Source organism: Corvus moneduloides, chromosome 6 (assembly GCF_009650955.1).
Source record: "Corvus moneduloides isolate bCorMon1 chromosome 6, bCorMon1.pri, whole genome shotgun sequence".
In the NCBI taxonomy this organism is placed as follows: Eukaryota; Metazoa; Chordata; class Aves; order Passeriformes; family Corvidae; genus Corvus; species Corvus moneduloides.
The window spans coordinates 56342127-56413172 of record NC_045481.1 but is presented as its reverse complement, the minus strand read 5'-3'; the positions used below and the strand labels follow the sequence as shown (position 1 = coordinate 56413172).

The window sequence follows — 71046 nt, the reverse complement described above, 5'->3', positions numbered from 1 at the left end:
AATAATTCAAAGAACTTCACAACAGCCCTCAAGGCTTGTCTGTATTACACAGCTGGGAACAAACATTTCTTCCTCCTGTGAACTACAACTCACAGCATTATTAGTTAACCAAAGGTTAAATGTAAGTAACAAATGTTTGTTCCTATTACATCCGACAGTTCCTTATACATATACAAACATCTCAGCAGAAACTTTAATGTGTCTTTCTTCTTGGTTCTGGAAGCTGATGCTTCAAATGGCATGGCAACAGAAACTGAATAGAAAAAAATTATTATTAGTCCCTAAAAGCCAATAGCAAATGAGAACTGCTTAAAATTTGATGAGAAAGATCTGTTAACGGTTTTCAAAATTAATTTTGTCAGGTCATATTTAGTCAACCAGCTCTCTGTTTCAGTGGTGAAGATTAATGCTTTTTCCATGAAACTAATGCCAAAACTTTGACTCACTGGAAATAAAACATTAGTTTAAAGAGCTACTCATTATCATTTGTTTTACAGTAAAAAATAAATTTCTTGCATTAAGATATAAACCATTTTGTCACATACAGCATGCTGGAGAAGACATGGAAGGTGACCTGTGTACAAATGGCTCATCCACTGGTGCCAAGTTCCCAACTACTGTAACACTTGCACAGTTCACATGGAAAGAGAAGTTTCATTTGCTCAGACTGTTGACTTCAGTTAACTACCCTGTGTAAAACAGAAATCACAATGCATAGCTTGCAGGAGTGTGGGGATGACTGACTGTCATTTTCCTTATCCACAGGATGCAGGATGCTCCCTTAATATCATCAGAAATAGTCCTGGCATAGGGCGAAGAGTTGGAACAGGTTGTAACTACAAAGTAACAAGCATCTCTTGGAAATAACTCTGCACCTTCAGCATGCATTGCTGCTACATGAAAGACACTAACAGATCCCAAGGTCACCTTCTTGCCTGCAAAGTCTTTATTCCCACAAGAAAGCAGCGAAACTTGGGAAATGATGAATGGAAATGGATGGTGTCCAGCATCTTGCAGGATGAGTCCATGTTTGTTTTAAATCAAAATAAAAAACTTAGTTGGGCATTGAAAATCTATAGCTAATATCTAAATGAGACAAGAAAAAGGCAATATAGCAAGGATTATTTGTTTAATATATAATTATATTAACTGTCAGAGTTGGAATAAAATCATACCAGTAACTCTTGCAAATTTTGCAAATATTTAGCTGCAAATTCTCCTATATTTCCCATAAAGTACAGCAGACAGCAGTTATTATTCTGACATAAATTTAGTTGGATGTATTTCATTTTATACTGTATTCAAAATTTTATTCTGTTTCTTTTTTTTCTTTTTTTATTTTTGTTTGTTTGTTTGTTTGTTTGTTTTTTGGTTGGTTGGGTTTTTTTCTTTGGGACACATGGTTTTTGTTGATTTTTCTCTCAAACCAAATTATTTTTTCAGATGTTTATCCTCTACAAAATATTTAGACTCATTCTTAACCTACTGAGATCTGAAACTAGTATTTTTGGCCTTAGGAATGGTCTAAAATGACAAAGTTGAGAAAGCACTGGAAGATAGTGCCTTTGCATGTGGGGACAGATGTATTGCAAAGGCTGAGAAGCTGAGGTATCTGCAGAACTCCTATTCCTAAATCCAAATGGGTTTAATGCTCCTTGCCTTCTCTAAAATATCAATGCTTTGATGTGTGTCACATTTCCTGGAATCACAATCACTGTGAATTTTGGGATTTTGCAGGCTGTTTCAGTTTTTGCTTCTGAATATGCACACTAAGTATTTGGAAACACTGAATTATCTGAAGTAACTGCTGGTGAAAACATTGTTAAAGGCAGTTCAGAGCACACGTAAACAGTATGAACTCTATTCCCTGATGCTGATGTCACCAAGGTTCCTGATGCTGGTCATGATTCTGGTTCTACAACATGAAATAATGGTTGGGATTTTTGAGGGGACAGATGAGTAGTTTCAGATAACTTTCTTTCAGAAAACAATATATCTTTAGTGTGTCTCTACTTGGCTGCTTAAAAACGGAAGCATTCAAAATTTCTAGCTACCATTAATAAGTTCTGCATGTCCAAAACCACTGTGGATTCTTATGCTAACTGCTTCTCATTCCACTTCCAGAAGTGCTCAGTTTGGAAATAAGAACCTAATCTTTCCCTACTGCGAGCTTTCCAAGTTCATTTGGATCTTCATGTTTGAAGGAGAGAATTTTCAGGCTTTCAGCATTATTGCAGACAGTAATTGTTCAGGTATATTTGTGAGAGCTCACCACCTTCATGTCAGCCTCTCTGGTTCTAATTCAGGAATGCACTTCAGCAAATCCATCATTTCTAAACCGTGTGTAGACTACAGAATTATTCAGCAATTTTGTGAATGGGAATGTTTTCTAATAGACCATACAGCTGGAAGCTACTAAATAGTCACTGCCATGCAGCACAAGAAAGAATTACATCCAGTCTTCCCAGGGTTAGCTGTTCTAGGAAGAGCACGCACACACAAAGCAAACAACCAAAACGCCAAAGGAAATATATTGTTTAGAAATAAAGTTGATAGATACAACTGAAGGAGCAGGTTCCTTGAACAATTACCATTTTGAAAGTCAGACAGGACTTGAACAGTTGAGTAAAAAACAATAGTTACCTGAATGCAGACTTTACAAAACTGGGAGCTAAGAAGGAATTTTAAAGAGACTGCTTCGAGGAGACAGTAAGGTTAAATCACATTTGATGTTCTAATAGCCTGAGTGGCAGTAGCAAGAGACACTGTTGTTAGGCCCTGGACACAGGGCAGAGTTAAATCGCATCTCTGCTGTGTGTGAGGGACAGATTTAGTGTTTGGCTCAGAGAGAGGAGGATATTGTTTACATTTCAGAAGCCTGTATATTTTTACAAAAATAATTATCATCACCATCATCTGATGCCAACGCTGCAGCATATGCAGCGATTCACCTCCTGATTGCAGCAAAGCTTTTGAGGATCCATGCTGCCACCCCTTCAAAGACTGCCAATAGTCAGAGTTCAGGAAATTCTAAGTATTGTGTGTCATGGGGATATTGTACTGAGCACATTGTTCATTTCTTGATTCAGTCAAATCTCTTTGTTGCAGTTACTCAACACTGCCACAGGATTTCCAGTCTGCTAGTAAAGTTCAGTGCTGTTACCCCAGCAGTGTGTTCTGGCCTGCTACATGACATACAAAATATTTCTTGTAACTGATTAGCAATAGATTGTTTTTATAACGGTGTGTTTCTGTACACATACCCTCCTCCAATATCCTTTCCCTATTTCCAGGACAGAGATACCAACTCAGTAGTCACAGACTGCTATACTACATCAGAGAGCCTCATTAAATCACTGCAGACACAATTATCTTTTGTATCCATCAAACCATGAAAGGTTACCTGAGTTGCTAAAAAATTCCAGGCGTGTCTTCGTAATAAACAACAGTATAGTGATTAATTGCTGAAAGAATCTGGTGCTTTAGGAGTAGCTTTTATTTGGAAAGTTTAACATACTCGTTCACCAGACAACTGAACTCTCCACTTCTCACTTTCTCAGGTCACCTGCAAGTACTAAAGATTTATGTGAGCAAGAAATATTGTTACTTTTTAACATGGCGATGTTTTTTTAAGCAACATATTTCAGATAGAGATTTAGCCCCATGATGCTTACAAAGAAAGAGATTTTGCCTTCAGAGGATTTGGTATGAACTGGGTCACAAAGGCAATTAAAAGTCATAAACCAGATGTATTATGTCTGTTCTATCCTTTTCCTTTGTGTCGACGGGTGAAATCGTAGCATGGTACGCCCTGGTTCATTTTGTCATTCTAAAGCTAGAAATGATGTAAATAAAAAAGCAGCTCTCTTTTTTTTTTCTTTAGTATTGTGAAAGACAGTAATTTTTATTCCACTTAATGATAAACTCAAAGCAGAAAATGCATGTGTATTTTTAAGGATTCTGATTTTATAAAGTACATTCCATAGTCTGTATTAACCTTGTGATTGATTTGTTTTCTTCTATATCCCGTAGTATCTACGCATAGGATGAAACATGTGTAAACAAATCATGCCACTAACACTGTGTTTTCATTCACCTGTGGAATCCTTCATAGGAATTACTGCTCATTTAAAGTACACACTTTAACTTTCATGAGACTGAGCTGCGCTTCCAATGTGCTTTCTGCTTCCATGGAGGATCAGTTAAAACACAGGGAAATAAGTAAATGATGTATGTTGTTGCTCAGCACGAAGTTACTCAAGTTAATTACACTTCTGTTGGTTTTGGCTAAAAACTAATGCTACAATGTTTACTTTAATAATTTGAAGTAAGCGCTGAGCCTCTTTAAAATCACACTCTGTAGAGTGCAAAAACTGTAAACACAGCAGAGCGAGGATTCCTCTTGAAAATAGACTCATTACTTATTTGCCAAGCTTCCTGCAGCTGGGGGAGAACTGCTGTTCTCAGTCAGGTATCTTTATACATCACTGCTGGGAAAACTGCTTCAATAACTTGGTGGCACTGTGCAGCTGTGCTGTGGCATCATTCCTAAACAAATGCTACCTTAGACACCCCACTCATGGTGGGGGGAGTAACAGTTTCCTTGGCCCCTTTGTTACCTGACAGAGTGGAGATCAGCACCTAGTAAGGTCATGAACCCACCTTATATGTCCCCTTCTGTGCTCTATTCCCAAAGAGCCACTGTGTCTGGCTGCCCAGGAGGTCTTGAGAAACTTACGATGCTGTGGCATAGAGGTGTTGCCTTCATTCCTTCAGTTTTCCTACATTTTCTGTGACACCAGCCCCTGAGACAGGACTAATCAAAATGGGTAGAGATTTCCATGGCTGCACCCCATGAAGTTCACCTTCACTAACCATCTGGTTCTTTCTTCAACTTGTTTTGCTTGGGTCATATTTTTCCTCTGATCTTCACCTGTGGGACTTTCACATTCGGGCTTGACGCTGTTCTCTGCATTTGGTGGCGGATGGGGAGGAAATGCCATATGTTGTCCCTAAATAGCTGACTTTCCATAGCCAGACAGAAATGTGCCTGTAATTTGCTTTATACTGCCAATACTTTTTGTAAGAGGAAATTGTTGGGGCACTGGAAGTTATTTATTTTCCACTATATTTTATTAGGTTATTTCCTGTTTTTCTTCCTGTTCCTTTGCTCTGTCTAATTTGGCAGATTGATTTTCTTCTTGCACTTTCCTTTCTTTTAGCTTGTTCTCCAAGTCCTACTAACCATCCAAATTTTCTGGTCATCAGCTGAATCTTAGAAAGCAGAGCTGGCCAAGGATTTCAAGACTTGAAATGTGGATAAAGCTTTTCAGTAGTTTAAACCTTCTGGCTTGCCATTAGACTGATGTCCAAATGTACAAAACAGTAATTTCCTGTGTGATTCACTTTTTACATATTAGTTTTTCCTTTTTATTTATTTCCCCCAAACTTATGTTAGCCCCTGTTTTATCTTGTTCCTGTTCCCACTAAAGTTCCTGTTCCCACTAAAGAATTTACTGAATTCTCCTAATTTATATTTAAGGTATTAGCATGTTCCCAAAGACGCAGGCACCTCGATAGTTTTTTGACACTTAAACTGGGGCTGGTAGAGGGCAAAAGAACTGGAAAATAACAAAACATTATCCACCTGATGAATATTTTGGCCAAAAAGGACATTTTTGGGCTCAGGTAAGTAAGCTCACCTGGCCTAAGACTTTTATTGCTGAACACATTCACCTTCCTTCTCTGTTAATATTTAAGTTTGGCCTCCGTCTCCATCTCTGTTCCATACTGCATATTTTATTGTCATGTTAAGAAGTGAAAATTGCTCATTGCATGATAAAAATTAAGCATATTTCTGTGAAGGTGAGTTTTCCCATCTACCAGCTCACAAATTTCTAGTGAAATGCTTCAGGAAACAAGCCCCTCTAAACTTATGTGTCCCTCTAGACTGAGATAAGTTGAACACTAGATGCATCTATACCTTGGGAATAGAGATCACTAAGTTCAACTCACAGAGAAATAGCCCCAAGGGACCTTGGGCTTGTTCAGGCTAGCCAAAGGCCACAGCCAGCACTGCAAAAATTCCAAAATTTGTCATATTTAAGCTATTAATTTGAATTGCCAAATAGTCTTTAGGCATACTGTTACAGAGCCCTGAAGTGGAATTGCTCATTGGTTAATTTTACTCATCAGCTGCATCGACACATGTTCAAGGAAGGCAGCAATGTTGTGCTATTCCTGCAACATTTTATTATTTCTTCCCTCAGAAAAAGCAATTGGATCTGTATTTATTTTTAACAAAAGGATTGCTTTTGTCATAGGCCTTAAAAACAAACAGAGCTATTACAGCGCTCTATTGATTCACGTGTCAATGGCACATAAAACAATTGAAGGGGCTTACCAAAATGTTATCATTACAAAACCCAAATGAGGGAAAGTCATTTATTTTAATTACATATTTAGTAGTAACTGTGCACAAGCCATCGAAACCAGAGAGGGAAACTCCTAACATTGCTTTCCTAATCTGTTTCTGAAATGTTATCTAAGTTTCAGCATTTGTTAACTAAGCACAAATTTGATAGCATTGAGGGGAAGCAATACACTCAAGAGATTACACAGACAAGAATATGCTGATACTAAAGGCAGTGAAAAAATATTTTGTATGCCAAGAAAGAAAAAACTTGGGGTATGACCTGGAAATTTGAACACTTGAAGAACAAGGGTTCAGCGTTTTTTGTTTTTCATTTTTGGCACAATCCATTCACTCCAATTTACTGCTCATGTGTTTGGACACAGATTCAACTGTCTCCTGTATCCAAGGATAATGACCTAGGACTCCAATGATTTAGCAAACCTCAACTCTGTGCAGCCATTCAATCAGTGATGGGCTAATCCCTTAATGGCCATTTGTGTCTTTCCAGTGCATCCTAAGGAGTTCTGCAACACTCTGATTCTGCTGCACAGAATTATGTGCACTTCTTCCACCCTCGTTATCTTATCAGGTAGCTAATTCCCACAAATGATCATGCAGTTTCAAGTTTAAGATGAAATTGCAATTGAATCATAAATTTGTCACTCTCCAGACAGCTGCTAAGTCAGTAAAATCTTGATCAAGTGGGGATTAGTCCCTGGACTGAACAATTAAGACCTGTGAGTGCATCTGGCCCTCTGTCAGAGACATGTTTATTGATAAAAAAAATAGTTTATGTAGAGGTTTAAAATGTTATTAATTCTTAAGTGGGGTATAATCCTTTGTCTACTATATTGTGACACACAGCTAACTATCCCACTAACATCTTCTTCTGCTCAATTGACTATTTAAACAGAATTAATCTTTTGAAATAATGATGACTGTGAGCCTTAAACTACCAGAGAAGAGTGCAATGAGAGATGTCATTTACAAAAATTGTTTTCTTCCATGACTTTTTTTTCAAAAAACTTGTAAAAGGAAGTAGCCTTTCAAATCATTCCCTAGTTTCTATTAAAATGTTGATATACACTAAGCAATATATTTCCTAAATAAGAAAATTCTCCTTGCTGCAGAGAACTGTTGTATATGTACATCTCTGAGCCTTATTTTGGAAAAGAATTGAGGCACAACGGGTTACAGGAGTGCTATTTTGCACTGCTCATTACATAATGGAAGCAAATAAAGGAGATAAGCACTTCCCTCAAGTTAGTGACCCCTATCCAAAGTTTTCTCTAGTAGATACTTCTCCCATTGTATCACGTAGCCATGCTTTACCAGAATCTAATTTTGTTAGTTTATTGTAGGAAATAGTAGGTCTCTGAAACATGAAACGTGACGGTTCCATGGCTGTAGATTTTGCACCTCTCAAATTTTGAACATCAAGGCAGTTTCTTAGCTACAGGTATCTGTAGACTAAGATTCTGGTGACTTCTATAGTTCAGTTATGGAGTTTTCACTGTGTTGTCAATCTGAACTCAATTTGCAGAACCGAGCACAGACTTAAAGTCTCATTTCAGGCATACTACAAAGAGCAGCAGTTTTCGTTCATCTTTGTGCTGACTGAGACCTCAAATAGTAAATCAAAAGTAAATGATTTGAGGTATGATTCACTAATGATACCATGAGTGTCTGCAGTCTTGTTACCTGACAGATTCAGTGCCTGCTAGGTCTGTAGTAGGTGGCCATTGACCAAGCTCTTCCAGCACCAGCAGTATCAGTTTTTCTGATTTATCTGGTGTAATGAAAAAACCCCAGCATTCCTGTATCTGTAGATAAAAATGTGATTTTCTTGCCTGGTGGAAATCTCCATGCTGTACTTGTTTGTTATGAAAATGACTCACTGGAATTGCACCAGAGAAAGGAGAAAATTGAGCTTGCACTTTCTGCAGCCCAAATACTCTCATTCCATATTTCTGAACACAAGACTTCTTTGTTAAGCAGATCTGTACCCTTCAATCCCTTTGCTTTTTTCTCGAGATACTGAAACAAAACATTCAGTTTGGGGTTTGAAAGAAACATTTTGTTCAACTTGACATAATGTTTTTCAGCATTTTATTTCTAAAAAATAAAAAAGCTCCCAAAACATTAAATGTAAATTTGACCCAATTAATTTGAAATTTGGGATGGATACCAAGGATTTGCTTTCCATCTGAAAAATTAATTCATACCCCCAATTAACTTAGCAGTGTGCTTCATACTGCAATGTTTCAGAGTTCATAGCCATACCAATACCACAACAATGCATTTATTCCACACCAGAAGCCGAGAGGAATTAATGTTACAGAGGAAATTAGTATCTCCTTATAGAAACATAGTGATGATATTTTTCCTTGCATTTACACTGAGCAGCACCAAATGAAGTATCACATGCAAAAACCAATCACCATAATGTTTAGCTATGTGAAGCATTCACAGAGCTGGAAATAAAGGTTAAATCATAAACCACATGATTTTGTCAGTGCACAGTTACATTCTGCGTCTTCAAAACACTCTTTAACCACCACTTGTTACTTATGACTGGTGCAGACCCTAAGTAAGGTGTAGAAATGAAACCAAGCATGGTTCAAAAGTTCTCAAGAACAGCTTAGTCAGGCAGCTACTTACACCTGCAGTGTAAATATTAGGTGGATTTAGCAGTGGGATATGGTGGAAAACTTCTTGTCTAAATTAACTCAAGGGTCCCAGCCATCTCACAGACAACATTTCTGCAGCCCATCTCACACAAGGGGGCCTCCAAAAGCCAGAATTACCACTTCAAAACTTGCTTTTGCAGAATCCCTGGAGAGTTTAATTCCCACTCAACTGCAGCACCAGGTGGGGAGTTTTAGTCTCTGTGTGGGCAAAGGTAACAACTACCCTGGGCAGCAGAGGTGGCCATGCCCCTCGGGACTCTCCTCGTAGGGCTTTGCTTGGTGCAGCACCAGCTCTGGTGGCTGCCCAGGGGTCTTTGGGGCTGAGCCACCTACACCTGCTCAGACTGGAATGTTTAAATCTGTATCCACCATGGCAAATGCTCCCCCAGTATCACACCCGATGTTTTTTGTCAAATCACAGCTGAAGGGGCCCTTGCTCAAGGAACGCAGCCCAAGTTCTTCTGACAACCAGGTTAGATTAGGGTGATTCACTTCATGAATCAGGCAGAATATGCCCTATACCAGCCACTGCTTCTCCATGCTGCTCAGGAGGAGAATTTTGTAAATACTCTGAAATCCTACACTCATGGGTCACAGTCATTTTATTTTGCCCTTGCCTGTAGCTAATTAATGCAAATTAAATTTTGTGCCAGTCAGCTCAAGCAATCTGTGCAGTGTACAGAAATTCTGAGTCTCCAATAGCAGGCAAAATTTATTTCACCAGTTATTAACATTTTCAGAAAAGGTCAGAATTCTAAATGCACTGATATAAAAGAGATTAAAAAATTCAATCACAATAATCTTTGATTTAAAAGTACAATTGAAAAATACAGTTGGGTTACTTAAGTTTTTGGGGTTTTTTCAGTTTTGTATATATCTTAATAAAAACATTTAAAATCTAAAACAACAACCCTGCATCTAAAGATGGATCTCCACAAAAAGAGCCAGGAATGCATTAAGCTATTTCCAGCAAATGGCCAAATTAAACAGTACAAATTGACAAAGATTCCTCTGACTAAAAGCAATGGAATATTTCTCATGATTATTCACTACATCGGTTCTAAAGTGACTTCATGGTTTGGGACAGCAGGGGTCTGAAGATTAGCTCACCCCCATCTTCTAAAATTTAATACTCCTTCCAGACAGAGAGGGGAGGTTTAAAAAAAATAACAAAACAACAACAAAAGCAACAACCAACCTGCTGTAGCTTTCTCTGTCACTTGAAATGTTATTCTACTTATATATCATTTACAAATCTTACCATGTGAGAGGCAGAAACACATACCAGAGGTACTGGAATGCAGCTGAACTGTAAAATACACAGAATATAATTCCTGTACATAGACCTTCCTATAGTCTTGCTGCCCATGTGACAGAACATCCACTAACTGTCTACTCATGTGGAGTAACTAGGACACCTAATTTGGAATGACCACTGAGTTTTAAACCTAACCCACCAATTTTTTTCCTTGGGTGAAATAAATTCATGAACATGGAGCATGTCTAAGTAGGAGTCTGAGGTTGCAATTTCAGCAGAGGCTCATACTATTAGAAGTGCATTACATTATATTACATTTATTAACAAGGGAGATTAATGTTTTAACTGGCTGATCTCAAAATTCATGGTTAATTCAGGGTCTTTAGCATGTTTTTGTTCCCTATAGGACCCAGTTTCAATAAGTACTCCAGTGCTATTAGTAATTACATTGTGCAAGTGTCTATTAAGTAAAATGTTTCAAGATGTAAACCCTTAAAAAGAGCAGTATATGTTTACAGAGGCTATACCTCAAAAATTAATTTCAGTCACACAATTTATTTATATGATTTTGGATATCTAGTCCATACAAAACTTTTTGTAATCTCATTAGATAGAACAAAATAGCACACCAAAGGAAGAAAGGTGAAGTCTAGAGGCTCTTCACTAAGAAAAATGCACTTCCTTTATTTCTTTGAGATTATTTCACGAAGAGTTTTAGTTCTTTCTGAAATGTACAAGGAAATATTTGTTCCCTAGGCAAAATTTACCTGTGTATCTGTGAGGTTTTAAATGTTATGGCTCTACAGCAATCATCACTGAATATCTCAATAACATTGTCAAGTATCAGCTGCTTCATGTTTGTCATTGTGGAGCTGGAATCTTCTCCTTTTAGCTGACTGCCTTTAATTTAGACCAAGTTCATGATAAAATATTTGGCTGGAGGACCAGTGGTTGCTGTGAAGGGAGCCTGGGACTATGTTTCAGCTTCTAGTGACTGTATTCTCCATGTGTGCAGCCCTGAAGCACAAAATCCAAAGACTGGGAGGGCAGGAAAGGCAATCTGTTACCTCCCCACAGGGTGCAAGTCTAGGACTCTCCAACGTGGATCTGAAGTATGGTGGTAAATGCCTGAAGAGAAAATTACCTGGCTATTGCCTGTTCTGTGTGTTGTATAGCTAAAAGTAAGGTTCTGTCACTTGGGGCAGGAGTATTTCCCTATCAGTGCACTCACTCATTTTTTGCCCTTAATAGTTAATGATTTGTTAAGGAGACAATGGAAATTTCTTTCAGTGTTTGATTCAGCTTTAGAAAAAAACAGGGAAGTCCTGAAAGTCTTGAGTATTTTACCTGTGTGTGGTAGATGAGAACTAAAGGGTTAAAAGACAGCGATCAAGCAGCAGAGAGTAGCAAACACACTGGACACAAACAGGTGATAAAAGGCGATAAGAGAGATGACAAAATTAAGAAAATAAAGAACACTGTTATAAAGATTTATAGATCAGCTAAAGCAGAGCAAAATAAATGATAACAAACACTGATAAAAAATAAATGGGGCATCAGCCATATAAACACACAGAGAACTTCAATGCTTCTGTATAGTACTATGACACTGCTTTGTTTACACCAGCATTGACCTTTTGCTCCCAAAGAAGTTTATTAACCATCTTGGTCTTTCTTTGTGTTGCTTTACTCATCAAGAGAAAGTTGTACGGGGTTGATTCTGATGAATGGCTTTTTCAGAAAGTCAAGTTATCCCTGACTAGATGCAGATGGCCCAGTAAAAAATGAATGCTGCCAGCAGACATTGTCTTTATCAGTAGTAAAAGTTCAGCAGGGACTAGACTTCCTCATCTCTGGCCAGAGAAACCCAGCCTTCTGTTTCAGCACCATATCACATATTGTCCTAATGAATTCTTGTAACACACTGCAGCCCAGATAAATATGCTTATATTAATGTTTTTTGGCAGTCTGGGGCATGGTACAGAATCGACACAAGTGTTTGGATTCTGCCTGCGGCAGACACTAGGAATTTATACAGCTCAGAAATACTGGACTGTTGTTAGGTTGCTTGTCCCATGCGATGACCTTCAGAGTTGCAAACTGCAGCTCACCCTTCCCAGAGCGGCTACACAGAAGGGGAGCCTGGAGCAAGGCACGCTGAAGTCCTGCAGCTCAGAGTTGGAGAGGGAGCAGCTCACTCAGGGCTTCATCCTCTCCACAACAGTACCAATGCCACCTGACCTTTCTTTGATTCTCGATAATTTTTCCTTCTAATAACAGAAGCACTTATCTCCACCTCTCTGAGGTGACAAGCAGTGTGTGGTTTAGAGCACACCACCCTTCAGAGCATGAAGCGTCACCCTAGGCAGCCTCAAGGACAGCAGAGGCTTTGGCCTTTGAAGAACATCCCAGGCAATCAGATTTTTGAAATTCTCTAATTGTCAACAGCTACCCAGATTCACGGGGATAGAACCTGTGACTGTAACAGCAGCACAATTGCACGTGTGGGCTCTGAACTACATTTGCAGTTGCATCACGTGAGAGTCTCTAGCTCTGACTGCTGCTTAGTGAGGGCTGTAACTTTCTGTTGCAAGTTTGGAAACTCCTCCAGCGGCAGCGGGGGCTTGGCGGCCCTGCTTTCCTGGGAAGGCAGCTGTCCCAAGAGTGAGCAATCCAACTGGGATGGGCCATCTTGTGGCTGGGAGCAAAGCCACCCTCCTGCTCTGAACGGGGCTCTGCTGGGCTGTGGTGATGGCCATATAGCTGATAAAAAACCCTTTACTTGCCTTTACAATGCACCTTTGCAATGCACCTTTGCTGGGCAGCCACACTATAACTTAACCTCAAAACCTCAGTGATGGAGTTAAAAATGTCAGAGACTTTCCTGTGAGGAAACACTAGGGAGATGTGATTATTGAACAAACAGAGCACATGAATGAGGACATGACATTTCCGAAGAAATTCTGGAGCAGGATTTTTTTTTTTGTGGTTACGTTTTACAACATTTCATTCAAATGAATGGGAGTTCTGGGGTGTGACTCAGATGAGAATGAGCCATAAAAAGAAACAGCCTGAGAACAGATATAGTTGTATTTCTCCCCTGCACCTCCATACTAAGGTGTCTCAGTGCCCTGTGTTTTCTTACAACTCCTTTTCATTAAAAGGGCTTTTTTGATGCTGGGGAAGAACAGATGGTTTTATATTAGATTTATCTAGCCGTTCAAGCCAGGATGGTCAGCCAGGTCTTTCTGTTACTGCTCAGCCTATTTTTGCAGATTAGGATCTTGATTCTGCCAGAGTTCATCAGAACATAACAAGCCTATTTATCTTTAAAAAAACAGTGATGCAATTAAATTATATTTATACCTATGGGATAGTTATTTAGTCATCAGGAACAGGAAAGTCCTTCCTGCAACCAGATTTTCTCATTCAAGATTTCCCATGCCTTTAAACATTTGTCTTTTAAAGCCTTATCTGTGGCTTGCAGCCTCTTTAAAACAGTCTTCCTGCTACTCCATTCCTACAGCACCTAGCAAAGCTATGTCCATGTTACTTGTGTCTTCTAGGAGAATACCATCTTTCAGACCATCCTCACTACTCAGAGCCCTTTGGGGGATCAGAGCTAACTTTTTTTAGCAGCAGAAGCTGGCATTTGTGTTTGGATTGCAATCTATACAGAAAACTGCTTTTTGTTTGTTTGATGCTCTGGCTTACTTCCACTGGCTGTGCTGGTCTTGGTTCTCCCTCCACCCTTATTTAACCACCTTGCTGTACTGGTGGAACCACGCATGCTTGTCAGTGCAGAGATGGCCAAGCCAAGCACTTCAAGCCAGGCTTTGTCATGCTGCTATGTGAAGCCACGGAAGTTCTGCCAGCTTTTTTTATGGGAATTGACCCAAGCTGTGCTGACAACATGAAAGTATGCAAAACTTTGTACAAGCAGAGAACATAAGCACTGTATATTTTGTCTCTGCCTCATTTGAATCATATTCTAGTGAACTCTTTTCTTTCCTATGTTATAAGTAGACTTTAATGAAAAACAAAAAGAAAAAAAAAGGGGAGTTTTCTTCCTGGGATTTTTTTTTTTTTTTTTGGCATCTCTTTCTGTGCTTTTCATTGGCAACTTGCAACAAAACAAGCTGCTTGGGTAGGACTTCTTCAAAAATCTGCTTTTCAGCAAATTTTTCAGGGAATCTCACTAGTGAAACCAAGGGCAGCCCTTAGGATCAGTGCATTGAGAGCACACCTATTGAGAGCGCACCCATTGCTGTCTGCCAGGCTCACCTTCCTCTCAAACAGCTCTCACAGGACGCTGCCAGAGCGCTGGTAAGTCTCCCTAGAATGCCAAGAGCTGTTCTACATCTCTGCTGAGCAACTGGGGCTCTGAGCACTCTCTGAGGCTATTGGCCCACCACTGTCCTCTGGGTTTATCTCAACTTTACCCCCAGTTTTGTCACTGTATCCTTCAATCCCCTCTCTCCCCATAAAAGTGTCTAGCTGTCTCTTAAACTCACTTTACCATTTGCTTCTTTGACCTCGCTTGGCAACTTATCCTTGTGTTTATTATTTGAGGTGGAATAGTTCTGGCTACATTCCTGGTTTTACTCTTAATTGTCTAATTTTTAGAATGGTGTCAGTGGGGTTGGGGTTTTTTTAGCTCATCACTCTTGTGACCAGGTCTTCTGTTTCATTAGGCTCCTTTGTGTCATCAGGACTTCCAATAATTCAGAGAATCCTAATGAATCTTTTATTGGATCTTCCCAAATATTGCAGCTGGACTTTCTTGTCCATTAGTGCCATTCTGAACTGCATGCACTGCCTTTAATTACTTTTTTGTTAATTGGAGGGCAGGGAGCAGAATGAGGATCTTCCCCAAGCAAGGAAAAACTCAGTGGTTCTTCCTTTCCCTACTTGTCCCAGGGGGAAGTTACAAACAGGGCTCAAGCAGGGCTGAGCAGTAGAACTCTTTCATGTCCTCTGGCAGCAGGAGCTACCTGTGTCTGCTGGTGGCCTTTGTGTGCCCACCTCATGCTAGGAGGAGGACCTAGGGCCTTCCTGGAGGCCCTCAACCTGCTCCAGAGATTTTTCTTGGGCTTTTAGACAAAGTGCAGGGAGCAGCTTGCTTACCATACTGGATTTGCTGTCAGGTCCCATTGATGACAAAAACAGGCTGCCCGTGACAGGAGTTTTTCAGAGCCTGTCTGGGGAATGGAAAGGAGGAAGAAACACTGGTTTAAGGCACCCACCTGCATCTTCAGGAACTGTTCCCAGCTGCTGTAAGGTTCATTGTTGGAGCAGTGAAATGAATCCTACTGACATCCTGAAACAGATAGGCCTGGTTGGAGTGGCTTCTGAAATGAAAAATTTGCTTGACCCACCATGGAAAGAAAAGGAAAGAGCTACTTCTTACATACCCCCCCACTTCCCTTACAGGAACCATCACCTGTCTGAAGGATGGACTGCCTTCAGGTGGGTTGCCTAGCTGAAGCAACCTCCTGTTTGGTCAGTACAGTCCACAGCCATGAAGACCTGCACCAGAAGCCAATCATGTGGCAACAACCCAGGCATGTTAACTCTCATGCTTTCCTAAAGCAGACAGACATTTTGCTGGATTCACCTACCTTAGAAATATTTGTCCAAGTCAACTCCTGAATTCCAGCTGACATCATTGGAGAGGGAAGAAATCACATTCCCTTTCCTACTCAACATATTGTACCTCGTGAAGGGGCAAGAAAAAAGGGGAGTGTTATCTCTAAAATTAATATTGCCCATTCGGGGGGGCTATGGAAGCCACAGGACAGGAATTGTGTGCCAACCTCACTAAGACATTAACCATCAGCCAAAATCACATCAGTCACCATTTTCAGTTTAAGAATAGAGGGCAGAGGCATATAAGATTTGCTCAATTAATTGTGGGATTGAAAATTTTCCAGAGAGCTGAGGATACTTGTAAGATATAACAGAGTGCAGCCCCCTCATCTTTCATACAGAGGTCAAGCTCACAGAAACTCAGCCTGCTGATCAGTCTCTGCATGTCCCAAAATGAGGAACTGCATGCTGCAAGAGCCAGAGTCTGGGTGCTGCTTCTGAAAAATTCATGCAGTAAAGCACTTCCATAAAGGTGGTTACCTTGCTGATAGAGTCTCAAAAACAGGGAAATGAAAAGCAAAGACATAAAATGCCTTTCATAACAAACACTGTAAAATAATAGGGAATAAAAATTTTTAAAATCTTGTAAACATTTACCATTGTCCTCTCTGTGCTTGGCAGGTTGGGGGATGTAATGATCATCAAACAGCAGAGTAGCAGTAAGTCTTTCACTGAAAAAGTGGTGACAGCAAAAGCAAAAGGACATGCTCTGTCACTCATCAACCCGCGCTTCATTTTTTGTAGCCATCTACCATTATTATTTGGCATGTGATTCCCCAAGCAGCAAACCATGGCTGTAGTTATTTACAGGTCACTGGAAGTCTGGCCTATGCTGCAGTGGAGTTTTGGTTGTATTTCATAAAGATAGTTTTATTTATGTTTGACTGATGCAGACAAAACGGGAGGCTGATTTTTCTTTTTTTGGCTTTCAGTGTAAACACTCGTGGCAGCTCTCTATTTTGGGTGCAGACTGAAAAACATTGTTTTGTAGTTGCAGAAGTCTGCTGTGTAAGTCAGAGGACATTGTTATTGCAGCTGAACTTTTCTTTCAACAAAGCAGGAGGAGTTGCTTTATTTTTTAATTCTGTGCAGTTTTATGTACACCATTCGTTCCAAATATTTGATGTTTGCCACACTTGTTATGAGTTTCTCCAGAGAGATGCTGTCTTTTGGCAGCGAAAGATAAAGTTGACTGATACAAATGAGTCACAGTACCCCAACAGTAATTAACAGTGATGCAATACCCAGGCGAAAAAGAGGACTTGAAGAATTAACTGTTGAGTTTTCTTGACGATGCAGCTGCACTTTAAGAGAGAAAGCTCAACCCATCATAGAACTCCATTGTGTACATTTGAGAAAAAAGCTTGGCAAGATACATTAAAGATTTTTGCTAAAGAGATACAAATATTTTGCAAGGGCAAAGGGCTCTGAGGCAGGCTGTACTTACTTCCAAAGAAAAGCAGGCAGTATGACAAAGAAACAGTAATATTTCTTTATCTTCGTTTTCACACTTCATCATCTACGAAGGACTGTCTTTTTCAACCTGCTGCACTGATTTAAGCCACCCCAACTCTAAATTAACTTTTACTTAAAAGTCAGTCTATGACATCCTAATCTAAGAAGTAATCTGTGCTTATGGTTTCAGCCCAGTTCTACAGAAGGCCAGTTCTGCTATTTATAAACGGGATTTTACTGTTCTATAAAGTTCTTACACAAATCTCACGGGTCGAAAGAGAAGGAATGGTTGGGTAAGAAGACGAACGACTGAAGCAACTGCTTTATAGCCCAATATGAAACTTGACACTGTTTTCTGCTGCCAGTATGATTCCCAAGTGAGATGGATAAATTGTGGTCAAGACCTGGACAGGTTAACTAGTGGTCATCAGTGCTGGTGGTACCTTTATATACAAAAAAAAAGGGATACTATTGGACAGGGCATTTGAAATTTAATACCAGACATGAAACAAGACATCTGTTGGACTCTCATTTGTTTCTCTTTGAATGGGCTTTAATTGAAAGCTCAGTGAAAAATGCAGGTTACATTCTTAGTGTTATCAATAGTTTGTAACAGCAACAACATCAGAACAGTGATGCTTCTAATCTTTATACATTTTCTAATTGGAGATGTCTAAGAGCAATACATTATCAGATATATATATATACACACAATCTCAAGCAATTAAAAGTAAATAATAAACCCCTCCTCCCAAAACCCTGAAATAATATATTTCCTTACACTAATAATGTCTTTTCCACATATACTTGACAAAGAGTCTTTTTTAAGTTACTTATCTTAAGAGTAATCTGTTAATGGAGATCCTGGACCAGCCCCACTAAAAGTTCAGTTTTAAGTTTATACAGCTTGCTAGCCACATAACCAGTGTGGCTTTACATTGTAAACAAATCCCAAATGTCTACAATGATTGGAATTAGTTTTGTGTAAAGGAGATCTATGCATCTCATGATAGAATAAGTTTAAACCAATACATTAAAAAGAGAGAGAGAAAAGGAGATAGCTAATTGACAAACAGAACAGTTTTGAGGGTTCAATTATGCAATTATTTAAAAACCAAGTTAACTTAATGGTAAGATTCTTATTTTCTCCACAGAGAGGCTCTGGTTCATCTGGTTTTAGCTGCTCTAGAAAGACAACCTTTAAAAAAAGGTTTGATTTGTGAAATTCACAAGCAGAGCTTCCAACTCTAAAAGCCTGCCCTCTGGCAGTAGGAGTACAAAGTTTACCAGAAGTACCTCAGGTGACTGTTCCTTCCTTTTGTGAGGAAAGCTGCACTAGCATTCAGGAACCTCAGCATATGCAGGGATGATGTAAGCATAGAGCTAACCTTCAACAGGGAGGAGTCATCCTACCCACTGCAGGAATTAAAAAGGTACAGCAATCTGTACCCAGAAAAGCTCAAGTGAAAATAACACAAAAAAGCCGGAGACAGACATGAAAGCTAAGCACAGTTTATAGTAATCTCGAAACTGTGGCAATCTTGCTTGCTTTTGTACAAAACCACAAGTAAAAATCTCTTGCACTTATTGAATAGGAACTTGTGTAGCTCCAAATGGAAGGCAAGGCTGAACAGAATCCTACGGTTTAGTTAACTTGTGTCAAATAGGATGCGAAGACAGCTGCAGCTCTCTGACAGAGGTGATCGAAGATGGCTGAGAAAGTTTGCAGTAGCTTATAATGTCCCATCTGGTTTTTTCACTTGTTTGAACTGTCTAAAGGGCCAACTGCAGTTTAGTCATGTTCCTCTGGTGCATGTTGTGATGACGAACTAATTCATCAGACCTGGCAAATTTTTTTTGACAGCTGGGCCACCGGCAGCTGAAAGGCTTTTCACCTGTTAACAAAACACCCTGTTATTAGCTGAGCATACAGCTCATCTGAGACACTGCTGTTTGTTTTCTTTCTGCAGGGTTGTGAGGAGCTGGCAGAGCCCTTGTCAGGAGGAAAGGAACCCTGGGCTGTCCTGAGAGGGCGTGGGAGTGCCCCCAACTCCTGCTCACATCAGCGCTCAGTGCTTTCCTACATCTGCCTCAGCTGATGTTTAACAACAGCCTTTTCAGATGGCGTAGAACACTTTGCAGTGGTTCATTCCTGAGGACGGGCCCTTGCTGAACACCGTGTTGCCATGACTATGCTACTCTTGGCTCTCAAATGACCAAGTTTCAAAGTCACTCTGGCATTCACACAAGCTTCAGTCACACCTCGGGCGGTGGTGCAGACATACTGTTAGTCACTGGAAACTGTCAGTGACTATTTAGAGCTTAATCTCCAGTCAAGGGGAGTTTTTTCCAGCTAATTCAACGAGTTTTGGCTGAAGTTCTTTGAAACTGGTGAGTGTAAGTGAATATGGTAGAAGCAACAGAGTTCAGCATGAAGTCTGCTGAGCCAGACTCAAAGTTTTCCACTACCATCTAAATAAAGTGGATTTGCATCTATGGGAGATGTCAAATGCTCAAAATAGCATTTTTCTAATATTTTCATGAGCATAATATTCAAATAACTCCAAGCAACGCACATTCAAATTTAACAAGAAATGCCACCACTTTTTAACTGTTTAATCTGGTCTCTTGATTTCCTACAATGTTTAAGTGGAATTTCAGGCTGTGTTTCTGATTCCGCAGGAATGTGGATGGAATGCTTTCATTAGCTCAGAGCAGTGACTCATGCTTCTTTTTTTTCATTTTCTTTTTTTCCCCCCTCAAAATAAATGCAATATTTTAAAGTAGGTTCAGCTCTGGGGCTGGGCTCTTCAATGCTGTCTACACATCTCATTCTCTCCAACACCCTCCAGACACAGCGGGGTGGTAGAACCTCACCAAGGAATCTTCTCCTCTTATTTACCTCACACTTTGGGCATTTTGCAAACCAAATGCAAATTCAGGCAAAACGGGATTTGCATAAATGTGTATTTCTGTTTGCAAACTGCCGTGTGAGGTATTTTGGGTGGGAGAGGGTTGCCTAAAATCTACTTTATCCATTTAGCATAGATGCTGTCAAAAGCATCAATTATCTCCCAACAGGGCATAAAACACTGTGGGAAAAAATTGATCTGGCCAAAACCCACAGATTGTATAAACTGGTCTTCTTTCATCAGCATCAGCAAAACCATCCTGTGAACTGAAGTGAGGTATCTATGACTGACCAGCTCCTCACAGATCTGCCACAGTAACAGCAGCAGAGTTTCACTGTTTCGCAAGCAGTCCTGGTTGTCCTCTCACAACAAGGGGGAAGCAATCTCTATTGGTTCTGTGCTCAGCATAAATTACTTTGCACATCTTCGTGGTGCAGATACCAGAAATCACATTTCCATTGCTAAACATATCTATGGATGGATAAAACTTCCTTTGGTTAATTTTTTTTTGCTTTCAACAGCAAAGATTGCTGCTACAGTGAAAATTTTTGTGAAGATAAAACCCCTGAATCTTAACAAATAGTTTGGCAGTTGACTTAAAATTAGGATGGAATTGCATGGAAGCCACCTGTGCTTTGCTTCCTCGAGATTTAACATGGAGCAAGTTAACTTGATCTAGGTGTTTTGTCACAAAGTTTAGGGGCTACAAGAAAGAAACAGGAATGAAGCTACAGGGCAAGGTGGAGATGAAAGATCCCCACCCACCAGTTGTGCTTATTCCCCTCAGGAGCTGACACATCCAAAAGTGCTGTCAGGAGCAGCTCTGTAACACCAGCCCAGGTCCTGTGCCAGTGGCAGGCAGCAAACCCACAGGAAGGTCTGTGCTGCCAGGCTGGGCTGCCTGTGCTCAGGGGCTCAGACCACAGGGAGCCATGGGGAACTAGGACAGGGAGAGGAGCTTCACTAGCAAAAAAGAGAGCAAGTTCTTCTCTGTAGCTAATCTGGGCTAAAAACATTACTGAAGTCATGCAAGTTCTGAATTGGCAGATCAGTTAGCAGTGAAATGTAATGGGGAATGCAGTTTATCCCAGCTTGCCAGCGTGTTACAACCACTTGCCATTTTGCCTCTCCCAGAACATTACCTCTTGCTGGTTAAGAAAACATCTTTCTTCATGCAAATGCACAGAGACCCAGGCCCTGCAGCTCAGCAGGACCATGGGGAGAACCCAGGAACACAGCCGTGCCCTTTGCCATTTGCAGATTGCAAGTGTAGATATGGCCCTTGGGTGAAGCATTTATTTGGCCAGTGCCACAGAAAATGCCATTGTTCTCAGGTGAATCATTTCCTTTATTAAAATTTCTCTTTTATTTTTGGAAGTCTGAAATATGTGTTTTTATGGTCCAGAAGAGAAAAAAGAGTTCTTAGCAGGGAGAAAAAGATTTTCAGGCTCCTTGTCCATCTGTACAGAGACTGAATTTAAAAGGTTAACACCAGTATGGAAAACACCGTGACATCCAACAACATGCCAAAGTGCTCGGTAGACAATTACTTGGTAAAAACACTGCATACATAGCAGAAGGAACAGCAAATGTCAGTACACAGGAATAATTCTAAAACTTAAAACTAAAATACAGAGGTTGCTGCAGTTGCTCCTTGATGGTGTTTACATTTATGTGAGGGCAGAGTAGACTAAAATGGCCTCCTTTTTCCCCCGCTGTATTTACATGAAATACTATGGTTTCTACAGAAAAAAAAGGTCCTTGAATATTTGAGTAAGCTTTTACTTTAGTGTCTGTCAGTGTGAGTTTGCAAAAGGCACTGCTTTTATCTTCTGGAGAGATTACAGTACAAGCAGCAACAGCAAGAGCTTTGCCGTGCTATCCTGCATTAGGCTCAGCTGACACTTGGGAGAAGCATGAGTAGGCATGAATACTTTAGATTACAGACCTTTGGCTAAAGCTAGAATTAAATATTCTATCTCGTAGGGTTTTTTCAGTAAAGGCAGTAGATCAGCTTGACATTTGTGGGCTGAGACCATGAGTCTCGTTTCATAATAGCTGACAAAATTTATTTTGCCAAGCTGAAATTTCTTTAAACATTAAAGAAGAAAGCATAGTTTCTAAAATCACCTAAATCCCTTTGTGAAAAGTGACTATCATGCTTTGGGAATACAGCCACACTGAAAAATCAGCACACTCTGAAATTCTTTCTGCTGTTTTGAATATTTAACTCCTGGTTAAGACACTTTCTAATCACGTAATTTACAACAACATTGATTTAAAATTTAAAAATAAAGAAATATAAATGTGAAGAAAAGTTTACGCACTTGTTTTACCTGTATGAGTCCTGGTATGAGTCTTCAGATGATCAGATCTGGAGAACTTTCTCTGACAGGTTTTACACTGAAAGGGCTTCACACCTAAGAGGCAAAGAAAAAAAAAAAAAAAAAAAAAAAAAAAAAAGAAAAAAAAAAAATCTATTCTTATGTCCCAACACTTTTTGGAAGGGTAAATGAAATCAGATATTTCTGAAGTTTCAAAAGTCTGGATTTTTTTTTGTTCTAGTTACTGTAACTGCTCCACCCAGCTCTGTGCCTACACATTACAGAAAGTTAGTCATTAATGAGGCCGGCATCCCCTTGTAACCTCCTCTTCCAGTGTCTGGGTCTGAAGCATCTGAACAGCCCCATCATAAACAAACTCCAACTTAAACCATTGCACCAAGGAGGATCTGCAAACATTGTTAATCCTGATCCTGTGGCTTGGCCCTGTGAGTATCGTGAAGGAGCAAATAGGATAAAAGAAAAATCAAGGTGCAGAAATCTATTTTCATGTGCTCCCAATAGGTTTAACTTACTTCACACTACTACTTTAAACACAGTTCTTGGGAAAATCTTACACATTGGCAAACTTTTCTTGCGGAACTGCTTAGTTTTAAACAGAATATATTCCCAATACTGGGCATACAGTATAGAGGAAACAGTTTCATTAAGAGAGTTGTTTCAAATGGTGGTGTCAGGATGTAAAAGTCACCTAAACAATCACAGTAGGCCAATTAAAAAACCTAGTCACGGCCTTCTCCTAAAATTAACTTCAAGAATTCAGTGTTATGAGCAGACAACATCAGAAAAATGGAAGTTCAGGAGTATACTCCAGGCATCACAACTCATGTATAAAGATGAACTCTAATTAGTAGGCAAGTCTTGTCCACAAACCTGTGTGTCGTCTTTGGTGCCGTTTGAGTTGGTCTGAACGAGAAAATCTTCGTTCACAGTCTTTAAAATCACACTGATAAGGTTTTTCACCTGGAGAGGAAAAACAGTTTATCAGAAGATGTGCCTAAATGAGGGAACACTTCAACTAGAATCAGAAGAGGAAACATGTTGGTCTGAAAGACTCCTCTCAGTCTGAAGCAGTCTAGTGGCACACCAGGACAGATTTGATATAAAGCCATACAACTCTGCTGGAAAGGCTGGCATAATTCTACTGCATTGACACTGATACTGAATCTGCTCATTCTAAGAAAATAGTTTATTAGGTTAAAGCTGCAAAATAATTCAGGTTGAGTGAATTTTTATTTTTTCTGCTGGAAAAAACAGGAATGTCTTGGTTCATATTTTTCTAAAAACCCCATTAAACCCTTTCCACCTGTTTCAGTAACACATGATTCATACAAAGGAACAACTTGCAGTTTGAGCTAAATTGGATTTAAGGCAAAAACTAAATAAGTTCCGTCCACATAGGTGGCAATTTTAACCACATTAAATTAATTAGAAAAAACTGAGCAAAATTCAACCTCAGAAAAAGACATATTCTTCCCCAAAACACAAATTAAGTTTCTTCCACAAAGGGCCATTAAACAGAACTTCTCACATAGCTGCACAGCTCCCACTGGCAAGGCCATGAATTATTGCAAAGCCTCATCTAAATATAAACTCTTCCCCTCCTCCCATGCAGTTCAGCAGAGATCCTCAGGGTGGGATTTCTCTGGGACGAAAAATGAGACTCTGAAGTTTTTAGAAAGAGAAATCCCTACAAGCAAGGTCTCAAAAGAACATAGGTTTCAATGCAAAGGTCTTCACCAGCCACGTAAACATGCAAAAAGAAATGCAGCAGTTGAGGAGTCTGAGGAAAAAGGGGAATACTGCCAGTGGGTAGCAGAGCACAGAAGTGGTGAAATTCGGCCAAGACAATGCTTATGCTGTTACAGGAGGAACTCTATGATCTTCCAGATCTGACTTAATCTAAACTAAGGTCCCTTTGCACAACAGTGGAATCCTGCTGCAGCCTCAGATATAATGACATTTATACCCACATAAAGTCTGATTCCAGTGCCACAGCACAGAGGCTTCAGCACGAGCAGGAATGAAACATTTCTCACTGCAAAGCTGGGAGGATCCTGGGCTTTATCTGGGACGTACACACAGGAGCAGCTGGGACCTGCTCTGTCTGCTGTGGGAAGCTGAGATGTAAACCAAAGGTCCTGTGGGAAGGACCTACGGGAAAACATCAGCTGGAGGGGGCAGTGGGTTTGATTTCTCTCTGTTTAATTTTAAAAACATATCACTTTGATAAACCTTCATTGCAGGTGTCTGCATTTCTGATTCTGCTATGATGAGGAAATGTATTCTGGTTGCACTGGTATTCTGAGACACCAAAGCAAACCAGTTTAGTTTAAAGCAGATGCCTTTTGATCCAGGTGACAGAGAATAAGCAGCACATTAAGGAGAGCATTCCAAATTCATCCTGGTGTAGCTAAAATAAAAATTTTACAGAAGCAACTAAATTGGCAAGAATAAGCTAACTTCCTGTGACAGTCACCCCAAGGAGTTTACTGATTCTCAAACCTAGGTGTGGACAATTTCTATGTCTGCTGTGCTTAATTTATTAGCATAAGAGATTAAAGTTGCCACAGGTGTTTGAAATAGTTCCATACACTTTGACCGCAAGGACTCCCTGGGGGGTGCCTGCTTTTCAGAAACCACTTACTTCCAAGGAATTCAACCCTTTGGCAGATTTAAGAGGGGGAATGTCAGCAGAGCAGAATGCAGTGACAGGATGATTGTCTGCTAATTGCAATATAAACTTAGAAGATGGTTAAGGAGGCATTGGAATAAAACAGCATAGAGGGTCTGATGGCATGCACATGAAAGTATTTTTTTAAATACTTTGGAAAATAATGTTGATTAAATTAAAGACACATTTAACTCGTGCATATACTAACGGAGTCAATCTAAAATGTTTACATAGGGATATGGTGACACTGGGAAGAAAACAAAAAGCAAATAAACAAAAAGAGGCACAACATTTGGACAGAAATCCTAACTTCACTTTCCTTCTACATCTTCCATGTCAGCTGCCAAAGCTGACTGTCACATGCCTGTGAGCTCCCATAAATTTCATCAGAACAGGACAACAGAAACATCCCAGATTAGAAAAAGTCTGTTAGTACCCCATTAAATTCCCACAGTGAGAGTGTCTCATTTCCCCAGGCCTATCAAAGCCTCTCCAGTAAAAGGCTAAAATCTCTATGTATGAAAATATCCAGCAATGCCATCACCTCCTTATGTGAACACGTACAGTCTCAAAACAAAACAGGAGATGCAGATGGAGCTTCACCAGCCCTTCTACCTGAGACATGATTACCTACACTACTGAAAGAGGGCACACAAAAAAAAGGCTGAACTTAGTGCATTATGAAATAGTGAAGATGAGAGAGGGTAGAGGGAATGGCATATCTTTAATATTTAGGAAAATAATTTTTAAGAAAAAGCTCAACAGTTGTAAGACAAGCGTGAATCTGCCTTTGCACATATTGCAATAAATGCTTCTAATAAAATAAACTTATTTTGTAAAAAATAGCTAACTTAAACTAAGGGAAGTGGGCACATTTTCTCAGGAGCAAATTCATTTGCTCAGATGCATGGGAAAATAGAATATTCTACTGCTGTAGCAGTTGCACAAAATATTCACAGTCACTGCTTTTAATTAAGGAGTTCTGCAAGAGTAAAAGCCTGTCACTAACTAGAACAGATGAGAAAAGGAGGCTCATCTTGAAACCAGAGACTGCAAGTGTGAATGGGAATCTGAAGGCTGATCTGTATTCCCTTCACCAATTTAAACCCCTTTTCTTAAATAAGTACCCACTTAATCAAACGAGTCCCATGGGCACAACTTTGCCTTGCTAATATTGCATTTTTTATTCAATATAATTTGCTTTAGCAAACTCACACAAAAAACATGTTTATTTATTTAGTAGGGAGCCTTTATAGTTAACATCTTCTGTCATCTTCACACCATGACAGCTGTGACATGTCATTACTATTCTGAAACTAATCTTGTATTTTAGATTCATAAGTATTTTTATTTTATGCTGTAGAAATATCAGCCTGAACAGATACAGCTACCCTACCATAAAGGACAACCCTCCTGATCTACACATTCTCATCCTCCATTGCAGATCATACCTGCAGCTGAGCCTATTTAGACTAAAGACTCTCCCTAGCAGACAGGCAGAGGATATTCTCTCTGCAAACCTGTTCAGCTTCGTGTTAGGATAAATCCAGTTTTCCCAATGAGTGGCACTGAACCCAAAGGTTCTCTGGCAAGAATGCTGGTGCTTCCACCAGAAGTTAAATTTATGGAGGTCTAGACATCAATTTGTTTCTGCAAGGAAGTGCCTGAAATCTGCCACAGAATGACAACTCACATTATTTGCTTTGAACAAACTGTTGAACAGTTAGACATATTTCTGCATTTCCTTCCAGAGGCCTATCTGCTGCAGCAAAATACACCAAGATAAGAAAAAAGCTTTTTTGGCTGTACATGTTTCAATAAAGGCATTGTTAAGAACAGATAAGCAGCCTCGGAGGGTACAAAGTGTTAACATATTTTCAGCTAAGGCTATTTGAAACATTGGTAAAAACTGACTACAGAATCCAACTTTGTGTTTCAGGGCCTTGCTTGGTTTTGCAGTACTGCAGCTGGTGAAGAATAATGGAAGATCTGATGAGCCAGTCCTTTGTATGTATCTATTATAGAAAGAAAATACATAATCTAGAGGCAACAATATTCTGCAAAGACACAATCTTGTGGTTTAATATCAGATATATGTAACAGCCTGTTTTCAAATCATGTGTTCATCATTTAAAACGTTGACCTACCACTACACTAAGATAGTGTAAGGTGGAAGAGCTCCAAGCCATGAGTGAGTCCAGAACTAATAAAGACTAATAAAAGTTTTGTTTGATGAGAAGAGGTGTACCAAACACAACCGCACTATTTTTGGAGAAAACTGGTTTCCAAATTTTGCTTTTGACATGCAGGAGAAACAAATCAGGGTTAGACAAAGACATGAAGTTGCAAAGGAGACTGGAAATGGATCTGCATCACAACAGTGGGTTTGACTGCCCCGGGCTCCTGAAGAACATGGTAGTGGAAGACCTTTATGGCCACTAAGTCCAGACTGTCCACACATCCAGCAGCCAAGAAAATATGATAACTGGGAAGTTATCCCCTCCAGATGCTCCTACAGGTCACCAAGCAATCCCAAAAACTAGGGCTGATAGACCACAGGAGGAGAGGAAACGAAGATCATCATATTCTAAGCCTCCACAGCAGCTGGGAATTTGGTAAGTAGAATTCCCAGATGATAATAATAGGAAATGTCTAGTACCCATTCAAGAGGCTGAGGACAAAAGCCTGTCAGCTGATAAAGGGGAAAGCTCCCTTCTGATCCTAAAGCTGAATGCATCAGCCAGGCAGGCTACCCAAGCAATTTTCATTCCAACAGTGAATCATCCCTTGCTTTCTGCCTTCGGCTGCAAGAATCCTTGAAAGCTTACATGGCAATGTTGGTATCAGCAAACACAAGCTGGCTTGGGAAACAAGCTGGCCTCTTATGGAAAGAAACTTGGAAAGATTTGAGAGATAAATAATTTTTGCTGTCAACATATCAAAATGTATGGGCAGAAAAATCTGCACCCACTTGTACAGAAAAGATGTTTAAGGGGAAAAAAAAGGTTTTTCCTCTACCCAGTTCCACTACAGCATGAACCAGAGAAGGGGCATGTATGACCTCAAAGACAATGGGAGAAGCCTCTCTGGGGGTGTTAGACAGACACAGGTCTGTCCCCTACTTCTTTTGGAAGTTTTCTGACTCTAAAAACCTACATTATATATTATATTAAAAATCTTCTACAGCTAAGGAAAAAAAATTAAATATGTAAGTTGAAGTCCTTGTGATTCATTCAGAAATAACACTGGGAAAGCCAAGCAACGAAATGGAATAAAATACAGGACCAGAACAAGCAAATAATGACTGCTAAAACACAGAGTAAATCAGTTTAGGAATGAAGGAAATAGTGATTATGAGAAAAAAATCTAATCTGTTTAGGCATCATGGAGAAAAATAATGAATTTAATGGCCTTCAAAAGATTTCCAAGTTTTCTTGTTTCCAATTTATTTACAGAAAATAGAAGAGCATTCCTGTAGACCTTCCTTTCTAAAGATGAACTTGAACTTACAGTCTAAAGTATCTTAACTTTTTAATTTCAGCAGCTCTGAAGATAGCTGGCTGAATATTTTCTGACTTGCCCATTCATTAAATAAAAGTGCTTTGTGTGCATTTCTCACAATTTCACACAATTAACTAACTGAATGGTCTCCAAAAGGAGAAGATTGCACCTATCTGTTATGGAATGTTAGACAATCTGCTAGGTTACCCAGCCTGGGCTGCCTTCCTGTTCTCTTCCATCCCTTTGATGTTCTGTCTTATCAGTGGTCAACTGAATATCTGTATCTACAGATTTCATCCACAGACTTCTAGGTAAGCACAGAAAGAACTGCCTAAATAAAAATATGACTGGCAATCAAAAAAACTCCCAAAAAACCCTAAAAACCCATAAGAAACATATCTGAATATATATCATAATTTTACACATCCAACACCATAAATCTCCCAATACAGGAAGTAACTCTGTTTACTCTTTGACAAGGTGCAGCAGAGCATTTGATTTCCACATTTTGAGATTTTATTTCCTGAACTCAGGCAGAATCCAGACATTAGCCTCCAAATGACTGGCTTCAGGCTCAATCCTTCATGGAAAGATCCCACAGCAGGGAACATATTTACCAACCCCTGCCTCCACCCCCAACCAGAAAAGGCTTACACAGGAGAACCAGAGGATGCTAAATGTCTAGGTTCCTCTTGCAGAGGAAACTTCTTAATAATTAACATTAGATGAGATTTGGAGTGAGATTCAGTGGTCCCAAATGAGGGGGGAAAGCAGAAAAAAAATTAAAAGAGAGAACAACTCACAGCCCTGCAATAGTAAGAGAGAGAAGGAGGTGATCTACTTGCTGTCAATGCTGCTGTTTGTTTTTCTTCACTATATCTAGAGAGCCTTCTGCTCCAAAAGAGGGGTTGGCCAGCTGACAGAGCACACACTCGCTCATCTGATGGATTCTCCCGCTCCCTGACCTGGCAGAGCGCTTCGTGCCCCTTGTGCTATCCTAAACCCCCCCTGCCCACTGTGCTGTGCCATGATTTATACCCACCAGTGTGCTTTCTGCTGTGCATCTGCAAGTGGGACAGCTTGAAGTATCTCTTGTTGCAGCCAGGGTAGGCACACATGAAGGGACGCTTCTCGTTCGTCTCACTCGCCGACCGCACAATGGTCGGAGCCACTCCGGGCACACGCCGGACGTCCTGCAACGACAGACACCTGCTAATGCCACATGTGTGCTCTCAGCTTTGACTTCACACATTCAGCCACTCAACACTTCCCCAGGACAAAGAGGTACTTAAGCAGCTCGCACTGGAAACAGGCAATTTTATGTCATTCTACATCAACAACCTTAGTATGTCTTAATCTGCTCTCCGCAGAGTGTTAAAATTATTCGAAGGTGAAGCGCAGTGAACTCTGCTCAGTGAATTCTCTCACTGATGTTTGTATATGAGATTAAATGGCCCACACTCTGACCTCATGTATAACCACACAATCCTGGCAGAACTCTCATTGCCACATAAAATAGTTCTAAGTTTATACCAGTGTAAGAGGTAAGAGCATGAGCCAGAGGAGTATTGTCCTTTTTATTTCAAGTACTCATATGAAGTTAAAGGACAAGGAAATGGATGTCTTGGATTAACACACACTGATTAACAACAAAAACAAAAACAACTGTCTAGGTGGAGCTGGTGAATAGTTCAGCCTTAATGCATTTTGGCCACTGTCACAATGTTCCACCAAAGATGATCTCCTACTTCTGGAATAATTAACTTCCTTGAACAATGTCAACCACTTACTTTTATTCACTCAACAAAAGCTGGCTCAGGAGCCTGTTTCTGAGAGCTTGCCACTGAAAAATGACCTGCTAAACTACACACAAAAGGAAAAGGAGAAAAGATGCTATCTAAAAACACTGATGTATGTTGACAACACAGAGAAACACAGAAAAGACAGATAGTCTGTAATGACTTTGCCATCAGTTTTAACATGGTATATCTTTTACAGGGGTATTTAATAATGATATGACTGTCCCAGAAAGGGAGGAAATTAACTCCCATGGATGGTAAGCTCCTCCCAAATATTCACTAATTACTTAGTTATGAGGAAACGATCCCATATTTTGTTTGAAGGAAATACATTTGAATTAGTAAAGTTTCAGAAACACATAAAAACAAAATGTCATCTAAAACTTTCATATATGTAGTTATTAGATATAGTCCATCATAACCACAGAAGCTTCACACGGCCGGAGTGATTGGAGCTAGAATTTGGAAACTGGATCACGTCTTTTAGATGATCCTGAGAAGCTGGTAAGGAATATTGCCTTGCAGACACATTTCAGAAGAAGAAATAAGCCATTTCAAGTGACTGTGTCAGAAAGCAATGTTATGTTAGAGTTCAATGGCTGCAGTGAAGCCAGGACACTTACGTAAAGCATTTCTTGACAACGCAGGGAAGCCGCAAATCAAGGATGGGTTTACAAACACCAGTGAAGTAGTGAATGAACACTGTAAGCAGGCAGCAGTTTTACTTCCCCAAGAGGAATGCCCCACAACACTTACCTGTATGCCTCTAAAGACTCCATGGGTGTGTATTCTGTACTGGGCCCCACAGCTGTATAACATGGGAGCGCTGTGGTTCTCATTTTCATATCCCGCTGTATGTCTGTAAGTAAACATGGGAATCATGAAAAAATTAAATCTTTTTCAGTATTCAGCTCCATGTGAGAGGTTTCTTTTCTTAAGTCAGTGATAACATATGCAGAGTTTGCTTTTACAGCCATGATATCCAAGTTCAAGCAAAATTCACCAATGGAAACCTGCTCTGCCTTCACATGGATCTGCTCCTGCTGGCACAATGCACTGACTCCATACAAACATCTATTAGTATCCATTAAGGCATCCAGGGGAAAAGAAAAAAGAAAAGAAATTGTCATGATTTGAACTCTGATGTATTTCCACAAAGATTTTAGGTAAGAGGAAGAAATTCACATAGCACAACGGTGTCATGTGCACATGTTCACGTTATTTATCAGTCAAACGTGGGGCTGGCTATTGCTAATATCTTCTGGAATGAGCAAAATGCCTCAAGTTTCACATTAAGTGCAGTGGATTTTTGTCAACACCTCATGACTCAGATATTACCCGATACTACCAAGCAAGTGATGACATTTATAAGAATAGCAGTCATGTACTCATAAACAGAGATTACAAATCAGTGTCTAAACTATTTATCCCACATATCAGCTTGCAGGATGTGCTACAAATTTATCCTTTATAAAAATAAAATTTTAAAAAAAAAACAGCCCATCCCTACTAGGTATAAATTTCCAAGATTTCTCATGCAGCACATTAATTTTAAGAATATTTAACTTTTGGTGTGTTTTGGGGTTGCCACAGCCATATGTTTTGTCTAATTATGTTCTTCAAAATCCTGTGTTCTCATGTCCTGAATGTTGGAACATTGCTGTGTCTCCTGTTTGCAGCCTTTTTAATGTCAAAATCACGTAGATACATCTTAGGTTTAATTTTTGAATGAGCATGTTACATTATCACTTGTAGAAGTATACATTGGCAATGGCAAGTGTGCATGTTTTACACAACACCAGAAATTAGAAAGACCAGAACAAAACCCCAGGGCACACAGCTAGGGACAAAGATGGATATGTAGGATGTTATCCCAGTCTTTGCCAAATGCTTGCAATAGCAATTTGAAGGGGTCCCTGAGGTCCAGACTCTCATTTCACTGGTCCTTTCTCTTCACTCAAAGTTCATGTGCAGAGTAGAATTACAAGGAAGTTTTAAAGCTCTTAAGTGATTTGCAGAACAGGCAGTGGAACTGGAATGCGGGACATGTCTAAAGGGTTTGTGAACCTGGCTGTAGAGGAGGGGAGCAGTGTCTGGGAGCAGCTCTCCCTGCAGAGGGTGGGCTGCATTCCTCACCATTCGCCCCCGTAGCGGCTGGCAGGCTGCTACCTGGCAGATGTGCTCTCTGAGGTCAGTTCTTTCACTGCTCTACAGTGCTAATTTCAAATCCTGGCTCCACCTGACTATTCAAATCAAAGGCTACATCTTTTGAGAAGGTATGCTCTGCTTATTTCAATTTCAATTCAATTTTAAGGTGATAGTAATGAAATAAGTTATGGAGGGGTGGAAAATAAGTATCTCTGTTCTGTAGTAATATCTGTAATAATAGATAAAGAAAATACCATCAGCTGATTTAAATAGATTAAACTATTCTGTAGATATGTACCATGTCCAAATAAATAGGGTCTCCTCTCTGCCCAGGGCCCAGAAGTGGCCTTTTTCAGCCTAATCCAAGTAACAAATTACCATTTGCTATCACCATTTGATCAGCACAGGTTCCCCACCAGCATCAAATTTTCCTCTCTGTTTAAAGGCAGCAAGTCTGTACATGCCAAAATAAAAAACAAAAGAAAAAGCTGGGGAGAGCTGAAATCTCCCAACCCATGGTGATACCCATGTTGGTCACAAATTACACAGTGCATTTTAAAACAGAAATGGAACAAGAACGACCACTGATAAGGAGGAAGCTCTGCAGTGGAAGCTGTTGCTGACCTGTAGCACAGCAGTAAATCAAGGGTAAATGTGAACTTCAGCACTGGTCACCCTGAGTGTAACCTCCCCTTCACGCCTGTCCTAACAACCTTAAACACTACAATAAACAACAGACACAAAGGCAGATAAAAATTCCCAGGACAGAAACTTTAGAAGGAGAAGCTGGAATATGTAGTAAAACCTTATACTACAAAACACAGCCACGCTTTCCCTCCAAATTCTCTTGGTTTTCATCTTTCCATGATAATCTTTTTTGTCAAGACCAGTCAGTTCTGAAATAATTCCTCCCAGGAATAAGAAGCAGAGCAAAGACCCTGACTGTGCCCTAAGGAATGGCTCTATGAATGAGAGGTATCCTCCAGATGATCTCCATCTCAATTTTCATTGCACTGTTGGGAAGCCTTCCTCAACATCCAGCCTTTTCATATTTCTTCCCCTTATTTCTAGTTATACTTTGCTAAAACTGTACACACAACTGCAAAGCCATGAAGATTAAAACCTGTTTTCTGAGCCCCTTGACCCATGATATACTAAGTCCTTAACCAGCTCCCTAGGAGAGATGCTTTAATAATCAGGAGCCCTATTTCCCATTTTACACTGGGCACATTTCCATCAGCGTTGGCTGGTACTCAGCATGGCCATATGGTGATGACAGCAAAATGGATCATGAGAGATTTCTTGGTTAAAACACTATTTACTCATTATGGAGCACTGTGGAATAATCTGACCTTTGGGGAGATAGAAATTAACAGGTGGATATTCCTTCCAGATCTTTTTCTTCCAGTCTCTTTGCTCCATGCACCCATGATTTATGCCACAAAGTGTACATCACAGTTGGCACAGTTGGCTTGTTTCATATGGCTACAGTTTATATACTATAATAAAAGCAGGGGTAGAAGAACAGATACAAATCTAAATCCATTATTAAACTCAAACACCTGCTTTATTGCTTGCAAGAGATAATGAGCAGATGCAAGGCCACATACACAAGGAATGCAAGTAACTGATGAATTTATACCTGCAGTACATTAACTAAATGGAAATCTCCAGAGGGTAGGACAGTCCTTAACTTTCATCTTTTCTAGTCAGGCACTTTGTGTTTAACTAGGCAAAGAGACAACGCTTTATAAGCTCAGGGCACCAAATCTATACATATAATAATGAAAAATTATCCCGATGGACTCTCAGGACTAGATGACAGCCTAGGCCTCCACCAAAGCACATGTTCTCTCTCAGCAGGATGGGCTGCTCAGACAACACCACAGCAGCCTGGAGGAGTGCCAAGGGAGCCACTCACTGCCCTGTTGCAAGTGCACTCTGAGTGGGCTGCAAGCCCATCCACAGCTCCTACGCTGGGCTCCGGGGGCTCAGCAGTCCCAGCAGAAATCCAGCTAAAACCAGTGGAATAATCAGGGAGCAAACAGCTGAATTAACCAAAGAAGAAGAAAAATCCAGAAAAATCCCCAGTGAGGCCCAGAGTCACACTTAGGAGAGACACTAGACTGATCCCTCCATAGCTCCTAAAAGAACTCAAAACTAAGTGAGACCAGATGCAGACAAACTGGCCTGCCAGGATCCGACACAAATTTTTGTTTCAGCAAGGACTGAAGGATTTGGCCTCACAGTCCAGCTCTGCTTTTATTTGTAAATATACAACTCCCTTTAGCTTCAATCGGAACTGCTCAAAGGCAGAAATGGACTACAAATACTTAGAGTTTGGGTTAGCTGGTGAAAAAAGGACTCAGTGTATTTCGTTCTCTGGATCTAGACAGCCAGACCTGGAAACACAGCCATAAAGTGTAATTCTAGATAACTGGGAAACAAAGGCTGATACTTACAAAGGAAGAGCTCTGTGCTGTAGAGTATTTAGGAGCACTTGCGTTTACCATTAGCCCAGCAAATCCTTAACACTCGCAGAGTAGCTCTTTTAAAATGATTAATCTCAGAGTTGTACAGATTGTACAGAGATTAATAAAAATGAAGGGTTTACAGATGAGAATGTGTGATGAAAAACAGAGCAGCTTTAGAGAGTTGTATCAATCTAAGTGGTTATAAAGAAAAAACCCATAAAAGATGACATTCTAATCTGAATATTTTTTAAAAATAATCAAGCTGCAATTTCTCTCTCACACCATTTTTACTTTGTAAAACTGAAATCGCCTGTCTAATGTATAAAGCAGTTACAACTTAATCTGAAGAGTTAAGCTTTTTATTATTATTTCATAAACCAAAAAAGGGAAGCTTTAGGGCACACTGAGGAGAGCTAGAAAATTTCAGATGAAACGTGAATACACATTGATTCATGAGATTCAGACTTGGAAGAATAAAAAAAGCCAGAAAGCAAGATTACATAAAACAGGCACCACATTAAGCTTCAATTTAATTGTGTTTCAACGCAGGAACAGGAATTTTAGGGTTTAGAAACAGAGCCAAAAATGAGGCAAAGTGAGGGTGTGGGCTAGTCCTGTTGATAACAGAACATAAAGGAAGAGAAGTAGAGTTAATTCCCTCTGCTAAAATATTTACCATCCTAGCACCCTGGGAAAAATATGTATGGAGACAGCAAAAAGATCCTGATTAGTTATATAGAAGATCCTGTTTCTGCCTGGTTTTTGTCTAATACTATTATGGAGGGTGGAGTATGAAGCTGCATTTTTATCTGTCCTTTCCAAGGCAAAGGAATACTTAAAAGTATGATTTCACAGATTTGAGTCCTTCTGCCATCCTCAGTGAGAGAATCAGCTGGTTGATGAGAGGAAGGCTCTAGATCTTCAGGGGACCTCTGTGTTTCTGACTTCAATAGTCCATCTTTGGTTTGGGGTTTTTTACCATTGACCTGAGTGGAATCAGGATTTCCCCAAACCCTTCCCTTCAAAACGAGACCATCAGTTATCGGTGGGAAAGGATAAATTCCGTATCAGAGACAGTAGCTTATTGCTAATTTCCACCTCATCTTGATTGCAGAACTGAACCCAAGTAGGAATTTTTGCACCCCCAAATTTTACTAAAAAACCACAAAAGCTAAACAGAAAAACCTTTACAAACCACTCCTAAACAAGAAAGGTTTTCACTGCCTTGTTTTAGATGTTTTAATAGTGTTCTACAGAGATCATACCTAATATTCCTTACAGTGAGCCTGAGAAAACAGCAATAAATACCAATTTCCATGGAACATGCTGAGTGTTTAACATCCAAGCAAAACCAAAAGAGGAAAACCAAAATACTGTCTGGTTCTATGCCAGATTTCAGAAGACTGCCAGAAATATGGATCATTGAGTCTTGCTGTGGGCAATGTAGCCACACTTCTTGTCTACCATGCTGTATAGTTTCCTGTTTGGTATCAGTTATTTCTGTGCCACTTTTACACTTAACTCATCAAAATATAAAGGAGGGTTTTATCGTCCTGAGGGCTACCTCTAGAACTGCTGTGGAAGGAGGCAGTGTTTTTCATACTGGACAAATGAAAAAGCAACACAAAAATATGAAGGACAGAAACCAATGGCAAAAGTGTCCACTAATGTGGAACGTGCATTTTGAGATGCCTGGGACCCACTGAGTTTCCTGCAACAGAATAAATCTGATCCCAGCAGCTCCAAACAAAATACCACAAAATGAAGAACAAATCATCAGCAAACAGCCTGAGGAGATAAAATCCAGTCCCATAGTGAGGTTCACTGCCTTAACAGTGAAGCTTTCCTTTCAGATTCTAGAAGCTGCCAGTTTGTGTGACAGCTCGTAGACAAGCCAGCCCTCCCTCTGGTCCACCCAAAGTTCAGAAGGTGACAGAGAGGGGGCCCTGGACAAACAAGCAACACAATTAACACACATGAGCTCACAAGGCACTGCTCTTCCCTCACATGTGTTGCAAGAGCAACTTGAGCTCAATCAGAGCTGCATCAATTTGGAATTGAACCCAAGTGAAAATCTAAAACGCAAATTCAGGCACTTGGACTGTATGGCAGCAGTAATGGGCTGTCTTCTTCTCCAGGGACAACTCTTGGCAGAGGGAAGCTCATCTTGGGCCATCAGACACCTTTTGGTTTGCCAGCAAGTAGAAACACCTAGAACTCGTGGCTGCAGCTTTTTCTCTCTGCTTCCCTGTTAACACCTCTCTCCCCTTCCCCTACCAGTCCATCACAGTGCTGTACTCTGGCAGAAGACAACATTTCAGTTCACTTCAGATGTCTCTCTTCACCATTTAGCAATGGCTGGCCAAGATCTCTGTTCCATACCTTTTACAGCCTGCCCACCTCTGCCTGTGTCTCAGGCCATGCCTTCCACAGATTCCTAAGGCTTACGCCCACTGACAGCACTCAGAGACCAAACTCCACTGATACGTAGAAACTTCTTGCCCCCAGTTCCAATATCCAATATTAAAATATCCGTGAAGGAAAAAGCATTCAGGAAAAACAGTCTTCCATGGCCTTAAAGCCATGGGCTGAAGAAGGCTCTGAGCAGATAAAATCATTGAAGAGTTTAGATGCCACGTTCTTGCTGCTGATGACACACAAAGAGGGCTGTTCATAAGCTTGCAACTCAATGGGAATGATTTTCACAACGACTGAAAAGGACACAGCTTTGGCTACCTGACAGTATCCCTTGCCCAATTTCAAACTTTTAATCTGGTTTGAGGAGATTCTGGGGCTGATCACTCAAATATTGGCAAGACTGTAAAGAGCTAGAACCAGAATGCTCTCAGATAAACTGCCAGACAACTTCAGCATAGAAACTGCCAACTAACTCTACCTAAATTGCACTGCAAAAGCTTCATTTCATCATGAACCCAGAAAAGCAAGCTACTGACCTGGTCTGCTGTCAAGTATAAAGTGTATGACCTGTAAGTTTTATGTAACTGTAGAGTTCTCTAACTATTTGCAGAACTTACTGGCAACGTTTTCTTCCTTCTTATAATGTGCAAAAGTCTCACTGAAGCCAAGAAGAAGTGCTGGGAAGAACTGAAGGCAAGGAGCTAAACAGGGACAGTCATCATTGGATAGAATCTAGAAGCTCCATATTTCAACAGGGAGATGGACTCCAAAATTCTTAAATTACAGCTACAAGATTGAGAAAAGCATCTGAAACACTAAATGCCTGGGAATCACTTATGAACAGTTCATATATTTTAAAGATGTAAATCTTGGGAAGAATACCTTATGTTCATGGCAACTGAGATTGGAGGTACTGTGTATTGTAACTCTCAGCCAGAAAAGACAGATAACTATTTTGGCTCATATTACTAGTGATGAGGCTATGTCTAGCACTGATTTTCCACAGATTCTACAATCTTGGCCTATACCAAAACTTTGAGCTTTGTTTTACCATAGATCATTCATCTTGATTTTTCCTCTTTTCATGCATCCTAGGTCACATACTTTACACTGCTAACAGTGTGACTCCTGGACAAGTAAGAAACCATTTATTTTGTTCAGTGCTCCTTTAATATTTCTATTGTGACTTTTTTTTTCACTGAGTTCCCCAAAGAATAACCTCTTCCTTGCTTTAATAACTTGGACCTCGGTCAAGGTTGATGTGTTTCTCCATTTTGCAGGATATTTTCTTCAGAAGAGACAAAACAGTGTCTAATATTGCAATGACTGATCTTTAAAGGGTACAGTTTAAAGAGGAAATCAAAAAGACTTATGAAAGAAAAGTAGGAAACAGCCTTTAAAAAGAGGGGATTGGGAGCAAAGACAGTGAACTATACACAACTGTAGGATTTTGGGATCTTCTCTACCCAGAAGAAAGCTCCTTGACGGATTTCTTCAGGTTCAATTCCCTCATTCACTTCACTACAAATAGTTTACTATGCTACTATCTTCTCCCTCTAACCTTCAAACACCATTTGTGAATGAGCTACAAAGAGACCCCATAATATTTTTTTCCTTTATCGCAGTACAGCCCTGTACAAAAAGTCCACCTTCAACAAGATTTTCGCATCTGTGGACAACTACATGAAAGCACAGATCTGTGCAGGCTTTTATCAGCCCCTCCTGCTGTTCCCTTGAGACTGCACACGCTTAGACACTGAGAACATCTCAAAGTTGGCAATACCTGCCTTCGGTGGGGGAGTTTTCAGAGCCAATTATCTCCTCAGAGCAGTGAATCATCTGCTCTGAGCAGAGCGGGCAATCTGTGGCTTTCCCTTGGCTGAGATCAAAAGTAGCTCTGTCGCTCATGGCAGCGGCCGTGGATGAACCGAGGCGAGGATGCGGTAGCGCTGCATCCCCTCCGGCCTCCGGGCGCACTGGAGGCTCCCCAGCCCTGGCAGAACCGATGGGGGCACAGAGGGTGTGGAGAGGGAGGCAGCGGCACGGGAGCGCTGCCCGCCCTGCAGCGGCCGCCACCCCGGCGGGGCCCCGCGGCGCCTCGGAGCCTTCCTGCCCGCCCGGCCGCAGGAAGCCCCGCGGGGGAGGCGGGCCGGAGCCTCTTCCCGGCAGGTGGGAGGGCGACAATGGCCAGGAGGAAGGAAGCCGGGAGGCGGCCGGGCCGGGACACAGGACGCAGGGCCTGGAGAAGGCAGGGAAAGGGAAGAGGGATGGTAGGAAGGGGAGACGGCTCAAGGGGGAAAGAACGAAGGGGCCGCGGCTGCCCCTCCAGGAGAGGCCCAGGCACCGGGAGCTGGCCCAGGCACCGGGACCGGGCACAGGCCAGCCCTGCCCTGCCCTGCCCGGTGCACCGGAGCCTCTGACACACCCAGCGCTGGGCTCCGTGGGCACGGCCAGTCAGCACCCCATCCCTCAGCCCAGGCCGGGGCAAGGATCGTCAAAAACACGGCAAGCTACAGCCAGGTGATGAGGCACTCTCGGGACCGGACAGTATTATTTTTTTGTGCAAGTAACCGCATTCTAGTCATGAAATCCAAGATAAAGTTAGCTCAGTAATGTAGCTACAGTAGGGCCACAATTTAGAAGAGAACAAAGCTCCTTACCCTTTCAGTGTGGATCCCAAGTTCATTTGGTTCCATGTCATGCATTCAAGCTGTGAGGTCATTTGGTATAAATTGTCACTGTTGTGAAAAGATGTAGAATTAGAACTAAAATTACAGCTATCATATAAAAAACAAAACATCAGAATATCAACAATTTCTTTGTCATTTGTTTTATATATATAACAGTAGAAAGTGGATGTATTTTATATAATCCATTTTAACGACACATTATGAATTTTTAAAAATGAAAGGAAATAAAAGAAAAGAAAATCTGTGGATCGAAAAGTCACTTTGAATCTGCAAGCCTGACGATTTGTGAAGAGCTGGAAATGGAAACATAAAACTTTTTCCTTCCCGAAAAATAATATCCGATATTGACACACTGAAATGAATGAAACGAATATAAGCTGCCCGGCGGGGTAACGCAAAGGATTGCTTGTTTTAAAAAGTCAAATCTGTTAACTGTTTTAAGCAGGAGTGTGAGAGACCACGTGGGTAATGGAGTGAAACAGCTATCGTGACTCGTGATGGATGTTGCTACATAGAGGGGCTTGACAAGCAGGAGAAAAATTGAGTGGCTGGGCGATAAAGGAAGCTCACCGCTGGAGCAGGCTCTTTCCCCGCCGGTGCACACCGAAGGCAGCCCGGTGGCGGCTGCAGCCGCGGCTTCCCCGGCTCCGCTCGGAGCGCCAAACCCGGGCAGCGCGGCCGCGGTGAGGGGCGGCGGGAGGCGGGCACGGAGCCCCACGGAGCCCCGGGAGCGCTCTCCCGGCAGGGCAGGTCCCCACGGGGCCGAGGAGGCTCCCCCGGCCCGGGGTCTCCCCGCAGCGCAGCTCCCGCCGCCCTGGAGAGCGCGGGAGGGGGGGCGAGGCGGGAGCCCCCGGCTCTTCAGCAGGGCGCTGTGATTGATGCCGGGGAACCGCCGCTCACAACAAACGCAAATCTCCCCGCTGATTAATTACACCTAAACTCGCTGGATTTACGCGGTGAATTTATACCATTTTGTTATTAGAAGAGGGTATTTTTTTTACTTTTTTTTTTAGTTTTTTTTTTTTCGTTTTTTTTTTTTTTTTTTTTTTACTTCTTTGCTGGTAGAAGAGACCTAAAAAAGCCAGATTCCAGTGGGAAGCTTTTGCATATAAAAACAAATTAAGTGACTTCAATCTCGAAGTATGCGTAATATCATTTGTCAGTATCACTGGACACTATTATTCATTAGTGTGTCTGAAGTGCTATTATGCTACTACAATGTCCTGCATATCAGCTCAGGAATTGTTAAACTCTCCTGCAGTTTCCCCATTTGCAATAGCAGTCCGTGCTGGTCTGTGCCAACTACGTTTTGCAATTCCACGAATTCTTCCTGTAATGCTGCTGTAATTAATTCCTCCAGGACCCTGATTTTTATTAGAAGTGCCCGCCCGATGCATTTACAGCAGGAGATTTCCCTTTAACTTTCTTTCGCTTGACAGTTCATTTATAAGAGCCTCCCCCACAATATCCACTTTTTCCCCTCCTTTGCTTTTTCATAAAGCAATACACTTATTCATCTTGTCACAGCTCGCAGCCACTGTATTCCCTGCCGCCCTTGGGTGACAGTGTCCAAGACGAGGCGCCCCGGGAGCAGCGCGGTGCCCGCGCCCCGGCGCCGCCGCCGCTCCCCGGTGCCCGCCCGGCCACAGCTCCCGCTGCGCTCCCCGCGGTCCGGCCGCGCCCCGCTCCGGGCTCTGCAGCGCCGGCAGCGGCTCGACGCCGGAGCCCGAGCTGGCTTTAGCCTCCGAAGGGAGCCCCGAGCGGCTTTCGGGCAGGCTGGGCGTCGTGGAAAGCGCTGGGAGAGGGCTGGGAGCGGAACTCCGCTGCTTGCGCTAAACCCCGCTCTGCCCCGTTTGGTGTCTCCTGAGCGCGGCCCCCCAGGAGAGACCCTCAGCCCTCGCCCCCCCTTGTCCTCCTGCTGCGGGGGGCTGGAGCCGGGGAATGACTGTGGGGGGAGCAGGTGCGCGGCCTCGGACCCCGCACCAGCCCGGGCCGCCCCCCGGCGCCAAAGCCGAGCGGGGCCGCGTTTCAGACTCTCGGCCCGCCCCGGGTGGGCCATACCCGGGCACCGGGATGTCCACGGAGCGGCACCCGCACCCCCTCCCACGGGCTGTAGGTGGGGTGTGTGCGATCTCTGCGGCCGGCAGCGGCCAAGGGGAGACATTTCTTTCCTGTGCTGAGCCACGGAGCTGCGAGGTTTTCATCTCGAAAAAGCCGGGATTGCCGGAGCTTTGGGTAAATCGGCCCTGGGCGGGAGGCAGGTGGGCACCGCCGGGCTTCGCGCCCCTTAAGCCCGAAGATAAGAACGGCCTCGCCGTCTGCCGCTTTCCCGGGGGCCACCTGGCACGGGCTCGGATTGAACATCTTGCATCTGACGTGACAGAGAACAGGACGTCCCTAACGCCATTGACGCCTCGCCATGGTTTATTATTGACAGTACCGTGAGATGATCTCATGGAATCAACAACTCCGCTCAAAATCTCGGCTTTGGATGGGGTTTGAATGAGGAGGAGGAAAGCGAGGTCTCCAGGGATATGCCTGCACTGATTCCAATCTGAATCCTTGGCCCTTCGAGCGGCCACAAAGAAGACACTAAAAATAACTTATTTTCATTACAAAGATGCTTTTTAAGAGAAACGAGAGGAAGGGGGGGAAACATTTCTACAACAGGGATTAATGTAAGTTGGAGTGGAATAAAAGGAAGTCAACACTGAGCAAAAAGGGAACTTAAAAGGAAACCAGTAGTAGATCATATAGAGTTTGTTTTGGCCTGCACTGCAGTATTACCGAGTTCTTGACCTCTGCACAGAAAGAGCTATAATCTGAACCGAGACTCCTCCACTTTTAAAGTCTTTGCAAGTGTGACTCACAGTAAATTTTCAACATCGAGCATGTTTACTACGTTAAACAGTGCGAGGTAGAAAAGTTCGCATCACCATTTTAATGGACCCACAACCGCACGCTTACGGTCTGCGCGGGTTTGTCATCCGTGTCCAGCTACCAGCCACAGGCGCGGGGCTCCTTGGCAGCGCAGCGGGCCACGCTCTAAACAGAGAGCAAGTAGCGGCCGAGGCGAGAGATTTCAGAGATAGTTTTGCTTTCGGCCTAAGAATTACGATCTTTCAACCATTTCTTTCTTCCCGACTTTGCCTCGGTACGGGAGAGAAGGCGAGCCTCTTGAGCCCTGAGTGCCTCCGCACTGTAGACGGGCTGGAAGCAGCCGGGCCGGGAGCTGTCCTGGCGGAGGGACCCTCCTGCCCACGCTCACTCGCGACCCGGCCCGGCTCCCCGCGGGCCATGCTGGGGCCGCGCTCCGCGGAGAGAGGGGGAGCCGGGAGGGTCCCTCGCACCCAGCTGGAGAGATGGAGGGGGAAGGGGGAAGTGGGAGCATCAGGTGGAGGTGACTCCCTCTGCATCCTTTCCCTCTGCTCTCTCGCTCCACCTCCGCCCGCCGAAGCATCACCCCTCGGGTCCTGTTGGACGCGGCGGATCCGGGACGGGGGTGACGGAGGGATGGCCGCCCCTGTAAGGCGCTGCAAGGTGGAGCCTCGGCGGGGGTGAGTGGGCGAGGGACCACAAACCAGCGCTGCTCGGGCGTCCCGGGACACGCCGAGAAAAGACGGTGCGGGGGAACACCGGCCACCGCATCCCGCCGGGGACAGAGGCGACAACACCTCCCGTTCCCGAACTCGTCTCTTCCACCACATCCCCCCCTCCACTGCTAAAGGAGAACGGGAGCGCCCGCTGTCCCCGGCCAGTGGGAAGAACGGCAAACCCCCCATTCCGGGGCTGAGCACCATCCCCTGAGCGCTTGCTGCGCACTCCGCGCAGCGGGCGCCATGTGCGCAGGGAGGCGCGCAGCAGGCTTGGGCAGGGTCGCCAGCCCCAGCACTCGGGGGCGGCGACCGAGCAATCACTTGACAAAGCAGAGCTGTCGAACCTGGCCTGGACTGCGAAAACCAAAAGAAATCTTCGAGAAGAAGCAGCGGAATAAAGACGGTCTTGGGAGGAAAAAAAATCACGATTTTGCCAAATCAAGATAAATATGGATAAGGACAGTGAGGTCGTTTTCAGGGCGTTGGCGATGTGGCAAATGAGTCCCGCCCGTTTCTGTACTGCAACGACTCACCCACTTTTTTGACCGCACTTGCGAGGCGGTTTTGAACGTGTTCGGTAGGATACAAGGAGAGGCCGCGCCGAGCTCAGCCACCTGTGCGGGCCTCGATGCGGGAGCAGGCTTTGTGCAGCTGGGGCTGCCCTCGGCGGGGAGCAAGCTCTGCCTCACTTACACCCCCACACATCAGCATTGGCTCCTGTGAGGTTTAAAGGCTTAAATCCTTATCTTACTGGAGTAAGCCGTAAACCTCCCAGGGAGCAGGGCAGGATCGGGAGGAAGGTCGGGAGGAAATCGGTCCCCGTCGCGCACGCAGCGCTGGCCACTCGCGGGTCCCGAAGCGCTGGGCGGGAGGTGGCCGCGTTAGGGCGGTGACCTCTGTGCTCACCCCCTGCCCGACGCTGCCTCGTGGAGGCACATGGAAGATAGAGCTCTCGACACTATCAGCATTCTCCTATCGGAATCACACCTCCAGGTGCTGCCGCTTCCAGGAGCGGGGCGAGGACGAGCCCCGGGGCGACTGGGGAAGGAGGCGGCTGCCCGCGGCCGCTCGGAGCTGCCCTCCCCAAGCCTCCTCCAAACCATATTTATAGATTTCCCTGCGCGGCGAGCAATCTCTGTCACTTCAGAGCAGGAGTTCGCCCCGCCAATTATTCTGCAAACTAATCTCTCTGGATAGGCTTCTTTCCTTCCTTCATTACCTCATTCCCTCCTTCCCTTGACGTCAACTCACGTTCATTAGCGAAGTGGCTTCTGGAAGTGACAGAATTTTGTTGTCTCACGTCCAGTGTCGATTAATCTGAGATGATATAACCGGCCTACAAGAGGAGCCGCTCGCGGCTTCCTTCGCAGAGGCATATTGTTTTGTGTGCGAGAGTTACTTAGCAACTCCGAGATACAGGACTGGCTCCAAGTTCACAAAAAGTTGAAGAATAAATTTTGGGGAACTTTTTTTACTCACTAAACACGTTGTAAAACTCCAACGCCCAGCCCCCATGCCAGACTGAAAAAAAACCGCGAAGCTGCGCTTGCCACGGGCCCGTCTGTTGGCAAAAGGATTTCGTTGCTTGCAGCAAAGCTCCAGACGCACCTTTCTCCCAGCAAGGAAATCCGATAGGTTTATTGCCCCGATTTCAATAAATAACCTCCCTGCAGGCCAGTTCCTATCACTCCTGGGAGTCATCGGAACGGCTCTTGGCCTGCAAGACGAAGCCCTTGGACGGAGCTGAGTTTTAATTGCCTGTACCGCGCTCTGCCCATCGCTGCTGCTCACCAGCCAGAGCTCCCACACCTTCCCGGCCTCGGGGAAGAGCTCCGGGGCTGCGGGGACTCTCAGAGCCGGGACCGGAGTGGAGGCGCGGGGCCCTGCAGCCTGGGGCTCAGCTGGGCTGCCCCAAGCACTTCCTCCCGCTGCGGTTAAGAGCAAACCCCAAATTCGGCGCACCGGTGAGCTACGGGACAGGCCCAAGGAGAGCGGGCAGCCCGGCTCCCTTTTCCCAGAGGCGGCCGGCACCTGCTGCCGGAGCGCGGCTCCCCCGAGCCGGCCGCGCCGTGCCCGATCCCGCCGGGATGCTCTGCCAGAGCCGAGCGGCGCCGCCGCCACCGCCAACCCCGGCTCGGGAGGGCGAACCGGCCCGGGAAACCTCCGAGACATAGCGGAACCCGCGACGGAAGGCGCGGCGTCTTTTTTTCGTTTTGTGGGGTTTGGGGATGTTGTTTTGTTTTTTTTTTTTTTTGGTTGGTTTCTTTGTTTTTGTTGGGGTATTGTTTGTTTGTTTGGGAAGAGTTGGGGGTTTCGCCTTGCTGTGGTTTGGTTTTTACTTGTGAATCTTTTTTTTTTTTTTTTTTTTTTTTTTTTGTAGGGAAAGAATAAATCTGTTTCTTTGCAAAGAGGAGAAGAGGTTTGAACGGCATGCGGGGGAGAGACCGCGTCCCAGCAACAACCCGCGCACAAGGAGGGCAGGCAAAGCTCCCTGCCGGCGGAGGTACCTGTTGTAGGGCGTCCGGAGGAGCAGAGCCTGACTGCCCGTGCAGCTGTCGGTCGGGGTGTGACAGCCGTACACCGGGGGAGGCACCGAGTACTGCTGGTCCCCTGCGGAGAGAGCAGCACAGAGTTAACCCGTGGGGCGAGCGGCCGCCCCTCCACTTGCCCTGAGCTGAACGGGGGCTCCAGGGCCCCGTCCGGGCAGCTCCAGCTCTGTGCCAGGCCTGCTGGGGCTTGGGGCCGGTCCCTGCGGATTGCCAGCCGCCCGAAAGAGCCCTTCGATGCAGGCCCCGCGGAGGCAGGAATTACCTAGGGAGGGCTGCTGGCTGATGGGGTCCTCGTGTTTGAAGGAGTGGTTGGTGAACTGAGCGGCGGGGTGGGACGGCGTGTGGCCGTAGCTGGGGGTCCCGTCAAAGGCCACGGTGCTGTAACCTGCCGGAGAGAGCGCAGCGGGATTAGCAGGAGCCTCCTCCAAGCCCCTCAGAGCGGACAGCGAGCGAGGGGGACCCACGGCCACGCACCGCCCAGGGCTCGAAACGCTTCGCGTTTGCCGCACCTCGCTGATCCCCCGCGGGGCGGCTGCCCACGCTGAGGAAAAGGACCGGGCCAGACGCCCTGAGCCCCTCCGTCCCCTCTGCCACCGCCCCCCTTGGCACTCGCACATCGCAAGGCTGCGGGCGCAGCGCTCTGCGGGGAGAGCCGAGCCCAGCCCGGGCCGAGGGGCGGAAAGTCGGAAGTCTTGTTCGTGTTTAAAGAGAACAGATCGGCTTCGGTAATAAAAAGAATGTTTTCATTAATTGTTGCTCATATTAAAAGAGGAAGATTCCCATCTGCTCAGTGTACTCATCTGGCGCTTCCCATTTAGAAGTTACCCTTTAATCTTGCGCCTTTTTTATTTTGTTAGGAGCAGCTTTCTGAAGAGTCTGCAATAAAGAGGCGGAATGTTACGTGCAAAAATAAAACTCCTCCTTTCAGCGAAAATTGCTCTCCAAAATAATAAACAGCCTATTTTGTTTCCTACACCGAGCAGATTCAGATGGAAAGAGACCACCTCTGCTGACCCCGGGCCAGCACGGAATCGTAAATCAGGTGCTTGGACACCAACTTTCATTAATGACTTGGAGCTGGCTAAACAACTTCAGCTAAAAAAGTAATTACAAAGTAATATTATCTCAGAGGCTTCTCGGCTCATCAGCATTTACCCCGAGAACCAAGCTCCTCCGAGAGTCACTCTTAAAAAAAACCAAAACCAAACAAAACAAAAAACCTCAACCAAAACAAAAACCCAACAAAACAAAACAAAAAGTCCGACGCGGGCTGGGGGAGAGAAACCAAAGGCACTACGAGCGCTTCCTCCCTCACACTCCTCTCCCTTAACCCGCTTATTCCAGCACGGGCATCCCTCAAAGACCCGTCTGGATGGGGCGTGTGGCTGGAGAGTGATTTTGTCAGTCGAGAGGGAGCACTCGGGGCTGTTTTCAGGCGCCTGTCTCAGTTCCCGTTCGGTGCCGGGTGCTCGGCGCTGGGCAGGTCTCTGCTTCACCAACGATCCGTAATCACAGCGGGTTTCAGAGAGAATAAAACGGAGAGGCAGCAAAGGGATTTGAATGTTGCTTCTCCGTTTTAGTCTCTCTGCAGACAGGCTGGGTCCAGCGACATGACAGGACTTCATTAACCTGCGCGGCTGAGCGGGAGAAACGGAGGGAGCGACGGGAGGAGTGAAAATATTCTAGAAGGCTTTAAAACCTTCACCTTCGCAGTGGTTTTAAGTCGGCCCTGAGAATGAGGGGCTTGGATAGGAGTGGGACTGGCTTGTTCCTGGCCAAGTGTCCCTCACATCCCCCTGACCCTACGAGCAGAGCTCCTTTCGCGGCGACGCGAGCAGCGTTGACAGGCCGGTACCTTACGGGCTCCCATCCCACAGCTGTTTCTCGCTCCTTATCTCCTCCCTCAGCCCTCAGGGTAGAGGCTCAACCTACAACTCCCTTTTCCCCGTTTCCCTCTGTCTCTTTTTTAACTTTCAGAAAACACTGACACTTTCTACGTTACTTTTGGCCCGCCACAGAGTTTCGGTGACCTTCAAAACTCAGCACGGAGCAGGACGAGGTTTTGGCCGCATTTTCCGGTGTTGCCTGACCCAAAGCTTCAGGAATGTGATAAGAAAGTTGAGTTCTGAACCGAGCTGCCGATAGTGAGGTCTCTTTAATTAGGGCGTTATCAGAACTAGGCCTGATTAAAATGTGCTGAAAATAATTGAAAGTTGTACATCTGCTGGAAAACTGGGCCCGCTGGAGGCATCCAGTTGTTGGAGGAGCCCAGCTGGATGAAAGAGGCAGGCAGACGAGAAGAGGAAAATTGGGCAGAGGTTTCAAAGCCTTAGTTTCCTACCCCCCACCCCATCCCAGACTTGGCAGAAATGTCATCGCAGAGCCAAGGTAGCGTCTTTCCCACGGTCGGAGGAACCGTCTAAAAAAAAAAAAAAAAGAGTTCAACCTTGAAAAGAGCCAAATCAAGAACATTTCATCCATACACACACACACACACAAAAAAAAAAAAAAAAAAAAAAAAAAAAAAAAAAAAAAAAAGCAGCAAACACCCTTTGCCGAATTCCTCCTTGGCGAAGGAGTCCTCTCTCTGCCTGTCACCGAAAATAGCTGTGGCTAAGCCCCAGTCCTACACGTGCTGGGAGGCAGCCCCGAGCCGAAGGGACCCCCCCGCTCCGCGGCGAGGCAGCCCGGCCTGGCGGAGCACGGGAGGGAGCCGGGACACGGTCCCTGCTGCCCGCCACGGCGCCGTCCCCAGGCTCCTGCAGGGCCTCATCCTCGGGCATGTGCGCAGGGGTCAGTGCGCTGGCCCCGGCTCTCGGGCCCGCACAGGTGCGGGTTTGTGCGGGTTTGTGCGGGTGTGTGCGGGTGTGTGCGGGTGTGTGCTGCCATGGGGGTGCCGCAGGCCGAGCACGGCCCGCGGGGCGCCGGGCCCGAGGAAAGCCCAGCCTGGGCTCCGTGTGTTGGGGCGTTAAAGGCTCCGTTCCTCTTCGGGGTGGTCAAACAGGGGCGTCAGGATGGCGCGGGGTCGCAGCTATTTTGTCCCTCGCTAACTCAGGGCAGAATTTATTTCCCTCACCCTTCTCTCCACTTTCTCGTCGCTATTTCCGCTCAGCGATTATAAATCCCCTCAGATGTCTAAAATCCTTTCAAATGTCTTTCAAAGGTCCCCGTCAGAGTCCCTGTCCCTGCGGGCTCTGGGCCTCTCCCGTCCCGCAGCTGGAGCTGGGGCCCTGCGGGGCACGCAGCGGCTCCGGGGCTTCGGCGCGGCCGAGCCTCTCCCCAGCTCCAGGGATGCTGCCCACTTTCCCAGCCGGAATCGGCAGCCGGTCCCTGGCTCCCCGCTCTGCGGTTTCAGACGTCGGAGACCGGCGCCGGGCGGAGCTCGGGGGCAGGGGCCGGGGGCCGAAGGCAGCAGACCGGTGGCAGCGGGACCGCGACCCGGTACTGCCCGGGGGAGGTCCGTGTGCGGCCGCGCTGCTGAACGACCCCTGCCCCTCGCTGCAAACATCGCCCGGGCCTCGGGCCACCCCTCGGCGGCCAGCACCGAGCGCGTCCGCCGGCCTCGGCCTCTGCTCTGCCCCTCGCCCGGCAGCCCGAATCGCCCGGGCCCTCCCGGGACGGTCGGTCCCAGCCCCTCTGTGGGTACGCGGTTGCCCCCGCGGGGCACAGCAATGCCGAGCCGCGGGCTGGGCGCGGGGAAAGCCATGCTGAAAGCAGAGACCCCGGCCACCCAACCCGCTCCGGCCGGGCCACGCACTCTCCGCCGATCCCCCGTCCCCCGAGTCGCGGGGTCTTGGCTGCCCGACTCCCCTCGGTCAAACTCCCCCGGGGCCGAGCAGTGCGGGGCAAACCACGACACACCGCCCCTCCGGGGCCAGCTGAAGGAGGGGGAACAAGACCGAGAGGTCTCATACAAGTTCTCCGCACGCTGGCCCCTTTTCCCTTCTTCCCCGCGTTTGCACCCGCAAATGTTTATACTGCAGGCGCTGGGAGGAAAAGGGTTAGATACTGATCCCCGTGCCACACGCGGATGACCTATTGCCCGGCCGTTCAACCCTCGGGAACTTCTCAGCGCCATGAGAACACCGGGGACCGCAGGGAGTTGCAGCGCAGCCGGTCCTGGCCACGGAGATGCGGTCAAGAAACGACAAGGCGCCCCTGTTTGTGCACTCCAGCGCGGGGGTATTCAGCCCTCCCGGGGTTAATTTGACAAGGGGCTTGAAAACACTAATGTGCGGACAATGATTTGCGGATTCAGGAGGAACTTCGGAGGTTCACCCCCGCCACCACCCCATCACCCCCGAGCTATGCAGAGGGAATTGTCTCGGGCCACGGGCCCCACCTCCATTCCAGGACTTGTGCCGTCTCCGGCCCGAACAAACCTTTGCGAAGGCGAGAGGCTGCTCCAACCCGGGGAGGGGGCCGGGGGCTCCAGCCCGCCTGGCAGAGCCGCCCGCTGCATCCGCTGCCCCACAGGAGGGGTGGGGGGCGAGCAACTCGTGGCTCCTAAAACTCCCGGGAGCGACGTGGCTGCCGCACAGGGAGGGAAGGGAGGACTGGCTCGCCTAACCCGGCTCGGCTGCCGCGGAGAGAGACTGGGCTTTGGTGTTTACATCAGGCGCGGCCCTGCCGGGCTGAGCGGGCGCCTCCGGGGGCCGCCCCCCGAGCCCGGGGCGCCCGGCAGCGCGGCCCTTACCCTGGTTGCGGATCGCTTGCTGGCTCTCCAAGCAGTTGGGCAGGTAGGGCCCGTTGGGGAACATCCGAGCCTGGCCCGAGGGCGGCTGGCTGGGCGGGGGGGCTCCGAAGGGCCCGTAGCGGCAAGCCCCGGCCGTGCCCGTGAACTGGCCGGAGAAGTGGACGGTGAAGGCGCTCAGGTATTGCTCCTCGTGCGGGTCCGATCCGTTCCAGCTCGGCTCTTGCTTGATGAAGGAGTGCGGCCCCAACGAGCCGTAGGAGGCCCCCGGGGGAAAGTCCAGGACGGGCGCCCACTGCGCCGCGGTGCTCACCGGCATGGTGCAGTTGCTGTTGCCCGGCAGGGAGGGCACGGAGGGCAGCAGCGCGTTGAGGTCTCGGACGTCGGAGCCCATCTGCTCGCAGACCTTCTGCCTGCCGCCGGGCAGCCAGTCTCCCCCCGGGCCGCACTTGTTCCAAGACACCTGGCCCCTGCCCGCCAAGCCGGAGGCCGGCTCCGGCTGCAGGCACCAGGCTGGCGAGCTCAGCCCTTTGGGGGAAGTTTGCTCCGCGACGCAGCTCCCCGGGTCCAGCCCTGCGGGAGCAGGCAACAGCGACAGGGAAAGGTTGTTCTCCAGGATCGCCTCCGGGCTTGCACCCGCTCACAGCGCAGGGCAGGGTGCGGGGGGCGTGTGTAGACGTCTGTCTGTACGAATGCCCGAGCTAGGGGGGCACAGCCGCCGCGCACGCCTCACCTCGGATGCCTGCTCACCCTCAACTTTGCAAAGCTCAAATAGAGGCGCTTGCCGGGGAGGAGGAGTCAGCCACGCCGATCCTCCATTCACACAACCTCCGCCGAGGGGCTGCCCCCAGCCCGCTCTGCTGAACCCAGCCGGACCAGACGCGCGGGGGGAGGGGAGAGACAGGAGAGCCGGGGGTGGAGGGGGAGAGGTGACTGTGGGAGAATATATCTCCCGTACACATCACTCCCACCCTTCTTCTGGTGCAAGCGCCACTAAATCTCACCCTAACTTTCCTCCGCTTTAGGAGAGACTTGCAGGACTGTGAGAGGGATCCAGGTGGCCAGTAAGTACGCGCTGGCCGACTTCCCCCGCCAGCTCCGTGCATGACCGTGGAGATTCCCGAGGGCGGCGGGGTCGCAGGCCCTGGGGACCGCGCGGAGAAACCTCCGCCCTTGCAGGAATCAGGGGAAGTGACACGACCCGGGGCGGGCGGACCCCGTTCCTGAGAGGGGAAACTATCTTTCCAGGTGCCTCTCCCGCTACGGGAGGAACCTGCGTCTCCATGAGCTCCCGCGGGGCGCGGGCTGCCTGCCCGGGGCCCCGCCCCGCACCCCGGGCGCTCTCTGTCCCTGGAGGCGCAGGGCCGGGGCACGTCCCTCAGGGCTGGCCGGGACGGGGTACCGAGGGCTCCGCCGGCGAGGGGAGGGGTGGGCGCCCTTTGCAAGGGGCCCGGGGCCGGTGTGTCCCGGCCTTAGACCTGTCCCTCCGTCCTGCCTGTGTGTGAGGGGGAAGGAAGCGGCTGGGCGGGCGGGGGAGGATAGCAGCGCTGTGAGTAACCTGCTTTTGAGAGATTCACCTGGCACTGCTCCCGGGAAGCCCCGGAGTCTCTCTTTCCTTTCCAGCCCCCTGGACAGCGGTTCCTCAGCGTCCATCCCGGGCACGGCGGCCGGAGGGCCCCCGAGGGCACTTTTCACGTTATCCCCGAGCGGTCCTTCCTCCCAGGAGACACGGCAGGGTTCGGGTCGGCCCTGGCAGCGAGGGGTGCCGTGATTCTGGCAGTGTGGGAGCCCACTTAGACCGGCTGTCCAGGCAGGAAGCGCCGGGGCGGGCGGCAGAGACCCGCGAGACGTGGCGGTACCTGCGGCGGGCAGGACACGCTCTCACCAAAGGCAAGGAGGGGGATCCTGCCGCCTTCCTGCAGAACTACTAATGAATAATCACCCGGGGCTGGGGGGTGTTGCTTCTACGAGCAGGCGTGGGGCAGCCGCCGGCTCAGGGTACTCGCGGAGTGCGCGGGGTCGCGCCGGCCAGGCCGCCCTGTCCCTTGCGCGTTGTCGCCGGGCGCTGTTGGAACCGTGGCACCGCAAGCGCCGCCGGGGCCACCACCCGGCGACACCCCCGCGGCGCTCAGCCCGCATACTCGCCCCCTCTGCAGCGACAACAGTGACAGAGGCGCCGCGAAGGTTCACCTGCCGCAGGACACGCCGAGCCCCTTGGCTTCCCGGTGACAATGCACACTTCGGGATTTCCTTTCCCCCGAGGCATCAAAGGTTACCGCAAGCATCGCCAGCCGCCAAGAGATGTTTTAAGATTCAAAGGGTAAATGCTCTAACAAAAGAAATTAAAATATGCCCTTATTGGTGTAACCAAGTAGAATTTAATTTTCTCCTAAAACTAATTAGTCATAACAGTCGGATTTTGTTATTAGTGGAATTACTTAATTTTTCACAAACTATTTTCAGATAATTCCCTTTAAAAATATCTCTTTTGGTGCATACATCTATTTATTGCAAAAAATCTACGTCTAATGTAAGTGCGAATGATTTGTTTATTATCTTTGCCGACATTAAACATCCTCTAAGTTTACAGGATGTGCCACTTCAGAGCCCACGGCAAACTAACGCACCCTCGGAGGGCACTTGTGAAGGCAGCCCGTGCCCATGCGGGGGGATCGCGCTGACCTTGCTGACACCGCGGGCTCCGGCGCTTGCTCCCGCTCTGCCTCCCGCTGTGGCCGCACCGGGGCTCCCGCACACCGCGGTGTCCCCCTGCCCGGGACCCACAGGGGCCCCGCGGGGCTGCGGGGAGGTGCGGGATCGGGAGAGCGGCTGCTGCTGGCTTTGCGCGTTTCGGTGATGGACCGACACATGAGGTTGGTTGAACTCGGTACCTTAAAGGTCTTTCACAACCTAAACGATTTTATGATTGATTCTATAATCTCCGGCTCTGCGATGGACACCGTACATACAGGAATGGAAGTCTTTGGCGGGGTATTTAATTTCCCATGAAAACTGGAGTTCTCTAGGAGCAAACAGAAAATGCGTTTCCCATAGTGGGCTATTTTTCGAGCTAGCATGGGAGTTTTCTCTTTTCTTGAAATAACCTAGTTTGATAAATCATCTTGAAAGGGAAAAAATGTTTTCTTGATCACTTAGCTCTGCATTATTCCACCTGGGAGGAAGAACTGCCGAAGTCCTTCCAAATCTTCGCCTCTCGCACTTTCCAGCAGTGAAACAAGACGACCCCTTGGCCATTAGCGCATCCTTCGTCCCCGCGGCTGCCAGAAACCCCGGCGAGGCTGGTGGGGGACTCTGGGGCTGCCAGCTCAGCTCAGCCCTGCGCTGCGCGGAGAGCCGGCACCTGCGCCCTCCCGGGCCACCTCAGCCATGCGGAACACGGAGCGCGCCCGCCGCGAACGCACTCCGGGGGCGCCCCGGGAGAAATCCTCAGCGGTGGAGCCTGAGGAGGGGGAGGAAAGCCCGGACCTTTCTATCTCGGGATGGGCTGAGGACTTTTGGGAAACGGCCAGGGCCGATTTCTGCAGCCATTCCCGTCTAGCCAGCGCCAGGGAGAGAGAAGAATCTCCCGCCCCGCTGCACTCCTCTAGCACAAGCCGGGAGCGCTGGCAGCAGCTCCCCTCGGGGGCGCCCGGCATGCCGAGAGGAGCTGTTCCCTCCGTGCAGGAAGCATTTGTCTGCTTCTTCCCCAGGCATCCCGATCCCGATTCCAGTCATACTCCGGCGTAAATCGCTCCAGGTCTCGCACACCGGGCGCCCGCGTCCGGGCTTGGGTGCCCAGTTGAAAGCAATGGGCAGGGAGATGGCGGTTCAGGGACAGCATCTCCTTTGTCAGTGTCCAGACCGAGGCGGTTCGGAACACTTTGCCCTGTCCCCTCCAAACACGGCCCGATCCAAATCTCTGAGAGGCTTCATTGCCCGCTGTTACATGGCTGCGGTAATTCCTGATAATGCTCAATCTTCGATTGTGCTCAAAGGCATACTCTACAAGATTAAACAATAGCTGGAGGAGGATGATTCTACTGAGAGTCACACTCGATCCCGAGAAAAACGGGCTCGGGAACCTGCTTCAACCTGAGCACCGCAGCGGCACCTCCCCAGCCGACGTTTTCCCGTTCCGTTCCCCTCTGCCTTGCTAACTAATTAAGGGACCGGTAATTCTTACTAAACCCCTAAATGATCCCCCCGCGGTTCGGAGGTGGGCGAGACAGACAGAAACAGCGATAAATCCCCAGCCCTTCCCCTCCTGCTCACGCCGCTCACAGCACGCAGGGGGATCTGTCTCCTTTCACTCAGGTAACTGATCAGAGTTTGATTATTTAAGTGCCAAGAGCAGCAGAAATAAAGCTGCGAAGCATCTCCAGGAGCTCGGGGAGCAGAGGGGCAGGAACTCATCACGGAGGGCCCAATCCCGCATTTCTCGCTGCCGAGCGCTGCGGGCACCACGGGAGCCGGGAGCCGCCGGCAAGGCGGGACCAGTCTTCCCTGTCCGGGCTGACGGGGGCACTGGAACTCTTTCGAGCTGCGTAGAGGATATTTTGTTTATCCTTTGAGGGTAAAAGAGGGGGTTTTCGATGCACAGAGAAGCAAAGGTGCGTGACCTCTCCCTGTCTCTCCGCTGACGGGAGCGGGGCACTGCTGGGTCGGGCGCTGCGGTCCCTCCGAGGCGGGGACCCCGCGGGGATGGCGAGCAGCCATCGATGGCGAGCAGCCGCACCGGGGCTGCGCGGCGGGGAGCCCCAAGCCCCGCGGGGTCCTGTACGACTCCCTTCGCCCCGGCTCTTCCCCGGCTCCGCCGGGGCAGCGCGGCCCGGGGCAGCCTCCCCAGCGCCGCGACCGCCGTGCAGCGGCGGCGGGCCGGGGCCGGCCGGCGGGGCTCGGGCCATTATTGTACCGTAAATCTTGGAAACGCTGGAACTAATTACGGAGAGGATATGTCTCAATTTGTTCCGCATTAGTGCCGCGCCGGGACGCAGGCACCGAGCACGGGAAATTGATGGGCCCGGCCCGGCCCGGCCCAGCCCCGCCGGAACGGCGGCCCTGACCCCGCGTTCAACCCGGGGGGCGGCCCCGCTCCGCCTCCCGCACCTGCGGGGCCCCGAGGCCGCCGCCGTGCCCAGCCCGCCCCCGGGCGATGCCCGCTGCAGCGCCGAGGCTGCGGCCAGGAACGGGGTACCACGCGGGCTCCGGGAAATTTATTAGCGCGCTGCTAGGACGAGGCTCGGTATAAATCACCGAGCTGCATAGGGCCATAAAGCATCCCTGTGTGTCCCGCCCTCGCCGGGGTTCTGGTGAATAGGAGTTCATGGAAAGCTGGGTATCAGTAACATCTTCCAGATCTGGAGTATGTGACGTTTTTAAAGTCTTAGCTATACAGTGGGATATACTTACGGAGCAGCTAAAACTATTACATAGGGGTTTTTTATAGGTATTTGGTACTTACATACAAAAGAAATTTTGGGGATAAAAAAGCTCTTAGGTAATACGGTCCGTTCTCGGCATTTCCGCTAATGGCTTTGAAAGTAATAAAATTAATATTTTGGCAGGACAAAATAAAAACATTCTAAAATGTCGTACATTGTAAATGGGTGTAAGGTAACTGAGATCTAAGGAATTAATTTCTCTTAGGTCATAGAATGCAGATCCCACTGTAAAGGCACACTGAACTCTAAATGTAATAATATAGAAACACAACAGTAGCACTACCTGTCATCGACACCATTTCAAAGAATTCTTTGAGCCACCCGGGACACCATCTTTGAGCATGGGTACACACTGGAAATGTAAACGAAACATTTCTACATTCAAAAGAATTAGAAAGGCTCCAGCTGAAGAGGACACACTGCAGTATCCCTTGTACCTCATGGGTAAGGAAAAGCACCCACAGCCTCAGGTCTCACTAACTCTTGGGTATTACAGGACAGGGACAGAAGACGAATTGTCCTCTACCAGTTTCTTCAGCAGATTGGCCTTAGCACGTTTTCCAAAACACTAACCATCCATGCCTTTTATCTATCAACTTAATTCTTTAACAAACACACTTTAACAACACAAGCGAAGTCCAAACCTCCCTTTTGCAGCCCTGTGCATAGGTCCACTCTTCACCACTTGTCCTCAGTGGAAAACAAGAGGGCTCCAGCAGCTGCTCTGTCTTAGCTGGGGATCTAAACCCCTTTTCACTGGGTTTTGTTCTCATCCTACACACCTTAGAGTAATTAATCCATGGAAGCCCTTGACTAAAAATGCTGTTGAGCAAGTGTTCCCACTGAAATCAGTGCCTGAGGATGTCAGTCCACCAGGACTTGCACCATGCAGTGAGGAAGGCCAAGCACATCCCCTGCCTGAAGATGTCTGGTGAGTGTAGAAGACAAGCAGTGGGGGCAATGTGCCTAGTGCCTAAAGCAGAAGACAAAACAAAAAGCTCCTGGGTTCTGTTCAGTACCTTCTGCACACCCCAGAGGAATGGGTGACAGCAGTTTTGCCAGAACAATGGGGGACTCCAGCAGTATTTGTGGAGTGCTTGGAGATCTTGGGTAAGCCAAGGCAGATGGTTGCATTTTGCAGCACAGCTTTGTGTGATGTGTCAGTGCTGTGACCTGTGAGGGGGTGGCAGGGCTGGAGCTGGAGAGCTGTTGCAACACGGTGAGTCCCTCCTCCCAGCCCCAGCAGCGCAGCACAGCCAACACCCACGGCTCCTTCACAGCCTGGGCAGACATTCCACTGCCCCCAGCCCCCCAGCACAGCCCTTCGGCTTCCTTAGAAACTGAGCAAACTCAGTCCTTCATAACCACAGCTACATGAAGGTGTGTGTGTCTCTTCTCTCTCTGGACTGCACGTACTGATACGTGTGGATTGCAGCAATACATGCGAGGCAGAGAAGCTCATTTTACTCATCTAGATGGCTGGAAGCAACAGGCAGCAAAAATGTACCCCCAGCTGAAACAAGAGGTTTCCCAGTTCTTAATTCCGAGGCCTCCCACTCAATGTGGCTTTTGGTCAAACCCAAAGCTTTACAGGCAGTCTCTCCCTTGTGTGGGTATGGGACATCTGATCTGGACATGAGTGTGAAAGGCCATCTGAAAAGTCCATGGCTTTAGGGCATCAGCCCAAGAGAGATCTGCTGCAAGCAGGGACAGAAGCCACAGAATCAAGTGGAATTCAGATGGGCTGCAGCTGTCACTGTTTTCACAATTGTGACTGTCACTGTCCAGCTGCAGCCTCTGCTGGCCCCACTGCCACTGTCCCACAAAGCTCATGCTGAGATGAGCTATGCAGGGACAGTTAGAGACGAAGCTTGCAGGGAGAGGTGGGGGAAGAAAGGAGAGGAGGGAAGGAACCCACGTGTTGAACTTGCCTTAGAAGTCAAATTTCTTCTTCATGAGATGCAGGACATTCCTTTCCCTTCAGATTTTATGTATATTTGATTGCACTAAATTCATCCGAGTACTGCTATGACACAGGAATTAAAAGCACCAAGAGTTTGCTGTAGCTGTTGAGTCATGGGCACAGACTGATCAAATCTACTGCTTGTTTTTCTTCCTATTACATGAAAGCAGAGTTCAATAAAGTTCAGATTGGAACTAAGACCTACTTTGTGATGTCTTGACAAACCTTTCCTGATATATTTATCATATATTAGTCAGAAAGAAAGAAGCACAAAGGAACCCTGTCAACTTGTTATTTATGTTTTTTAAATCAAATAGTGAAAGGAATGAGCAAGTAAGTGTGATTCCTTTCTCTAGATTGCAGTATCATAGATTAATAGCTCTATGAACAGATTTGCAAGTAGCACCATCATGCTAGTCAAGACATTAAAAAATTTTATGAGCAGTTGCTTAGGAAAAACAAGATAAAGCCTATGGAAATCTGATACTGGTCAATGGTGCATTTATTCAAAACATAATACTCACTTCAAGTCCCCATCAATCCTTTGCAAATGAAACTTCCATTGTGATCACTGTTCCAGATCTAAATGATTTATTTTTTTTTTCCTTTGGTAGACATTAGATAGATCTCAGAATGTAGAAGTTATGTACCTACTGATACGGAGTTAGTCATGCACCCATGAGATAATAAATATTAAATTCGTATAAGAAGATATTTCAAAGAAGGACTATCTTCACAAGAATTTCTTTTTAACATTTATTTGTGGATTAACTTGCATGAAAAATCTCACATTTCTGGGTGATTTGTTTCAAAATTCAGGGCTTCTACAGCTCCAAATCGTGAAAATTCTTGGGAGAAAAGCAGACATTGGATTGTGTGCAGTTTGAAAGCTGAGTTCTTAGCAATATTTAGAATCAAAGAATGCTTTGGGTTGGAAATGGCTACAAAGATCATCTCGTTCCAACCCCCATGGTGTGGGCAGGGACACCTTCCACTACACCAGTTTACTCCAAACCCTATCCAATCTGACCTGAAACACTTCCTGGAATGGGGCATCCACAGCTTCTCTGGGCACCCTGTGCCAGGGCCTCACCACCCTCACAGTAAAGAATTTCTTTCAAATATCAAATCTAACCCTGCCCTCTGTCAGTGTGCAGCCATTCCCCTGTGTCCTGCTTCTCCATGCCCTTGTGAAAAGTCCCTCTCCAACTCTCTTGTAGCCCCTTTAGGCACTGGAAAGCTGTGGTCCCTCCAGAGTCTTCTTTTCTCCAGGCTGAACAACCCCAATTCTCAGCCTGTCTTCACAGGAGAGGTGCTCCAGCCCTCTGAGCATCTTCTTGGCCTCCTCTGGACTTGCTCCAACAGGTCCATGTCCTTATATTTGGGTGCCCCAGAGCTGGGTGCAGTGCTCCAGGTGGGATCTCACCAGAGTGAGCAGAGGGGCAGGATCCCCTCCCTTGACCTGCTGCCCATGGTGCTCTGGATGCAGCCCAGGGTACATTTGGCTTTCTGGGCTGTGAGTGCACATTCCAGGTCCTGTTGAGCTTCTGGTCAACCACCACCCCCAAGTGCTTCTCCTCAGGGCTGTTCTCAATCCATTCTCTGCCCAGCCTGTGTTTGTGCTGGGGATTGCCCCAGCCCAGGTGCAGGACCTTGCTCTTGGCCCTGCTGAACTCCACGAGGTTCTCCCGAGCCTCTCCAGCCTGTCAGTGTCCCTCTGGATGGCATCCCTTCCCTCCAGCATGCCAACCGCAGCACACAGCTTGGTGTTTTTAGCCAACGCGCTGAGGGTGCCCTCCATCCCACTGTCCATGTCACTGACAGAGAAGCTGAACAGCACTGATCCCAATTTATCTCAGTTTCACCCTGAGCAGCAGTAGCCTTTGCAGTTTCTATGTGCTTTTGAGGAAATGGGTCCTATTGCTCTGAGAAGCTGCCTGAAAACAAGGAATGTACTGAAAGGCCAAGCAGAAGAGACCCACCAGGAAAGCAGCCTGTCAACCCATTTTTCTGACTTCATGATCTGAGCTCCCCCGTTTATAGAAGCCGTGTGGTCTTCACTGCCTCTGGGTTTTTGAATGCTTCATTCCTAATTGCTCAAACCCAAATGGACTCTCAGTTATAAACTTACTCTCAGAACCTCTGGGCAGAAGTCAAAATAAGTTCAGCAAATTGGTTGGATATCAGCTAAAAACACACTTAATTTTTCATCCGATAAACTTCTCTCAGAGGAACTACTGGAGTCAGCTTTAGCCAGACACCAGATCTATAATGAAATAATTCTATGGTTGGGTAACATGAACACCCCGTAATAGCTACATCTGCTTTATCATGGAATGAAAGCTCTTGAATAAGTTGGATAAGTTCTCTGGCCAAATAAGGATTTCAGAGTATTTAACACTTGCGACATGCTCCACTCCAACACTGTGGATCAGTAATATCAATCCAGATATTGTAAAGGGTTGGGCTCAGAGTGACAAGGACATACACAAAGCCATCTGCAGTTGCCACCTAATACATCTTCAGAGCTTGTGTCACTTTGGACAGTTCAACCCAACCTTGCAGTCTCCTGCCCTTAGCATCAAACAGCCAGGATCAACCCCCACAGCCTCAGAGGAGGTAGATTTGCATGCACAAGCTCAGAGGAGGTAGATTTTCTTCAAGATCTGTAATATTATTTAGCAAGCCTAACTGAAAGAGAAGCCAGAGGCCAGCCAGCACACAAGAGATGCTCTGGGCTGCCCAGCAAATCCAAGGGATCCAAGGGACCTCAAACACAGTTAAAAGAGGGAAGCACTACCCACTCCTGGATGCCACGTTATTAGGTGACTAAGAGCTGTGCATTGTGAGGCTCTGAACAGTCTTGTACAACTTTTCCCAAATCACAGAAGTCCCCTGGGAAGCCTCAGTAATCAAACAAGATCTTGCGGTCAGGAAGCTTTTCTTCATCCAGCCGATTTTATTTCCCCTTCATCATCCCATCTATTACTCATTACATCCTCCTGCCAAACTCGACATAGTTCTTCTGTCTCTCTCTCATGCTTCCATGTTTCAGTTGCATATAGACCATTATAGTCTTTCATACAAGCTTCTCCTATCTCTTATTCATGCTGCACCTCTTTAGTCCTTTCCATTTGTCCTGCTGTCCTCCTAACAGCACCTCTGCTGAATAGAAGCACTCCAAACTGAACAGATATTCTACAAACAATTATATTTGGCAGTCTCTAAATGTAGAGACATGCAATCCAATGATTAAATCACCTTGAACAACTGAGTGAGAGTTCAAAGCCATAAAATTGTCAAATCGGGACAGGGAACTTTGGATGACACTAAAAGATCAACCTCACAGGAAGCCCTCAAGTAATGATGTATTAAAAAAAAAGCCCAAGTTTTCTTTACAGTCCTTGTCTCAAGGAATGTGTTGTTAGGTACACATCTACAGTGATTTTTATGCACAAAATATTTTAGAAGTGTTCTGCCACTGTGACATCGGGCAGATACTGCTATGTGCATACTACCCTTACAGTCTTATAATATATTCTTGAGCTATAATATACAAAATAATTGTTCCAAGATGTATACTGAAGTTCATGCAAAGGCAACTTTTTACCCAATTAAATCACTTATTGTTGAGAAACTCGTGCTTAAGACATTAGAACATCACTGTGTTACACAGTTACAGTAATTTGCTCCTATCATCATATCCTGCTCAAAGATACAGCTTCCACAGCTTTCCCTGCTAGAAACTGCTAGAATGTGGGTTTTATCCATAAACAAGGCAAGATAATTCCACAAACCAGAGCACTTTGCAAATCATACTTCATGTACATGACTTACAATTTTATAAGCTTAGTTTGAAAGACTTCAAGTTTAGTCATCTGAAGACGATGAATATAGTAATTTATCTCTTTGAAACCTGGGAGCACCATATATTTGGAGTTGGGTTTACATGCAGTTAGCAAGTACAATTATCTAGACACCCATTTTTGCTAAACTTTATGAGCTTTATGATGAGACATGGATAATGGGGTGTGTTTGTTTAAGGTCCATTTGGGATCACTGAAAATTTCACCACGCCTGGGAGAAGGGTGATGGCTGCAGAAATAAGACAGCTACTATGTGACCTGTGGGAGTTCTCAACACCTGAGCAAGAAACATCTGGGAAGCTTTCAAAATGAAAAGGGCAACTGGCAGATTTAAAGGATCATGAATACCCAACAGGAAGAGACATCCCAGTGAAGCACCTGCATCTACCTGCTAAGCCTGGACCTCTGTGGAGCACAAATGGTACATAACGTGCATTTCCCAAGCCAAGCTCAAATATTTTTACTAGAATTACGTTTTTTCAGGATGGTTTCTGTCTTTCCATAAAGCTTTCCCTCTTTCCTCAACTTCTGTGCTTGTTCTCCCTTGCCCTGAGTGCATTCTTGTCATAAAAAAGAAGAATGCACACCATTCCAGTCTTTCCTAGGTAACGGAAAGGGGCTGCACAGCACAGAACATTTGCCGATCATTTTTATTCCAAAGACACAAGGTGCTCTGATTCCCTGGCATGAATTTACCAGGAAAAAAGGGGGTGAAGACAGTCTTAGCCCTCCTGTCCTCACCATGGGCTGCTGCAGCACATGGCTATGCCTCACCTACTGCAGGATTCTCGGCTGTTCTCTGACTTCTCCCACTGCGAAATGGGGTCACATTCTCTCCTGACTGTGGCCAGAAAAAAACCAGATGGCACAAGGTATGCAAGGTATCACGCCCATGACCACTGACAAATCTAAGTACTTATGTGGAATATGTTGGGAGCATATTCCTGGAGATACTGTTAGTGTTTATAAAGTCTTCTGGGGTGAACATTGCTCAATGGAAAAGCAGCGCAGAAGTTTAACAAAAGCTACGCTGCAAAACGCAAAAAAGTAACTCTCCCACAGGAACTGAAAGGCATTTCATACATGTCCAATGAGACATTAAAAATAATTATGTGGAAGAGTAATAGCTCCCTTGGTTGTTTTAATATATTTTTGTCTACAAACAAGAAACGTTCTCTCAACTGCTGCCTTGGCTTGGCTTGAAAGGTCTCTCAAACAAAAGCCCTTCAACTGACCCTTAGATTATTAAAGCTCAGTAACAATGAATGTGGATCTCAGTTCAAACAAAGACTGTAAAAATAAAAAGACAGCAGTTTTGGTCTTGGAAATGAGTGTGCCTCACTAAACTGGAAACACACAGAATGTATTTTTGATCAATAGTCATCCCTCCACTGAACAAACGTGAAACCTTTTGTCTAAAGATTTCCACACTGGGTTTCTCTTAAACAGTAACTGCAAATAGTCTCACTTCTACTACAAATGGAAAGGTTGGATTCTGCTTCTGAATTTAAACTTCCCAGAACTCATTCAGAGAGCACTTCAGATCAGCAAGGGACTTTTTAATTTTATTCTTAATGATTTTTCTTCCTCCAAAACTTGCTGAAATATCATTAGGATCATCAGAAATATTTGTGGTGAACAAAAATGCCAGCAATGCCAAATTACAAAGCTTAAACACTCTGATCTGTGTCTCCCATGAGAAAGATACAAAGGTTGAGATGTTCAGTGACAGACATTAATGTCCAATGCTAAAGCAGGAAAAGCAAACATAGGAGTGGGGAGAGATATACAGACCCTATAGAATATCTTGTTTTGAAAGTCATATGTCATTTAAATGGCTTTTATAACTGAAGAAGTTAATTTAAAATATATTTTGGTGTAGTTTTCTGGCAGAACAAACACGGCTGCCAATTGATAGAGTCAGTTTTGCCCTTGTCAACTGGAGGCACAACATTTATGTATCCCCTTCATTGCTGTGAGCACCAATGGCTGTGCACAGCACTCCCTCTGCACATAAGCCAAAAAGGATGCTGTCAAAGCAAGTGGGACAAAATGTCAAAATCATCTCCGTTTCATCTCCTTTGCATCTATCAAACTTGCTCTTGCAACCAGTGGAAGAACTGGAGAAGTAGGGATTATAGTTACACCCGGGAGAAGGGGACAATCTCCCTAAAGGACAGTGGTCCTCTGTCCAGCCCACCAGGACCTTACCAGCCCCTCACCAACTGCTCTGGCTTTCCATGTGTGCCCTGGGCTTTATTGTCTCAATATAGACCTTCATTCTTCTCTCACTCCCTTTCCTTCAGAAGCAGCAGCCAAACTCTCTCCCATCACATTTTTACTGGGAGCTCCATTTGCTATTATCAGCACGGTGGCATCCAGCAGACACAAGTGTTTAGCCATGACTTAGCTGGGGAGACCAGGACATACTAAAACTCTCTGATGTTTTCATTGTGGAAGTTCACCACCACTGGGAGAAACTGTAGAGCTGAGCAGCTGGATAAAATTGCAACACATTTTCCCTAAACCAACACCCTCTATACATTAACAAGGGCATGTAATGGATGTATAGAATTATTCCATGGCCAAACTTTGTCTCTTCTTTGTCGAATTTCAGAACAGAAAATGCAAATGTGTTTGATATTTGTAATAGAGAAAGTGCAAACAAAACTGTGGGTCTGGTTTAACACCTTGTAAGCCGTAAGATCACTTCTCTGCACGGGGATGCTTAATGACTGGAACTGGATTAGAAACCCTTGCTGACCAAAGCTTTCTATTCAGCCTATTTCTATTCAGAGCAGTAAATTAGCTACCTTTGTGCTATGCCTGATTCCTGCCCAGGGGGTTAGGGAGATGTTTGTTCTGCATAACCATGGCAACAAAGTTGGCAATTAGCATCAAGTTTGGCTATTCCCCGGAGCAGGATTTACCCTGTGAACTTCATTTACCAGACACCAAGCAGCCAGCAGTGTGACAATGATGCATTTAATACAGTCAAGACTGGACTTGAATACAGTTATAATAAGAGACACTATAACCTACTAATCTACATTTGTATTTCCTTCTTAGCTGCCTCAATAATCATCTCTTTGCTCTTCCAGTGCAAAGATTAATGCACTAAAACTCACCTGCAGAATGGAGTGATCACATAGTTATCTCAAAGTATAACTTTTTTAGTACATTTGCATTAAATTAAGTTAAATGCAGGACAAAAATTAAATATATATGCAGGAGTAAAATGTTTCTGAATGAGATCTTAAAATGAATACAGATGAAAACACAAAATAGTTTACTGAATAGAGTAATAGTTGATAGTGCCATCACTGATGGATTTCACAGCACTGACATTTTATGAGAATTCACAACCCTTAAATGCAAGAATCTTCACTTTGTTCTGTGTTTACAGAGTGTTTAGAACAGTATGGAACAGGTCTGCCACCAGGGTTCCTACGTGTTTCACTGGTACAAATAAAAAACAGCAACAGATGAAAAGTGATTATTAGAAAATATTAATTCCTAACAGCTTAGCTTAACTTCTGGTACTATGAAATTAGGGTCTGGATTTCAGCACAGTTTTGAGTTACTGATTAATTTTTCCAGTTTCACCCTTTTTATCATTTGCACAACTCTTCTTACTCTAAAGTAAGATAGATTATGATAGCATTGATGGCCCTCTGAAGTTATCTTTTTATTATTTTTCTTTCTATACAGCAGCACAGAGCTCCTTGGTCAGAAAAGAAACCCTAATTGTCTTGTGCCTCTGTATTTAAAGCCCTGTAGTGCAATACAAAATGCTGGTCAAAACTGTAGAATGAGTTAGGAAAAGGAAGATAAACATTTGAGATTAAATGGGTCTAGTGAATAAAATATGAATTTAAGAGCCATCTTTTTTTTTTTTAATGAGGGTGAGCAATCCATTAACATTGATGGCTGCTAGGCTCACACAGAGGAAAACTAAATACCTTTATCATTAAATGTGACATGGTAATATATGCCAAAAGACTCTATCCCAGTACTCATTTGTGTCTGTCCAGAGTGACTGGACGTGATGCCTGTTCAAGGAAACGGCAAACTAGGGCTTGTCATTTCTAAAGTTTACTAGCACGGTGTACTTAGCCATTTCCTTATAATATTTGATCTTCTGGATTAAGTAAAGCTGAAACCTGAAATCATGCTAAGGTGAGGAGAAAAATACCTTTGGACTAATACCATAACCTTTTAAGAGGGCAGCAAGTGCTCAAAGACAGGGTGTCTTTCTCCCATAAAGACAGAAATGTCTGGGTAATGCATCAAATGCAGAGGAAAAGAGGAGGCATATAAAATACATAGCATCACGACACCAAAAGTTATGTGAAGCCAGCATAAACTAGGCAGGACTAGCTGTGCCATGCTTTGCTTGCGAAATACATAAAGAAATAAATCCACTGCTATTTAAAAAAAAAATCATATACTGACAGAAGAGTACTTACATGCTTACAGTATCATTTAATATACATATTTAGTTTAATCCAAGCAGTTAGCAAGTCTTGGAAAACAAAGCAGGAATACTTTATCTTGGTTCAAGCAAAGCATTTGAAGGCAGGTTCCCCTAGGAAATGAGGCTTGTGTGATTGCACTGCCAGTCCATCTGTCTCTCAAATAACTTCTCAACCTCAGACCTATTTCAGCCAAATTCTGTACAGACATGACATTCCCAGCAAAGCTGAGTGAGCACAAAGTTCAAGGAACTGGCAGCTCAATAGAAACAAAGGGACCTACACCAGTGCCCCCACTAGAGAAGCTCTGCCGAGTGAGCTCAGCAGTTCTTTGCATTTGCTCCCCCTGGCCAGTTACTCATCAGAGCAAACTCCAACCCATGCTACCATTGCCCAGCTGTTATCTGGGGAGAAGTAAGGGAAGCAAAGGTAGCTGGAAGGGAGGGAATCACAGGGGAGATGGAGGGAGCAGGGGTTGAGGGGTGGGCAAAGAGCTGAGAGGCAAGGATTCAAATCCAGGCAGCCAGGATTCATTAGTTCCACTGTCACAGAACAACTTGTTTCTCGGTATTACAGTTCAGCCAAGAAACCACTAAAAGGAGTTATTTGCACAGCTCAGTTGATACTGCATTTTCAAAACCTTTATTTGCTGGCATTTCACATCCTGTCTCCACCCATGGTGGCTTGTGCAGGGAGAAGATTTGATCAACCCTCAGCAAGCCGAACCGAACATTTACACGGATGGGGGAAGGTACATAATAACATCCCTCTAGAGGTGCAAACATCAGGTTGCTTTAAATATGCTAGTGGAGAACTTGTATCCTTCCAAAGGGGGATATTTTCTGTTTCTTTTCATCAGCACCATTGTCTCCTACATTTTATTCTGCTTGGGAATAGTAGAACGTGTGAGTAAGGACAGAGTTTACTAAACGTTGAATTAATTGGGATTGATTTAACCATTTAGGCTTTTACTTGTGCTTAGGGAAATGTGCTGAACTTTGAAGAAGTTGTTTGACGCCATTTTTTCCAAGCGGGATGTAAACTGATTCTCCTCCTTTTCCTATAAAGGACCCCATTAAAAAGTTGTCCTGTGACATACACAAATGGACACCACAAAAGAAAAAGCCCAGTTGACAGAAACCACCCCAGACAGATGTATTTGTGAGCTATATATCAATCCCTTGCTCTGTCAAAAACTGACTAGATGATATAAAAGTACCCAGGTCACTCTAGAATATGCAGTCCTACAAAGACAATTTCCCAGTTTCTCCCGTGTGACAAGACCTGTGACACCAGCTCCATTGTCATGGTACTCTTCATTCCCAAATGTCATTAAGCATAAGTGATAGCCAAAATCAGCTTCAGTTTTGCCTCAGGTAGGGCAGAGACCCAGCCATTAATAGGGCCTGACAAGGGCAGAAGCAGAATTATCACCAGTGAGTTCTTGTGTCTATCAGATCAGCAAAATTAAAACACCAGCTGTTATTTCTTTTAAAAAAGCATCCCTAAAGGAGTGGTACAAACTCTTGGAAAGACTTTGCTGCTTACAATTTTTTTTTTTTTAAGTGCAGAAATTTAACTTCCCCATGGTTTGCTCCTAATACCAGTAGTGGCTGAGGTTCCCAAAGAGCAAGTTCAATACCCAGGGGAGGGAGAAATTTGGACCATTCTCCAATGCCTTGCCAGCTACAGGGTGGGACTAGAATCACCTGAGGCTAAATCATCCTGATAAATTTTTACCTCCCAGCGACTGTGTCTGTCTAAATCATCTGAAAGTATTGCCTACATCTTGTCCTGAAGACCTGGCCCTGAGTTACCATGTGGCTTCCAGTGGATCTCTGGAGTTTCCTTCTTAATTGCGGTTGAGATGTGGGAATAGAACGGAACAAAAAATATCGGTATGTGCCCAGTTCTTTCTCAGAATAAGTGGCCAAAGCACATGGCATTGCAGAGAGGGTCTTGATCATTGAATTCAGATGTAACATGCAGCACCTTTATAGAGAGAAAAGAAGCAGAATTTGCCCACAAGCAGTTTTATCACCCGGGTTTCAATGTTCCGTAGAGGTAAGAGGAAAGGTAGGATGCAGGAACCAGAGAGGACCATGCAAACTCACTCATGGAGTTGACCTGGAGGTCTCACAGTGCAGCCAAAAGTCTTTGCTGGAGAGAAGCAGAGTGGTTTCAGGAGTGTGGAGGTGTGCAAAGAAGTCTGGGGGGAAGTTAAAGATTCTTGTGGCAGATGACTGCACTCACTCTCCTGCCATCATCTTCTGTCCAGAGTATGCCAGACATATCTCTGTTCTCCAGGTGCCACCTAATGGGTGGTGTAAGGAAAAAAGATAAAAGCATAAGGTGGTCATAGTGGTGAGGAATGACCTTCACACCAGAGGATCCACAGCTGCTTTGTTGGTAGTGGAAGCTGGATGCAATTCTTTCCCATTGCTGGCCTTCCATCTGAGCAGCCACATTCACAGACTTACAACTGACCATGGGTGAGCTGTAGGCCCAACAAGGCCCAGATCATTTTCTGTTGTCTCCATTTATCTGGCACTTGTGTTCTTAGATTTCCTACAGTCCTGACAACAACTCTGACAGGGCTAAACAACTTCATAGCCAGCAAATAAATTCAGAGTATATCAGTGTCTTGTATGTCAGTGTCTCATATAATGCACCGCTGACTTCCCATACGTTTGGAATCGATGAAAGAAGAGACACCAGCTGTGAAAATCCCCATTTGAGCTAAAGAATCCCTTGTTTAGGAAACAAGCAGGATTACACAGGGGTGTGCTTCAGCAGCAGACCTACCTCTATGCAGTAGCACCTAGGGCTGCATGAAAGAAAAAGGGGGATTACAAGGCATTTGAAACATTACTCTTTTTCTGCTGAACAAGGCTTGCATGAATCCTAACTCAGAACAGCTCACAACTGAAGTGCATTTAATATTTACCTTCTCTTCATCAGGTGACAAGGAGAGGTGGAATTTTGCTGTGCTTCACAAAGGGAATGATGCCATGGCTCTCTGCACAGCAACTGTAACCAAAAGTTCCCAAGATCCAAATTGGTTCTGACACAAATCCTTCCATGAACCTGTCACTGGCCTTCAGCATCTTGTTTTTCCTACTGATGCAAAGCAGGATGTGAGTGACAGTGCTGGGACCAGCACACAGCAAAGCAGAGATCATCCTGCAGCCCTCTGGACCTTCTGTGGTAGCATCAGGTAACTTCCTTAGAAATAAAGCTTTAATTGAACTTGAGTGACTAATATGTTCAAACCAGAAACTTTCCTGTGGGTTTTAAAAATTTAATTATATTCCATCCCCAAATTTTCCTAGTGCTACTCATTGAAAATACACAGCTGCACTGGTGAAGCTGTCAGTGAAAGGAAGCAAGAGGTTTTGGCAGCTGCACAGAGGGGAAGAGGTGAGGCCCTGGACTCATGAGAAGGCGTTGGAGACAGTTTAGGCTTGGAGATCTCTGGAGTCTGATGACATTTTTGGCGATCTGAAGAAAACTCATTTCATCTCCACCCTTTTGTGAATAAGGCAGAGGTGAGTAGGTTACCAGGCAGCAGGTCTTGGTCCCAGCTCTTGCAGCGACATATCATATGACCACAGTCAAAGTGTGCTTGGGTCCCTCCATCATCTGCAGGAAGGAGGATGTGCACTTTCCATCATGAGCATCCAGATCTGAGGCAGTCTGGGAGGAGAATTTTTAGCTCTATGAAACAGATGCATTTGAGCCCAAAAGTGCTCAAGGTACATGCTGATGTTTCCAGCATGGGTTTCAGCTCAGGAGCATTGCACACACAGTTCTGAGCTAGTGGATCTTCTCAGCAAAGAACATGTTCATCCATGCAAGTCACTCTGAAAGAGCAAAAGAACAGCCTTCCTGGTATTTGTCCTCCTTTGCACACCACAGAAATATATCTCCTCTCTGTCTAAAGCACTTTCTCCTACATTTATGCAGCCCCTATCACTGGAGAGGGAGTCAGCAGCGTGGCTCCAAGGCACTGGCACAGAATAAAACACAAATAATCAT

At 45.4% G+C, this 71046-nt stretch overlaps 2 protein-coding genes and 2 long non-coding RNA genes across 7 annotated transcripts in view; 1 reads left to right on the top strand and 3 right to left on the bottom strand.

The window, feature by feature from the left end:
- Positions 1-17998: 17998 nt before the first annotated feature.
- On the bottom strand, positions 17999-52938 carry WT1 (WT1 transcription factor). 3 transcript variants are annotated; one of them, XM_032112563.1, is made up of 9 exons: positions 52841-52938; positions 46833-46955; positions 46529-46631; positions 40396-40473; positions 31452-31554; positions 29939-30089; positions 23595-23684; positions 22707-22799; positions 17999-19362 (listed from the first exon to the last, which is right to left on the bottom strand). In XM_032112563.1, exons 1-9 carry the CDS (start codon positions 52914-52916, stop codon positions 19241-19243), a joined length of 939 nt encoding a protein of 312 aa, XP_031968454.1. In that variant the 5' UTR covers positions 52917-52938; the 3' UTR covers positions 17999-19240. The 3 variants fall into 3 exon arrangements, with proteins under 3 accessions (XP_031968454.1, XP_031968452.1, XP_031968453.1); XM_032112561.1 differs by lacking the exon at positions 52841-52938 and adding an exon at positions 51267-52129; XM_032112562.1 differs by lacking the exon at positions 52841-52938 and adding an exon at positions 51267-52128 and having other exon boundaries at positions 22716-22799.
- On the bottom strand, positions 47882-51260 carry LOC116445682. Its single transcript, XR_004240853.1, has 2 exons — positions 50953-51260; positions 47882-48989 (listed from the first exon to the last, which is right to left on the bottom strand). It is a non-coding gene; the product is annotated as an uncharacterized LOC116445682 (long non-coding RNA).
- LOC116445681 (translation initiation factor IF-2-like) lies at positions 52149-55293 on the top strand. Of its 2 annotated transcripts, XM_032112565.1 has the most exons (4): positions 52149-52327; positions 52861-53583; positions 53847-54136; positions 54420-55293. In XM_032112565.1, the coding sequence occupies exons 3-4, from the start codon at positions 53925-53927 to the stop codon at positions 54820-54822; spliced, it is 615 nt and encodes a 204-aa protein (XP_031968456.1). In that variant the 5' UTR covers positions 52149-52327; positions 52861-53583; positions 53847-53924; the 3' UTR covers positions 54823-55293. The 2 variants fall into 2 exon arrangements, with proteins under 2 accessions (XP_031968456.1, XP_031968455.1); XM_032112564.1 differs by having other exon boundaries at positions 53854-55293.
- A 10209-nt stretch (positions 55294-65502) lies between these two features.
- LOC116446072 overlaps positions 65503-71046 on the bottom strand; it is an 8233-nt gene continuing 2689 nt past the window's right edge. Inside the window, exon 2 of the long non-coding RNA XR_004241028.1 lies at positions 65503-70871. This is a non-coding gene — a long non-coding RNA (uncharacterized LOC116446072). The remainder of the gene's footprint in view (positions 70872-71046) is intronic.

Bases quoted from the DNA above. Each gene is read 5' to 3' on its own strand.
- WT1 (XM_032112561.1), bottom strand. From the start codon at position 51,657: ATGGGCTCCGACGTCCGAGACCTCAACGCGCTGCTGCCCTCCGTGCCC. The intron at 31,555-40,395 runs GTAAGGAGCTTT...GTTTACTTACAG, and splicing joins TTGGGATCCACACTGAAAGG to ACATACAGCGGGATATGAAA. The intron at 30,090-31,451 runs GTAAGTGTTGTG...CTGTCGTTGCAG, and splicing joins GAGTCTTTAGAGGCATACAG to GACGTCCGGCGTGTGCCCGG.
- LOC116445681 (XM_032112564.1), top strand. From the start codon at position 53,194: ATGAATAATCACCCGGGGCTGGGGGGTGTTGCTTCTACGAGCAGGCGT. The intron at 53,584-53,853 runs GTAAATGCTCTA...CTAAGTTTACAG, and splicing joins GATGTTTTAAGATTCAAAGG to GATGTGCCACTTCAGAGCCC.